Raw genomic sequence first — 72,089 nt, forward strand, 5'->3', positions numbered from 1 at the left:
GGCCAAAAATTACGATGTCGTCCCTCGTGTGCCCAGAGTTTTCAAACTTTTGTAAGATTTCCACCATAGCCCAAATATTTCACAGTTCCCATACTTACGAAAACTTCTCTTTTTTTCCCCACCCCTACGGTAAGGGTGGGGGTGGCTACCAAAGGGGAGTCATTTTTTTGCCTTCGCGCCCCAGTAGCGCCCTTATGGCAAAACGTATCGAGTCGCGCGAGACATCAAAGTTTGTGCATCGACGAGGCGAAAAATGTGTATTTTTCGAAATTTTCAATTTTTGACAGGAAATGTCAAAAAAAATGAAAATTAAAAAAAATACAAAAAACAGAAAAAATGACATAGCTCCGCTCCTATGGCTTCGATTTTGGCCAAATTTTTATTGTTGTAAATGGTTTGACGTGGCGGATTCGAAAAATCAAGTTTCAATCAGTGGCGCATCCATGGGGAGAAAAAAGGGGGGGAAATGGCGATATTTTCAACAAAATCGCAAAATGAGATTGGTGCTTTTGGAATTAGGTTAATTGAATTTTTTGCGAATTTTTCGTGTCGATTTTAACTCGGTCAGTGGCGTGGTTGCGGATTTTTTAGGGGTGCGAATTTTGCATAGGCGTGAAATTTAGAAAAAAAATAACAAAATGAGATTTGTGCTTTTGGACAAGCTTTTTGAATTTTTTGCGAATTTTTCGTGCTCGTTTAAACCCTGTCAGTGGCGTCGTTTCGGATTCTTTTAGGGGAGCTACTTTTGTATAGATGTGTTAGTAGCAATATGAGGTATGTGCTCCTGAACTTAAGCTTTTTGAATTTTTTGAGAATTTTTCATGTCAATTTTAACTCTGTCAGTGGCGTGGTTACGTATTTTTTTAGGGGTGCGAGTTTTGCATAGGCTTGAGATTAAAAACAAAATAAAAAATGGTATTTGTGCTTGTGGAAAAGCTTTTTGATTTTTTTGCGAATTTTTCGTGCCCGGTTTAACCCTGTCAGTGGAGTCGTTTCGGATTTTTTAAGGGGTGCGAGTTTTGTATTGGTGTGTAAGTAGCAATATGAGGTTTGTGCTTCTGGACTTAGGCTTTTAAAATTCTTCGAGAATTTTTTGTGCCGATTTTAGCCATGTCACGGGCGTACTTTCGTTTTTTTTAAGGGGTGCGGGGTTTTGAATAGATATGGGGATGCTAATATGAGGTTTGTGCTTTTGGACTTAAACTTTTTCAACTTTTTTGCGAATTTTTCGTGCCCGTTTTAACCCTGTCAGTGACGTCGTTTCGGATTTTTTAAGGGGCGCGGGTTTTGTATAGGCGTGTAAGTGGCAATATGAGGTCGGTGCTTCAAGACTTAGGCTTTTAAAAAATTTTGGGAATTTTTTATGCCGATTTTAGCCCTTTCATTGGCGTACTTTCGTATTTTTTAAGGGGTGCGAGTTTTGACTAGGTGTGGGATGGTAATATGAGGTTTGTACTTTTGGTCTTAGGCTTTTTGAATTTTTTGCAAATTTTTTGTGTCGATTTTAACCTTGACAGTGGCGTGATATCGGATTTTTTAAGGGGTGCGAGTTATGGATACGCCTGGGAGGGCAATATGAGGTTTGCACTTTTGGACTTAATCTTTATGAATTTTTGCGATTTAATTTTGCTGATCTCGATCCTGTCAGTGGCGTATTTTCGTATTTTTAAGGGGAGCGAGTTTGGTATAGGCGTGAGAGGGAAATATGAGGTTGGAGTTTTTTGCGATTTGTTTTTGCCGATGTCGACTCTGTCAGTGGCGTACTTTCGTATTTGTTTAAAGGTACGAGTTTTTACTGAAAACGTGAGAATTTTGATCTAAAAAATAAGGTTTTCGAGTAGTAAATAGAAGTACCGTTTTAAACTCACTAAAATAGTATAAGCGATATATTATTCGACGTGACTTAAAAAATCATTTCTGGTTAAAAAGTTTTAAACAAAAGTGCCGTAGTATGGTATCGTATAGTATATTGGAGTATAGTATATACTAATTCAAATTGGGGCGATTTTGTAGCTCCGGAAGTACGAGGTGGGGAGATTTGTGCTTTTCGAGTTAAGCTTTTTGAATTCTTTGATGATTTTTGGTGGGGATTTCGAATCGGTCAGGGGCGTGCTTTCGGATTTTTTAAGGGGTACGAGTTTTGATTAGGGGTTGGGGGTGAGATTGTCTAAGGCGAAAAAATTTCATTGGGTATTAAAGCCAAGGGTTGGGAATAAGTGTCACTTTTGTCTGGGGTGCGCTAGCTCGAACAGGGGCGTCACAAAAAAATCGCGAACTTGCGAGTTGAAGAAAAAAAGGGTAAAAAAGTTGAAAAAAAATTCAGATGGACGTAAATCGGGTGTTTTTGACCGGGGAGGTTTGTGTGTTTGAACTTAAGCTTTCTAAATTTTTTGCAATTTTTGGGTGGGATGTTTATCCCTCCCATAGGCGCACTTTCTTTTTTTCTAAGGGGAGCGAGTTTTTTATAGGGGTGGGGGATGGGTTGGTCGTATGTGATATAATTTTAGCGAATTTTGACGCTAATTGTTAGGAATAAATGTGATTTTCGACTGGTGTCGCTAGATCGAACAGGGGCGGCACAAAAAATTCGCAAAGGGGAAATTTTGATGAAATGGCCAAAAATTACGATGTCGTCCCTCGTGTGCCCAGAGTTTTCAAACTTTTGTAAGATTTCCACCATAGCCCAAATATTTCACAGTTCCCATACTTACGAAAACTTCTCTTTTTTTCCCCACCCCTACGGTAAGGGTGGGGGTGGCTACCAAAGGGGAGTCATTTTTTTGCCTTCGCGCCCCAGTAGCGCCCTTATGGCAAAACGTATCGAGTCGCGCGAGACATCAAAGTTTGTGCATCGACGAGGCGAAAAATGTGTATTTTTCGAAATTTTCAATTTTTGACAGGAAATGTCAAAAAAAAAATGAAAATTAAAAAAAATACAAAAAACAGAAAAAATGACATAGCTCCGCTCCTATGGCTTCGATTTTGGCCAAATTTTTATTGTTGTAAATGGTTTGACGTGGCGGATTCGAAAAATCAAGTTTCAATCAGTGGCGCATCCATGGGGAGAAAAAAGGGGGGGAAATGGCGATATTTTCAACAAAATCGCAAAATGAGATTGGTGCTTTTGGAATTAGGTTAATTGAATTTTTTGCGAATTTTTCGTGTCGATTTTAACTCGGTCAGTGGCGTGGTTGCGGATTTTTTAGGGGTGCGAATTTTGCATAGGCGTGAAATTTAGAAAAAAAATAACAAAATGAGATTTGTGCTTTTGGACAAGCTTTTTGAATTTTTTGCGAATTTTTCGTGCTCGTTTAAACCCTGTCAGTGGCGTCGTTTCGGATTTTTTTAGGGGAGCTACTTTTGTATAGATGTGTTAGTAGCAATATGAGGTATGTGCTCCTGAACTTAAGCTTTTTGAATTTTTTGAGAATTTTTCATGTCAATTTTAACTCTGTCAGTGGCGTGGTTACGTATTTTTTTAGGGGTGCGAGTTTTGCATAGGCTTGAGATTAAAAACAAAATAAAAAATGGTATTTGTGCTTGTGGAAAAGCTTTTTGATTTTTTTGCGAATTTTTCGTGCCCGGTTTAACCCTGTCAGTGGAGTCGTTTCGGATTTTTTAAGGGGTGCGAGTTTTGTATTGGTGTGTAAGTAGCAATATGAGGTTTGTGCTTCTGGACTTAGGCTTTTAAAATTCTTCGAGAATTTTTTGTGCCGATTTTAGCCATGTCACGGGCGTACTTTCGTTTTTTTTAAGGGGTGCGGGGTTTTGAATAGATATGGGGATGCTAATATGAGGTTTGTGCTTTTGGACTTAAACTTTTTCAACTTTTTTGCGAATTTTTCGTGCCCGTTTTAACCCTGTCAGTGACGTCGTTTCGGATTTTTTAAGGGGCGCGGGTTTTGTATAGGCGTGTAAGTGGCAATATGAGGTCGGTGCTTCAAGACTTAGGCTTTTAAAAAATTTTGGGAATTTTTTATGCCGATTTTAGCCCTTTCATTGGCGTACTTTCGTATTTTTTAAGGGGTGCGAGTTTTGACTAGGTGTGGGATGGTAATATGAGGTTTGTACTTTTGGTCTTAGGCTTTTTGAATTTTTTGCAAATTTTTTTGTGTCGATTTTAACCTTGACAGTGGCGTGATATCGGATTTTTTAAGGGGTGCGAGTTATGGATACGCCTGGGAGGGCAATATGAGGTTTGCACTTTTGGACTTAATCTTTATGAATTTTTGCGATTTAATTTTGCTGATCTCGATCCTGTCAGTGGCGTATTTTCGTATTTTTAAGGGGAGCGAGTTTGGTATAGGCGTGAGAGGGAAATATGAGGTTGGAGTTTTTTGCGATTTGTTTTTGCCGATGTCGACTCTGTCAGTGGCGTACTTTCGTATTTGTTTAAAGGTACGAGTTTTTACTGAAAACGTGAGAATTTTGATCTAAAAAATAAGGTTTTCGAGTAGTAAATAGAAGTACCGTTTTAAACTCACTAAAATAGTATAAGCGATATATTATTCGACGTGACTTAAAAAATCATTTCTGGTTAAAAAGTTTTAAACAAAAGTGCCGTAGTATGGTATCGTATAGTATATTGGAGTATAGTATATACTAATTCAAATTGGGGCGATTTTGTAGCTCCGGAAGTACGAGGTGGGGAGATTTGTGCTTTTCGAGTTAAGCTTTTTGAATTCTTTGATGATTTTTGGTGGGGATTTCGAATCGGTCAGGGGCGTGCTTTCGGATTTTTTAAGGGGTACGAGTTTTGATTAGGGGTGTGGGGAGCGATTGCCGAAGGCGAAAAAATTTCATTGGGTTTTAAAGCCGAGGGTTAGGAATAAGTGTCACTTTTGTCCGGGGTGCGCTAGCTCGACCAGAGGCGTCGCAAAAAGTTTGCAAACTTGCGGGTTGCAGAAAAAATTTAAAAAAAATTTGATGGGCGTGAAACGGGTGCTTTTGACCGGAGAGGTTTGTGCGTTTGTACTTAAGCTTTCTAAATTTTTTTAGATTTTGTGGTGCAGAGGTTATCCCTCCCAGGGGCGTACTTTCTTTTTTTTAATGGGAGCGAGTTTTTCATAGGGGTGGGGAGCGGGTTGGTCGAACGCGAATAACGCGGTGGAGGTGGGTTGGTCGTATGTGATATAATTTTAGCGCGTTTTGACGATAAGCGTCAGGAGTAAATGTGATTTTCGACTGGTGCCGCTAGATCGAACAGGGGCGGCACAAAAAATTCGTAAAGGGGAAATTTTGATGAAATGGCCAAAAATGACGATGTCGTCCCTTGTGTGCCCAGAGTTTTCAAACTTTTGTAAGATTTCCACCAAAGCCCAAATATTTCACAGGTCCCATACTTACGAAAACTTCTATTTTTTTTCCAAACCCTACGGTAAGGGTGGGGGTGGCTACCAAAGTGGTGTCAACTTTTTGACTTCACGTCCCAGTAGCGCCCTTACGGCGAAACGTATCGAATTGCGCGAGGTATTGAAATTTGCGCGCCGCGCCGATGAGACGAAAAATATACGTTTTTTAAAATCTTCAATTTTCGGTGGGAAATATCAAAAAAAAAATTTAAAATATAAATAAAAAAAATGACATGGCTCCGCCCCTATGGCTTCGATTTTGCTCAAACTTTTATTATTGTAAATGGTTTGACAGAGCGGATTCGAAAAAACAAGTTTCAATCAGTGGCGCATCCATGGGGAGAAGAAAGGGGGGAAATGGCGATATTTTCAAAAAAAACCGCAAAATGAGATTAGTGCTTTTGGACTTAAAGTGATTGAATTTTTTGCGAATGTTTCGTGTCGATTTTAACTCGGTCAGTGGCTTGGTTGTGGTTTTTTTAGAGGTGTGAATTTCACAGGCGTGAAATTTAGAAAAAAAATCACAAAATGAGATTTGTGCTTTTGGACAAGCTTTTTGAATTTTTTGCGAATTTTCGTGCCGGTTTAAACCCTATCAGTGGCGTAGTTACGGATTTTTTATAGGTGCGAGTTTTGCATAGACGTGAGATTAAAAACAAAATAAAAAATGGTGTTTGTGCTTGTGGAAAAGATTTTTGATTTTTTGCGAATTTTTCGTGCCCGGTTTAACCCTGTCAGTGGCGTCGTTTCGGATTTTTAAGGGGTGCGAGTTTTGTACAGATGTGTAAGTAGCAATATGAGGTTTGTGCTTCTGGACTTAGGCTTTTAAAATTATTCGAAAATTTTTTGTGCCGATTTAGCCATGTTATGGGCGTACTGTCGTTTTTTTAAGGGGTGCGTAGTTTTGAATATATATGGGGATGGTAATATGAGATTTGTGCTTTTGGACTTAAACTTTTTCAATGTTTTGCGAATTCCTCGTGACCGTTTTAACCCTGTCAGTGACGTCGTTTCGAATTTTTTAAGGGGCGCGGGTTTTGTATAGGTGTGTAAGTAGCAATATGAGGTCGGTGCTTCTCGACTTAGGCTTTTAAAATTTTTTGAGAATTTTTTATGCCGATTTTAGCCCTTTCATGGGCGTACTTTCGTATTTTTTAAGGGGTGCGAGTTTTGGATAGGTGTGGGGATGGCAATATGAGGTTGGTACTTTTGGCCTTAGGCTTTTTGAACTTTTTGTGAATTTTTTATGTCGATTTTAGTCCTGACAGTGGCGTGGTTTCGGATTTTTTAAGGGGTGCGTGTTATGGATACGCGTGGGAGGGCAATATGAGGTTTGCCCTTTTGGACTTAATCTTTATGAATTTTTTGCGATTTGATTTTGCCGATTTCGACCCTGTCAGTGGCGTATTTTCAGGTTTGAGCTTTTTGAATTTTTTGCGATTTGTTTTTGCGGATTTTCGACTGTCAGTGGCGTACTTTCGTATTTTTTAAGGGCTGCGAGTTTTGGATACGCATGGGAGGGCAAAATGAGGTTTGCAATTTTGGACTTAATTTTTATGGATTTTTTGCGATTCGATTTTGCCGATTTCGACATTGTCAGTGGCGTAGTTGCGTATTTTTAAGGGGTGCGTTTTGTATATGCATGGGAGATTAATATAAGGTTTGTGGTTTTGGACTTGAGCTTTTTGAATTTTTTGCGATTTGTTTTTACCCATTACGACTCTTGTCAGTGGCGTACCTTCGTATTTGTTAAGAGGTGCGAGTTTGTACGGAAAATGTGAGAATTTTGACCTCCAAAATAAGGTTTTTGAGTAGTAAATGAGTAGATTTGAGCTTTTAGGGTTAAGCTTTTTGAATTTTTCGATGATTTTTGGTGGGGATTTGGATTCGGTCAGGGGCGTGCCCTTCGGATTTTTTAAGGGGTACGAGTTTTGCTTAGGGGTGGGGGGGTGAGATTGTGTAAGGCGAAAAAATTTCATTGGGTTTTAAAGCCAAGGGTTAGGAATAAGTGTCACTTTTGACCCGGGGTTGCTAGCACGAAGAGGGGCATCACACAAAACTATCAAACTTGCGGGTTGAAGAAAAAAAAGGGTAAAAAAGTTGAAAAAAAAATATTCAGATGGACGTAAATCGGGTGTTTTTGACCGGGGAGGTTTGTGTGTTTAAACTTAAGGTTTCTCTATTTTTTGCAATTTTTTGGTGGAATGTTTATCCCTCCCAGGGGCGTACTTTCTTTTTTTCTAAGGGGAGAGAGTTTTTTTATAGTGGTGGGGAGTGGGTTGGTCGTATTTGATATAATTTTAGCGCGTTTTGACGATAAGCGTTAGGAATAAATGTGATTCTCGACTGGTGCCGCTAGATCGAACAGAGGCGGCACAAACAATTCTTAAATGGGAAATTTTGATGAAATGGCCGAAAATCACGATGTCGTCCCTCGTGTGACCAGAGTTTTCAAACTTTTGTAAGATTTCCACCATAGCCCAAATATTTCACAGTTCCCATACTTACGAAAACTTCTATTTTTTCGCCACCCCTACGGTAAGGGTGGGGGTGGCTACTAAATGGGGGTCATTTTTTTGACTTCACGCCCCAGTAGCGCCCTTATGGCAAAACGTATCGAGTCGCGCGAGGCATCAAAATTTGTGCATCGATGAGGCGAAAAATGTGTGTTTTTCGAAATTTTCAATTTTTGACAGGAAATGTCAAAAAAAAATGAAAATTAAAAAAAAATAAAAAAAAACAGAAAAAAATGACATAGCTCCGCTCCTATGGCTTCGATTTTGGCCAAATTTTTATTGTTGTAAATGGTTTGATGTGGCGGATTCGAAAAATCAAGTTTCAATCAGTGGCGCATCCATGGGGAGAAAAAAGGGGGGGAAATGGCGATATTTTCAACAAAACCGCAAAATGAGATTGGTGCTTTTGGACTTAAGTTAATTGAATTTTTTGCGAATTTTTCGTGTCGATTTTAACTCTGTCAGTGGCGTGGTTGCAAATTTTTTAGGGGTGCGAATTTTGCATAGGCGTGAAATTTAGGAAAAAAATCACAAAATGAGATTTGTGCTTTTGGACAAGCTTTTTGAATTTTTTGCGAATTTTTCGTGCTGGTTTAAAACCTGTCAGTGGCGTCGTTTCGGACTTTTTTAGCGGAGCTTCTTTTGTATAGGTGTGTAAGTAGCAATATGAGGTATGTGCATCTGAACTTAGCTTTTTGAATTTTTTGACAATTTTTCATGTAAATTTTAACTCTGTCAGTGGCGTGATTACGGATTTTTTTAGAAGTGCGAGTTTTGCATAGGCGTGAGATTAAAAACAAAATAAAAAATGGTATTTCTGCTTGTGGAAAAGCTTTTTGATTTTTTTGCGAATTTTTCGTGCCCGGTTTAACCCTGTCAGTGACGTCGTTCGGATTTTTTAAGGGGTGCCAGTTTTGTATGGGTGTGTAAGTAGCAGTATGAGGTTTGTGCTTCTGGAGTTAGGCTTTTAAAATTCTTTGAGAATTTTTTGTGCCGATTTTAGCCATGTCATGGGCGTACTTTCGCTTTTTTAAGGGGTGGGGGGTTTTGAATAGGTGTGGGGATGGCAATATGAGGTTTGTACTTTTGGCCTTAGGCTTTTTGAATTTTTTGCGATTTTTTTGTGTCGATTTTAACCCTGACAGTGGCGTGCTTTCGGATTTTTTAAGTGGTGCGAGTTATGAATACGTGTGGGAGGGCAATATGAGGTTTGCACTTTTGAACTTAATCTTTATGAATTTTTTGCGATTTGATTTTGCCGATTTCGACCCTGTCAGTGGCGTACTTTCGTATTTGTTTAAAGGTACGAGTTTGTACGGAAAACGTGAGAATTTTGACCTTAAAAATAAGGTTTTTGAGTAGTAAATAGAAGTACCGTTTTAAACACACTAAAATAGTATAAGCGATATATTATTCGACGTGACTTAGAAAATCATTTCTGGTTAAAAAGTTATAAACAAAAGTGCCATAGTATAGTATAGTATAGTATAGTATATTAGAGCATAGTATTAGTATAAAATTATAGTATTCTATGGATTGAGTACGGCCTAACTAGTCTCTATATACATAATTCACAAGTGGGCGTTTTTGTAGCTCCGGAAGTACGAGGTGAGAAGATTTGAGCTTTTCGGGTTAAGCTTTTTGAATTTTTCGATGATTTTTGGTGGGGATTTGGATTCGGTCAGGGGCGTGCTTTCGGATTTTTTAAGGGGTACGAGTTTTGATTAGGGGTTGGGGGTGAGATTGTCTAAGGCGAAAAAATTTCATTGGGTATTAAAGCCAAGGGTTGGGAATAAGTGTCACTTTTGTCTGGGGTGCGCTAGCTCGAACAGGGGCGTCACAAAAAAATCGCGAACTTGCGAGTTGAAGAAAAAAAGGGTAAAAAAGTTGAAAAAAAATTCAGATGGACGTAAATCGGGTGTTTTTGACCGGGGAGGTTTGTGTGTTTGAACTTAAGCTTTCTAAATTTTTTGCAATTTTTGGGTGGGATGTTTATCCCTCCCATAGGCGCACTTTCTTTTTTTCTAAGGGGAGCGAGTTTTTTATAGGGGTGGGGGATGGGTTGGTCGTATGTGATATAATTTTAGCGAATTTTGACGCTAATTGTTAGGAATAAATGTGATTTTCGACTGGTGTCGCTAGATCGAACAGGGGCGGCACAAAAAATTCGCAAAGGGGAAATTTTGATGAAATGGCCAAAAATTACGATGTCGTCCCTCGTGTGCCCAGAGTTTTCAAACTTTTGTAAGATTTCCACCATAGCCCAAATATTTCACAGTTCCCATACTTACGAAAACTTCTCTTTTTTTCCCCACCCCTACGGTAAGGGTGGGGGTGGCTACCAAAGGGGAGTCATTTTTTTGCCTTCGCGCCCCAGTAGCGCCCTTATGGCAAAACGTATCGAGTCGCGCGAGACATCAAAGTTTGTGCATCGACGAGGCGAAAAATGTGTATTTTTCGAAATTTTCAATTTTTGACAGGAAATGTCAAAAAAAAAATGAAAATTAAAAAAAATACAAAAAACAGAAAAAATGACATAGCTCCGCTCCTATGGCTTCGATTTTGGCCAAATTTTTATTGTTGTAAATGGTTTGACGTGGCGGATTCGAAAAATCAAGTTTCAATCAGTGGCGCATCCATGGGGAGAAAAAAGGGGGGGAAATGGCGATATTTTCAACAAAATCGCAAAATGAGATTGGTGCTTTTGGAATTAGGTTAATTGAATTTTTTGCGAATTTTTCGTGTCGATTTTAACTCGGTCAGTGGCGTGGTTGCGGATTTTTTAGGGGTGCGAATTTTGCATAGGCGTGAAATTTAGAAAAAAAATAACAAAATGAGATTTGTGCTTTTGGACAAGCTTTTTGAATTTTTTGCGAATTTTTCGTGCTCGTTTAAACCCTGTCAGTGGCGTCGTTTCGGATTTTTTTAGGGGAGCTACTTTTGTATAGATGTGTTAGTAGCAATATGAGGTATGTGCTCCTGAACTTAAGCTTTTTGAATTTTTTGAGAATTTTTCATGTCAATTTTAACTCTGTCAGTGGCGTGGTTACGTATTTTTTTAGGGGTGCGAGTTTTGCATAGGCTTGAGATTAAAAACAAAATAAAAAATGGTATTTGTGCTTGTGGAAAAGCTTTTTGATTTTTTTGCGAATTTTTCGTGCCCGGTTTAACCCTGTCAGTGGAGTCGTTTCGGATTTTTTAAGGGGTGCGAGTTTTGTATTGGTGTGTAAGTAGCAATATGAGGTTTGTGCTTCTGGACTTAGGCTTTTAAAATTCTTCGAGAATTTTTTGTGCCGATTTTAGCCATGTCACGGGCGTACTTTCGTTTTTTTTAAGGGGTGCGGGGTTTTGAATAGATATGGGGATGCTAATATGAGGTTTGTGCTTTTGGACTTAAACTTTTTCAACTTTTTTGCGAATTTTTCGTGCCCGTTTTAACCCTGTCAGTGACGTCGTTTCGGATTTTTTAAGGGGCGCGGGTTTTGTATAGGCGTGTAAGTGGCAATATGAGGTCGGTGCTTCAAGACTTAGGCTTTTAAAAAATTTTGGGAATTTTTTATGCCGATTTTAGCCCTTTCATTGGCGTACTTTCGTATTTTTTAAGGGGTGCGAGTTTTGACTAGGTGTGGGATGGTAATATGAGGTTTGTACTTTTGGTCTTAGGCTTTTTGAATTTTTTGCAAATTTTTTGTGTCGATTTTAACCTTGACAGTGGCGTGATATCGGATTTTTTAAGGGGTGCGAGTTATGGATACGCCTGGGAGGGCAATATGAGGTTTGCACTTTTGGACTTAATCTTTATGAATTTTTGCGATTTAATTTTGCTGATCTCGATCCTGTCAGTGGCGTATTTTCGTATTTTTAAGGGGAGCGAGTTTGGTATAGGCGTGAGAGGGAAATATGAGGTTGGAGTTTTTTGCGATTTGTTTTTGCCGATGTCGACTCTGTCAGTGGCGTACTTTCGTATTTGTTTAAAGGTACGAGTTTTTACTGAAAACGTGAGAATTTTGATCTAAAAAATAAGGTTTTCGAGTAGTAAATAGAAGTACCGTTTTAAACTCACTAAAATAGTATAAGCGATATATTATTCGACGTGACTTAAAAAATCATTTCTGGTTAAAAAGTTTTAAACAAAAGTGCCGTAGTATGGTATCGTATAGTATATTGGAGTATAGTATATACTAATTCAAATTGGGGCGATTTTGTAGCTCCGGAAGTACGAGGTGGGGAGATTTGTGCTTTTCGAGTTAAGCTTTTTGAATTCTTTGATGATTTTTGGTGGGGATTTCGAATCGGTCAGGGGCGTGCTTTCGGATTTTTTAAGGGGTACGAGTTTTGATTAGGGGTGTGGGGAGCGATTGCCGAAGGCGAAAAAATTTCATTGGGTTTTAAAGCCGAGGGTTAGGAATAAGTGTCACTTTTGTCCGGGGTGCGCTAGCTCGACCAGAGGCGTCGCAAAAAGTTTGCAAACTTGCGGGTTGCAGAAAAAATTTAAAAAAAATTTGATGGGCGTGAAACGGGTGCTTTTGACCGGAGAGGTTTGTGCGTTTGTACTTAAGCTTTCTAAATTTTTTTAGATTTTGTGGTGCAGAGGTTATCCCTCCCAGGGGCGTACTTTCTTTTTTTTAATGGGAGCGAGTTTTTCATAGGGGTGGGGAGCGGGTTGGTCGAACGCGAATAACGCGGTGGAGGTGGGTTGGTCGTATGTGATATAATTTTAGCGCGTTTTGACGATAAGCGTCAGGAGTAAATGTGATTTTCGACTGGTGCCGCTAGATCGAACAGGGGCGGCACAAAAAATTCGTAAAGGGGAAATTTTGATGAAATGGCCAAAAATGACGATGTCGTCCCTTGTGTGCCCAGAGTTTTCAAACTTTTGTAAGATTTCCACCAAAGCCCAAATATTTCACAGGTCCCATACTTACGAAAACTTCTATTTTTTTCCAAACCCTACGGTAAGGGTGGGGGTGGCTACCAAAGTGGTGTCAACTTTTTGACTTCACGTCCCAGTAGCGCCCTTACGGCGAAACGTATCGAATTGCGCGAGGTATTGAAATTTGCGCGCCGCGCCGATGAGACGAAAAATATACGTTTTTTAAAATCTTCAATTTTCGGTGGGAAATATCAAAAAAAAAATTTAAAATATAAATAAAAAAAATGACATGGCTCCGCCCCTATGGCTTCGATTTTGCTCAAACTTTTATTATTGTAAATGGTTTGACAGAGCGGATTCGAAAAAACAAGTTTCAATCAGTGGCGCATCCATGGGGAGAAGAAAGGGGGGAAATGGCGATATTTTCAAAAAAACCGCAAAATGAGATTAGTGCTTTTGGACTTAAAGTGATTGAATTTTTTGCGAATGTTTCGTGTCGATTTTAACTCGGTCAGTGGCTTGGTTGTGGTTTTTTAGAGGTGTGAATTTCACAGGCGTGAAATTTAGAAAAAAAATCACAAAATGAGATTTGTGCTTTTGGACAAGCTTTTTGAATTTTTTGCGAATTTTTCGTGCCGGTTTAAACCCTATCAGTGGCGTAGTTACGGATTTTTTATAGGTGCGAGTTTTGCATAGACGTGAGATTAAAAACAAAATAAAAAATGGTGTTTGTGCTTGTGGAAAAGATTTTTGATTTTTTGCGAATTTTTCGTGCCCGGTTTAACCCTGTCAGTGGCGTCGTTTCGGATTTTTAAGGGGTGCGAGTTTTGTACAGATGTGTAAGTAGCAATATGAGGTTTGTGCTTCTGGACTTAGGCTTTTAAAATTATTCGAAAATTTTTTGTGCCGATTTTAGCCATGTTATGGGCGTACTGTCGTTTTTTTAAGGGGTGCGTAGTTTTGAATATATATGGGGATGGTAATATGAGATTTGTGCTTTTGGACTTAAACTTTTTCAATGTTTTGCGAATTCCTCGTGACCGTTTTAACCCTGTCAGTGACGTCGTTTCGAATTTTTTAAGGGGCGCGGGTTTTGTATAGGTGTGTAAGTAGCAATATGAGGTCGGTGCTTCTCGACTTAGGCTTTTAAAATTTTTTGAGAATTTTTTATGCCGATTTTAGCCCTTTCATGGGCGTACTTTCGTATTTTTTAAGGGGTGCGAGTTTTGGATAGGTGTGGGGATGGCAATATGAGGTTGGTACTTTTGGCCTTAGGCTTTTTGAACTTTTTGTGAATTTTTTATGTCGATTTTAATCCTGACAGTGGCGTGGTTTCGGATTTTTTAAGGGGTGCGTGTTATGGATACGCGTGGGAGGGCAATATGAGGTTTGCCCTTTTGGACTTAATCTTTATGAATTTTTTGCGATTTGATTTTGCCGATTTCGACCCTGTCAGTGGCGTATTTTCAGGTTTGAGCTTTTTGAATTTTTTGCGATTTGTTTTTGCGGATTTTCGACTGTCAGTGGCGTACTTTCGTATTTTTTAAGGGCTGCGAGTTTTGGATACGCATGGGAGGGCAAAATGAGGTTTGCAATTTTGGACTTAATTTTTATGGATTTTTTGCGATTCGATTTTGCCGATTTCGACATTGTCAGTGGCGTAGTTGCGTATTTTTAAGGGGTGCGTTTTGTATATGCATGGGAGATTAATATAAGGTTTGTGGTTTTGGACTTGAGCTTTTTGAATTTTTTGCGATTTGTTTTTACCCATTACGACTCTTGTCAGTGGCGTACCTTCGTATTTGTTAAGAGGTGCGAGTTTGTACGGAAAATGTGAGAATTTTGACCTCCAAAATAAGGTTTTTGAGTAGTAAATGAGTAGATTTGAGCTTTTAGGGTTAAGCTTTTTGAATTTTTCGATGATTTTTGGTGGGGATTTGGATTCGGTCAGGGGCGTGCCTTCGGATTTTTTAAGGGGTACGAGTTTTGCTTAGGGGTGGGGGGTGAGATTGTGTAAGGCGAAAAAATTTCATTGGGTTTTAAAGCCAAGGGTTAGGAATAAGTGTCACTTTTGACCCGGGGTTGCTAGCACGAAGAGGGGCATCACACAAAACTATCAAACTTGCGGGTTGAAGAAAAAAAGGGTAAAAAAGTTGAAAAAAAATATTCAGATGGACGTAAATCGGGTGTTTTTGACCGGGGAGGTTTGTGTGTTTAAACTTAAGGTTTCTCTATTTTTTGCAATTTTTTGGTGGAATGTTTATCCCTCCCAGGGGCGTACTTTCTTTTTTTCTAAGGGGAGAGAGTTTTTTTATAGTGGTGGGGAGTGGGTTGGTCGTATTTAATATAATTTTAGCGCGTTTTGACGATAAGCGTTAGGAATAAATGTGATTCTCGACTGGTGCCGCTAGATCGAACAGAGGCGGCACAAACAATTCTTAAATGGGAAATTTTGATGAAATGGCCGAAAATCACGATGTCGTCCCTCGTGTGACCAGAGTTTTCAAACTTTTGTAAGATTTCCACCATAGCCCAAATATTTCACAGTTCCCATACTTACGAAAACTTCTATTTTTTCGCCACCCCTACGGTAAGGGTGGGGGTGGCTACTAAATGGGGGTCATTTTTTTGACTTCACGCCCCAGTAGCGCCCTTATGGCAAAACGTATCGAGTCGCGCGAGGCATCAAAATTTGTGCATCGATGAGGCGAAAAATGTGTGTTTTTCGAAATTTTCAATTTTTGACAGGAAATGTCAAAAAAAATGAAAATTAAAAAAAATAAAAAAAAACAGAAAAAAATGACATAGCTCCGCTCCTATGGCTTCGATTTTGGCCAAATTTTTATTGTTGTAAATGGTTTGATGTGGCGGATTCGAAAAATCAAGTTTCAATCAGTGGCGCATCCATGGGGAGAAAAAAGGGGGGGAAATGGCGATATTTTCAACAAAACCGCAAAATGAGATTGGTGCTTTTGGACTTAAGTTAATTGAATTTTTTGCGAATTTTTCGTGTCGATTTTAACTCTGTCAGTGGCGTGGTTGCAAATTTTTTAGGGGTGCGAATTTTGCATAGGCGTGAAATTTAGGAAAAAAATCACAAAATGAGATTTGTGCTTTTGGACAAGCTTTTTGAATTTTTTGCGAATTTTTCGTGCTGGTTTAAAACCTGTCAGTGGCGTCGTTTCGGACTTTTTTAGCGGAGCTTCTTTTGTATAGGTGTGTAAGTAGCAATATGAGGTATGTGCATCTGAACTTAGCTTTTTGAATTTTTTGACAATTTTTCATGTAAATTTTAACTCTGTCAGTGGCGTGATTACGGATTTTTTTAGAAGTGCGAGTTTTGCATAGGCGTGAGATTAAAAACAAAATAAAAAATGGTATTTCTGCTTGTGGAAAAGCTTTTTGATTTTTTTGCGAATTTTTCGTGCCCGGTTTAACCCTGTCAGTGACGTCGTTCGGATTTTTTAAGGGGTGCCAGTTTTGTATGGGTGTGTAAGTAGCAGTATGAGGTTTGTGCTTCTGGAGTTAGGCTTTTAAAATTCTTTGAGAATTTTTTGTGCCGATTTTAGCCATGTCATGGGCGTACTTTCGCTTTTTTAAGGGGTGGGGGGTTTTGAATAGGTGTGGGGATGGCAATATGAGGTTTGTACTTTTGGCCTTAGGCTTTTTGAATTTTTTGCGATTTTTTTGTGTCGATTTTAACCCTGACAGTGGCGTGCTTTCGGATTTTTTAAGTGGTGCGAGTTATGAATACGTGTGGGAGGGCAATATGAGGTTTGCACTTTTGAACTTAATCTTTATGAATTTTTTGCGATTTGATTTTGCCGATTTCGACCCTGTCAGTGGCGTACTTTCGTATTTGTTTAAAGGTACGAGTTTGTACGGAAAACGTGAGAATTTTGACCTTAAAAATAAGGTTTTTGAGTAGTAAATAGAAGTACCGTTTTAAACACACTAAAATAGTATAAGCGATATATTATTCGACGTGACTTAGAAAATCATTTCTGGTTAAAAAGTTATAAACAAAAGTGCCATAGTATAGTATAGTATAGTATAGTATATTAGAGCATAGTATTAGTATAAAATTATAGTATTCTATGGATTGAGTACGGCCTAACTAGTACTCTACATAATGACTTAAACTAACCAATGCCAAATCACACATTTTGTTAATTTAACGTTTTTTTGTATTAAACGTAGTATTTTTTAATGTTTAACACATTCGCGGACACGCTGTCATTTTATACACGTATTCTTATGGAGTAAATGACTTCATATGCAGTCATGACCGCGAATGTGTTAAGCGACTGCAAAATTAAATAAATAAATGAAATGTGTATATATTCTGTAAATAGAATGTACATTGTTATGCAAAATATTCCGACCACCTCTTGTAATTTCCAGAACACAATTATTAGATATAAAATAAATTCACCTACTTAGTTTCCAGTTTTTATTTAATTAAAAATTGTTATCTGTTTGGATTTATAGTTTGACGTAGCGTAGACGTAGACGCAACGTAGACGTAAGAAACGGACTGGAGACGGAAGAAAATATTATGTCAATTTATAGATCGACGTAGCGGAATTTTTGCGCATGAGTAGAAAGAGTAAACAATGACTTAATTCTAATTCAACAACATAGCCTATAAATTATACGAACAGTAAACAAACTTTGTGTTTATTTATTTATACTTATACTATTATTTATTATAATATATATCTGTTTTGTGTGTTGCATGGATTAGGAAATAAACGAAAGTATGCTCTTTGGTGCCGCATGCCGTGGGATTTCCAACTATTTTGTTTCATTTCCTGGTCTTTATATGTTTATTGGATTTACCTATCCTATAATATGTGTGAATAACCACGAATTAGGCTAATAAACAACTCATGTTTATCTGAAATATTGAAATTACTCTATGATATATTTTTATTAAATTAATAACTTAACATCCATTGTATTAACAAATAATTAACAAAATTCGAATATGCTGACAATCAACTTTTTATACAACACAAGGTTTGAGGGGGCGGGGCGGGTCCACTTTGAGTGACAGAACAAAATTATGCCTTATGATTGGCCAGACGGAAGAAACGCACTGTAAAAGATGAAAGTTGGTCATCTCTTCCGTTACGTTACGTTTCTCTTATGTTCCGTCAGGCGCTTGCGTTCATTTATAAACAAGAGTACACAAAACTCGGTGTTGAACTTTTCCAGTGCGTCTACGTTACGTCTACGTCTACGCTACGTCAAACTATAAATCCAACTTTAACAGATAACAATTTTTAATTAAATAAAAACTGGAAACTAAGTAGGTGAATTTATTTTATATCTAATAATTGTAAAATAAGTGTAAAATAAATTGTAGTTTACCTATTAATTAAATTAAAAATAAAATTTGAAATTCTAAGATAGATTCATAATTTTTAAAACACTGTGTGATTATCGGGGGCCAGATTTTTTTATGAAAAAAAAAAGGTGAAAACTAAACAGTAGTTAGCATCAAATTTTGATGAATGCATACAGATGAAACATAATTTTGAGTTGTCTTTAACTTATAAGATGTCTTAGTGACAAAACTTAGTGGTTATTTTGGCTAAACACTCGTGTAAATGATTTCAATTTAACGTTTTAGAACTGTGAAGTCAAATGACAAAATGAATTGTTTTCCTGTTCCTAGAGTTATCGTCCATCTTTGAAATTTTGAGCGCCCTCTGTCGGAATTTAACCATTTGTACATTTCTGACGTACAAGTTAGACAGAGTGACAGAGACAGAAGCAATGATGTGGGAGAGGGGTGACAGTGTATTATTTAGATTAAAATTTAAAATAGGTAAAATTAACCTGACCTAATTAAACTCATATTCATTATATTACATTTCATAAAAAAATATTTTTACAAGAAAAATAGAGATTTTGTTACGGCTTAGAGCCAGACTAAATCAAGATCGCCTATAAATCGTGCTGGTAATCACCTTGCAGCGAGATCGAAAACAAAAAGGAGAAGAAGAAAGAGGTTAAATAAAATAATTAGTAGTGAATGTGAATTGCGCCAATTTTTTCACTTTACCGCCATCGCCAGCCCCAGCCGCCTACCTTACCGAGGTTTCTCTGTACAAAAGGTATTTATCGAGTTGTTGAGTATTGAATTTTAATAGATTTATGAGTTATTTTGTAAAGTAGAACGTAGAACTACTAGCAAAAGCTAAATTTTACAAATTTAGTGATTGTGTGACATCATTGCAACCTAAACGTGGTAGGTCTGTAGGAAACGTGTTTTCTAAAGTTTTTTCAAGGAGTATTATTGGATTTACATCAATAAAATGCCTAGAAGGAAATCTTTAACTTATAAGACTTATCGCAAGAAACAGTAAGTACCTATTTATCTAATAAGATACTTATAAGTTACCCTACTATAAGTACCTATTTTACTATATATGTTATGAGCAATGCCCGAAATCGTATAACTCTAGCATTGCACAGAAAATACTGTCTATTTCTAGCATAGTGCCAGTGCCCTATACTGTAGGTAAAATGTTTAAAATAGGGTACAGGACAATTAGAACGAAAGACCTATTTTACTTATATATGTTATGAGCAATGCCCGAAATCGTATAACTCTAGCATTGCACAGAAAATACTGTCTATTTCTAGCATAGTGCCCATTCTGTAGGTAAAATGTTCAAAATATTGTACACAACAATTAGACCGAAAAACACTTTACTGATACCTCAATAGACTGAACAGCATTAGACCAAAATTGTACATAAATTAAAAACGATTGCAGTAAATTATGCTAAGATTTTGTATATCTGTCTTTTTGTTTATTGTATTTTTTTGTATTGTTTTATATATGTATAGACTGTGTAAATTGTTACTATGTACAGTCTGATATGAAATAATTTTCATCCGTTAAAAAAATTAGTGAAGGTAAAAATAAAATAAGGGTAGAGAGATGTTATCATCATTTTATTAGATAATGTTAATTACATTAGTCTTATCTCTTTTACTGCTACAAGTAAAAATAACTGCTTTTCAGACTAGTGAGGTTTCGGTAAAGTGCTTTTCGGTCTACTGCTTTCGGTCTCTTTACAGTAAACTCTAAAATAGATGTGATCTTTGGACTTTATATAGAGAGTATACTGTACAATGTTCGAATCAGTCAAAAGTTCAAGAGAAAATGATAAATATCGATTTTTAAGAATATTCTATTGATTTCATATTTGTTATTAACATGCAAACAAATGTCAATGAATGAAGATGAGGTTATAAATCCATATCACTGATATTTAATCACGAGTTTGGTTTAGCATTTCTTACTTCTGAATTGGTGGACTAAATTATTTTTTATTTAGTTATTATTATTAAATTATTCTTATTATTATTCTTTGTGTAGGTAATCTACCACTTTAAAATGACCCAGGAATTAGCTATTTGTATAACAAGGGAGGAAAGTGCTACTTTTCCTCCCGAGAATGAAGTTTACTTTCTGACGCGTAGTGGAGGGTAGTAATCATTCAAGAGAGGAAATAGCACTTTACTCCCATATATGATTTTTCCACCTTCCTCAAATTACGGTGTGTGACCGGTTTGATCTTCGGACATGTGGGTTCCACTTTTCCATTGGAACACACATGTCCCCCGGGGCTGGGGTTGATACGAGCATGTGTGTGTGTGTGTGTGTGCCTCAAATAACAAGACATTTTTTCATTTTTAAATAATTTATTTATATAACTAATAGGGAATTTGCACATTTTTTTTATTACATAATAATGTTCAGTTTTCTATAAAAATGAGATTTACAAAATTTCACGCTTCAAAAATTCATAATAACTTAGAAGTACAAATTTAAAGTCTTCTATATCTTAAAATAGTTCAAACGACCCATGACGTCATAGAGTTTAACTATATGGTTCCGTTTATGGTTATATTTAGGTATCTTCTTCTTTAGTTTATTAGCCTCCACCCACTTGGGTATTTGGCTAGCTCGTCGCTGTGTAATAAAGGGAAAATATTTATATTCTAATGACATTTATCGTATGTCATTGTAATAATGTATACCTACCAGTTTGTTGAGATTGGAGTTTGATACAGTTTTTGAAGGAACACAAAGAAGGTTTACTATGAAAAATAAAACCATTTTGTAAAAGTACAAGTTTTCTATGAATAGTTCAAATGTTCAAAAACACTTGTAATATCACATATGTGTATTTTCTAATGACATTTATAATGTCTAATTTAAAATTGTATAGAATTTTGTTTACGAATGTAAACATATAACACTGTGATGTCACAACGCGTTTTCTGCCGGCTGGTATAAGTTGAATTTTTAATCGTCTTTAGGGGCCAAACGAAAGACAAACAAAACTTTTTTATTTTTTATATATGTTTTAAATTATGTTCTGTTGTGATTTATAATATTTTTTCCAAATTTAAAATGTTAAACAAGTTCCCTATTAACAAAATTTATTAGAGAGCCAAAACTAACAAGTAGGTACCTACATTATAACTCAACTGTCAAATATTGTCAAATTATTAATGTAAACATTGGTTGCGTTCTGACGACCACAGCAGCTGACTGTCAGCAGAAATCAGCTGAGTGGTTGTATCCAGCACTGATACGGAAAGCTTAGTAAATCTCTCAGAGGCTGACTTCCAGAGGTGTCATCTAAACGCTACCGCTGGCTCAGCTGTCCAGCCGCTGTGGTCGTCCGAATGCACCCATTGTTTAATCAAAATAACAATTTACTGTTTTTTATCATTCTGCAAACTACAGGGTTTTCTATAAATAAATGTTAGAATGTATAGATACTTACGTAATAGATAATATAATATTGTATAGGATGTAAATAAGTTATTTCATCAATGACATACCATGACTCCTCCCTAGGGAGGAAAAGTACGACTTTCAGTTCTCAGAGAAAGTATACTTTCGGTAGAGGTAGGTGGAAAAATATTTTTAATTAAAAAGTGAATGAGCTGGGTGGTATATAAATAGTTTTCGAAATAAACCAAAACTGATTATAAAAAAATTAACTAATCTATATGGGAAATAAACCACAATTTAACTAAAAGAATGATTTTATTAATGTTTCAACGTCCAAAATGGATAATGAAAATAAAGAAAATTTAATTTAATGAAATTTAATGAAAATAAAGAACTTATTAGTGAAGTTTTGGAAGCAAAAGATGCATCATTGTTTGGTGTTCAAGAAATATTTATCAAATGCAACTATAAAAAGAAATGTGCAGATGAAAAGTGTCATTGACGCAAAAATAGACTTAATATGTAACTCAAAGTGACATTCTTCATTTAATTAAATAAATAAAAAAATGTTATTTTTTTTCATATTAAATTAATAGGATGATGTTACATAACGACAATTATTTCTAATATCATAAATATATAATTGTACGTAATATACACATTATAAGTACAGTAGAACCCCGCAAATCCGAACTAATTGGGGGGACAGTCTGTTCGGATTCCGAAAAGTTCGGATTATCTGAAAGTTAGCCTAACTAATAATTCAAAGCTTTCGTCGCTTTGAATAATAATTGATTTTGAGTCGCTGCACGGGTCTCACTCTCTCCCTCTTCCATCTATCTCATGTTGATGTCACTGATGCAGAGCCAGTGTAATTGTTTGTGTTTAGTCAAACTCGCTGGCTAGATTTACAATTTGAAGAAGCTCCATTTTCCACTCTCTATTACAAGATGACCTAGAAGCCGTACAACAGGATGAGAAAACGAAGAAAAAAGTGCAATTACAGAATAGATTGAAGCTGACAACAATGGGCACCAAGAATTTACAGATGAAGACATTGTAGACTTGGTTTAACCTCAAGGCAACCCTAATGAAGATGAAGAAAGCTAGGAAGAAATTTCCCTGTCATATAGAGTTGCACACGTGGATGCCACTAAAGTCTGGTTGTGATTTTACGTTACGAGGAGCAGAACTCTGCTGCATTGATGTAATGTATATGCGTAAATGGTTTACCATCGTTGCGTCAATTCGCTATACCTCTATGCATCAGAAAAAAGTGAGTGAGTCAAAGACCTATTAATCGTAGATTGTTAAATTTTCTGGTTTTACTATCTATAATAATCCTGTTTAAGTTTTTGTCTTGAATTTTTAATTTTTTTTTCACTTTCTGTTGGTTCGGATTTGCTGAACGTTCGGATTAGCGGGGTTCGGATTTGCGGGGTTCTACTGTAGTATTAGAAATAAAGCATCTGTATGTATTCTATATTATTGTGTTAGGTGTATATGGTCTGCAAACAGTATGGGATTTTATTTAAATTGTTTTTAGATTTCGTGATTTGGAACTATTAGTAAAGTGGAACAAAAAGTTGTTTTATTAAGATTATAATTTTGCTATATTTTTAGTTAATTTATTTTATAGTACATATATTTTTATTTTAGTTTTGCATTGAAAATTTAAAACCCTTGTAGTACTAGAGCATTTATGAGATAACCATAGTTAGTTTCATCAATTTCCTAATTTCTACTGAATCTTTGCATAACCTTCATTAGCTAGCATTAACCAGGATACTATTTCATTGGTACAAACTTTATATCACCCTAAAAAATATGCTTCAGTTTATCTCTAAATAGTTTTCTTTGACATGAATATCATTTGTAAAAAGTTAATCTAAGGCATTAGATGAAAGTGAAATAAATTGGCTCGGGGTTGTTCAATAAAATAATAGAAAAAGGAAAAATGCCAAATTAGTGGAGAAACATCAAATTAAAGACAGTTTACAGAAATAATGGAGGCACTTAAAAATGTAAAAAATATAAGATTATAAAATTCATCGTGTCATAATATGAAAATTTGGTAAAAAATAATTGATAAAGATATGTAAAATTTTATTGCAACATTTCCATACAAAATTCGTACATACAGATGTAACCTACTACTACTATACTGCATCACATCCAGTTTTTTCAATAGCAAGTGTGGTCTGGTAACATATTATTTCGGTGGTAACTTGTTTCTCTACACAGCATACTATTTTTTTATAGGTAATCTATGAAATGACTCATAAAATTAGTTTAGATATAATAATTTAATTTGTTGGTAATCAGTTATAACAAAAAAATATAAAATTTCATCAAATTAAAAATAAAATGTTCGAAATGATCTTCATATAATGATACAATCAACATTTAAGGCCTATTTGTACATTTGAATAAACCTCAAGTATCTGTATTGGGCATTATTTTGCAGTGCTGAAAGATTTGCATACGAGAAGCATATACTTTTGATTTAAGGTGTACCTTCAAAAATAAGTTCAAAAGTGAAATATCCAATGATCTGATGATATGATCAGCTAATCTATTGGACCCGTCCAAAACCCTGTTTACTGTCACTCCAATAATGACAATTATGCATATTAACTTCACCATTAAAAATATAAATGTATACTGTTCGGAAAAATTATTACAGGCTATATGTTATACCTATATATTATCTTCCTTGAATCAATGAAGTAATGTCATTTTATAAAGATGAAATTTATGGGATTTTACAATTTGATAAACACTAGATGCTATTTCATGTGATAGTTAAGTCAAAGAATACATATCTCTCACAAGAACCGACACGGACGGCGATTCTTTTGTTGTTAGCATGTACTTAATTTTAGTATCGAGTTGGCAAGTGTACACGCGAGTACACTGAGAAAAGTCTGGCACATTTCTGGCGTGTATCAATAAAATTTTAGTTGCACTGAGAGAAAGGTTGCATGCAGGGCCGGCTTTTGTTGACATTCTTAATATGGTATAATTATTTTTGATTTACAAAAGGTTGCAAATACAACAGAAAGTAATGGTGAGAATTATATTGATTAAAACCATGGATAAAATACCTTTTTTATCCTGATTTTAGCATTGAAAGACCAATAATAAAATATATTATAGTGGCGTGACATTCACTAATTATTCTTTTTGGCTTATATTGATACAACGATACAAAATATAAATTGTTGTTTTCACCAATTTTGAAAAAGTGTGAACAAGTTGGTGAGAATTTGAACGACTTGGTGTGACCTAATAGGCTGTCTGTCCGTCCGACCTCGAATATAACTCCTTCAGTCACTATACCAGGTAGAATGACAAATGAGGTGTCAAATGAAAGCTTATAATCCATGGAAGGTACTCAAGGTGAGACATTTGACCTAGACTGTCTGTCCGTCGGACCGGAAATGTAACTCCTCCGTCACTATACCTGGTAGAATCAAGGCCGCGTCTCACCATCAAATAATTTGATCAAACTGGTTTGAGCAAACTGAAAGTGACAGTTAATGACGTCACATCCTTAGTGTTCATTGTGGATAATAATGAAAAATTTTAATTTTAAATAAAGTACAAACAAGTTAGACAACTCAATACAAAAAATTTGATCAAACTAGACTGATAGTGAGAGCACAGATTTTTAGAATTTCAAAAAAACTGCAATTGTGACGTCACTTTGACGTACTTCCGCAGTTTGCTCAAACTGTTTGATCAAATTATCTGATGGTGAGACGCGGCCTTCATGATACTATAAATAAAGAGATAGTATTTTCCCGTAGCTCAAATACGTCCGAGTTCGCGCATTGATTACGTAACTGGAGACCGGAAGTTGAATTTGAATTCTTGTTAAAGTTAAATGGGATTTGTATGCATTATGTGATAAAATTAATCAATTAGCAAAATAACATTAAACTTCAATGTATTCGAAGAGAATTTAGTGTCGAGATTCCAGTCAAAATAACTGTCAAAGATAAAATATAAAATACAACCGCGAACAATTCAAAGTAATCGGTCATTACGAACTTGCCGGTCTCCAGTTACGTCACGACTTCCGGATGTGCATTATATTATCTTGTTATTTATAGTATCATGGGTAGAATCACAAATGAGGTGTCGAATGAAAGCTCATAATACATGGATGGTACTAAAGGTGGGAAATTTGACCTAGGACTTCCGGTTTTAGAAATGCGACCGGAAGTGCTCTTTTAAAGTCACCGCAATAGCACAAGTGATATATCATTCGACGCGCATTCGCAAGACGAGAACAAATATATACTTCTGGTTTCATGACTGTCTGTCCGTCCGACCGCGAATACAACTCCTCAGTTACTAATACAGATAGAATGACAAATGAGGTGTCGAATGAAAGCTTATAACCCATGGATGGTATTAAAGATGAGAAATTTGACATCGGACTTCGGTTTTAGAGTTACAACCGTAGGTACTGCTTTAAAGTCACTCAAAATATGATATGAATGTAAAACAAGATGACAAAATTAGTAAAATCGTAGATCAATCGACGCAAAGTTACACGAAGAGTTCCAGTATCGACTTCCAGTTCTACTTTCGATTACTTTGGGTGAAAACCTAGGACCAATTACTTGTTTGTCGAGGTATTTCCTAATTTATCATACCTATTCGTTATTTCGTAAAATAATCGAAAAATAACAGCCGTTGTAACCGTCACGGAATCCAATTCTTTTTGGATGACAAATGTTCGTGATCAACAACAAGAAACTGTATGTTAAAATCGAATTGATTGATCGAAGTGATTTTTTAAATTAATATATTAATTAATATATATATATATATATATATATATATATATATATATATATATATATATATATATATATATATATATATATATATATGGAAACGTTTTGATCATTATGGTCAGAAGCTTATATTCCATATGAAAGCAGCCTTTAGCCAGGCGCGGATCCAAGGGAGGGGCAATGGGGTCAATTGCCCCCTCCTTGAGACCTCGCCTGGTTTCTACTGACACTTTTTTCAAGAAAGAGATAATTACGATTGAAAATAAATAGGGAGTTTTGTATCCCGTTGATAACTGAATAACTGAAACACAAATACGCAGAATTCCTTGGAATCGAAAATTAATTTGCGATACTAGAAAAGAACTATTTTAATATAAAAAGTTGTATTGATATTTATACAGACACTTAGCATAAATATATCTATAAGGAGATACCATTTACAGTAAAAATTCTTTGTTATATTCACTTCCTTAACACCAATTTTGAAATCCGTTCCAGTGTCATGTATAAGGAATTGTTATGGAGTTACGAGGGAAGTTATTTCTTTTTTTTTCATGCTTCCGCTAAACGAAGTTTTTTATTGAAAAATTCTTAACACTCTAATTTATCTAACCTATGTGATACACATTAGGTAGAAACGCACAACGCTTCATTGCATTTCGAAAAGAAGTTTGTGAAGATTGTCGACGTTTTAGCTAACACATTTTAGCTAACACGTTTAGCTACATATAATGCTAACATTTCGAGTCCTAAAACTAATTTATTGTTAAATAGCTTTAGGACTCCTAAATAATTGGTCCTAAATTGTGAGGACCACCATTCATTATCGTGTTAAAGTTCATCAATAACATTTTCTCGTTCACAATTTTACTAAAAAGCTTATTGCAAAAAGAATCATTAGATTTAATTTCTGCTAAAAACGTGATCGGTGATTTCCTTAAAACATTACAAAACAAAAGAAACAGTGCTCAGATTGAATTTTCAAAAATTTGGAAAGACGTACAACTATTGGCCAACCAGCTACAACTATCCACAGCAAAACCACGTATTTCTAATCGTCAAACGAAACAAAAATTTTTACTTCATTGCCCCCTCCTTGCAAGGTTGCTGGATCCGCCGTTGCCTTTAGCTTTTTTTGTTGGAACGCAAGCATAATCAAGAGAATGTAAACCTATTATGAAGAGTGTATTGTCAATTATCAAGCATTAACTTGAACGTTGAAACAATTTCAAGTGATATTGGATCAAACTTTTTGAATTAGCTAAATTATATAATGTTACTCCTGAAAATCCTGAATTTCAAGTAGTTTCATAAATTGTTTTATATATTTGACCTAAGCTATTGTTTTATACAAACTACAGAAACAATTTAATGAATCATAGTTTATTAAATTTAATTTAGGTTTGCTGATAAAAGTACTTTATGGAAGTTTTTGTGTGTATTGGATTCTCAACTTTTTAAGCACAGCACGTGGCTTGTGGAATGAACACATATAAAATATGACTTTGTGCTCTTCCTGCAGATTCATTTGGTACAGTAGAGGTCAAAGAAAGGTTAGAGAATTTGTATGATATTTTAGATTAAAATTCTTTGTGAAATCCCAATAAATACAAAATTAATTGACGAAGTAGTAATTAAAGTAGTGAATAAAAATGGTATACATTTTTATTTTACAAAATTAATTTTTTATACGATAGTTTATAGTTCATGAAAAAGCTTAAAATAATTAATTCACATAATCAAGATATCTCAAAAAGAATTAAATTGTATAAATGTTGGAAAATAACAATTAATAGTTGTAGGCTATGTAATAAAATATATATAGAAAATAAGTCTATACAAAATATTATGAGCTACAAACTGATACAAAAACAAAATACTAACGCCAAGCCAAGCCAAACAAACAACTGTGACAACAAACGCCGATCCTGTACAAGACAAATGTCACCAAAATTATTTGCTATTCATACAAATTGAGAAATGGCCGATCTGGCACATGCGCATAAAAATTTAGTTCATAGATAATCCGTTTGTGTCGGTTCTTGGGAGATATGTATTCTTTGGTTAAGTTAACCAATATATACTGTTAATTGTCCATTTGTACATAACCAAATACCTACACTTCAACTGCTTCATTTAACACTGAATTTATTGCAATTGCTGCATTCTACTTTATGTTTTGAATTTTTAATGTTGCCCATTGGCTTTATATTATGTATTATAACAATATATTTATTATACCTCTTGAAGCTTTGAAATGTTTCAGTAACATCACTCTATTGTAGAACAATTTCTTCAACATATTTTTAACCATTTTTGCCCTTTCCTACTAAAACTATAGATGTATAAGTCCGACAAGAGATTTCTCTGGGATTAGGTTCTACATTGGTTCTATATTTGGATGGTATATAAACAATGATGTAAAATGTTGAGATAAGAGGATCAATTGCTGTATGTACTTAGAATATTATTTACATTTCATTTGGACACAGCAGTTTATCACATTATACACATTGTCGATTTGAAAAAGAACAACTTAATAATAATATTAATAACACTAAAGAATATAGATCTTGATAATAAATAAATAATATAATTCACTCAAATTCAGATATAAACAAAATATATCAATTCCAATGACCAATGACAGCACTGTTCGATTTTGGATTAGGTGTCGTTTGTTAATAATAATCGATTCGAATCGATGACCATTTCGATAATCATTTTTATTTTTTTTTCATTTCGGATATTGTACAGTTGGGGGGTACAATAATAGAAGTGGACAATATTCTTTGTACAATGATAGGAATGTCAAATATAAGGCTTTGCTCGTAACATAATTATGTAATACATATTATATAAAATTCTATGGTCACATTATTAGTTACCATACTCCGAAAAAGCTTGATTGATTTTTATAAAATTTTACATGTATATTCGACCGAACTGAGAAAAAGTTGTTATCTATTTTTCATACCCGTAGTCATAAGGGGTTCCTCCCCTGATAGTATTATTTTTAATTTTTTGAACAAACTGTTTCTTTTAACTTTATATAATGTGGGACTCAAAGATAAATATTTACAACCATGATACTATAAATAACAAAGTTATTTATAGTACCCACTGCAATGTCAGTCTGCAAAGGATCATAATTATCAATAATATATAATGGATGTATTTCATAAAAAAATATTCTATATTACTTATAACGAGAAATTTCCAGCTTCAGTTCTTAGTCTATATTGAGAATCAACTGTGTAGAATAGGTACCTGCTTATCTATTAAATATACTTAGTTGGTTTAATATAAATACCTACCTCCAAATATTTTTATTTCGTTTTTAGACCTAAGACAAATCGAACTGCAGACATAAATGCACAAAGTGGTGAGAGTACTTGTAGTATTAGCTCTGTACTACATCATCAAGTAGCCCAGAATAAGCTTGATGAAATTAGCAAGTAAGTACCTACTTATGTAACTACATATATTATGTGGCTACAAATAAAAAGACATGTGTACCAACTATGGAGACCTGTAAGAAGGAGTGGGAACACAATGCATCGTTTGTGGGCTAACTTTTCAACATCTAATTCAGCTTCCAGCAATCGCCGCTAGAGGTGCAATTGTTCGAATAGGTGCTACAAATACATTAGTTCTTATGGACTTATTTATTACTTAACCCATTTTATTCATGTTTTCAGCGTAATTAAACATTCATTTATTGGTTGATTAGTGCTGAATATGTTTTATGCCAAAAATAAATTATTTTAACTTTATAACATATCAACGTGTGGTAAAAAGTGTATTCTTTCTATACCATCGTAGATGGAGATGTGACATCAAATTTAAATTTGTCAGTAGGTACTTTAATGTGGGACAGCTTATTTTGAAACGGAAATATTTTGTCACATTATCTAACTGCAACATTTATATAATAATGGTATTTCAACTGCAAATTAATTGATATAAAAAAATTTGTAGTTGAAAAAATTGAACTTAACTGTACCTAACTGTTTTTAAAAAGTTGTTTAAATTATTTAAAGTTTGTTGATATAATATTAATTAATTATTCTTTTTATCAAAATTTAAAATGCTTTTTCTTTTACACACTTCATTTATATTCTGAATGCTTATATACAGATTTTTAAATTTAGTTAATAAAAATATAGAGAGTGAGTCTGTAATTTGGAATAAATTCAATATCTCAAATACTAATTGTTTTTTTGGAAAATGCCCAGACCCGTCGATTAGTATTTCAAATTGTCCTTTTTGACATACAATAATAATGTTTACAGGGTGTCCCAATTTAGAGATATGACGTCGTTGTTGATTTTCTTAAATGGCAACACTGTCATTTTGATAGCTATTTTGATAGGGTGTGTAAAGTTATACACAACTGTAAAATATCAAATTTTAATTCTCTACCATTTACAAGATAATAGAAAATAACAAAGTTATGCCTGTAGTTTGGAATAAATTCAATAATTAAAATACTAATTGTTTTTTTGAAAAAATACTCAGACCCGTCGATTAGTATTTCAAATTGTCATTTTTGACATACAATAATAATGTATACAGGGTGTCCCAATTTAGAGATATGACGTCATCGTTGATTTTCTTAAATGGCAACACTGTCATGTTGATAGCTATTTTGATAGGGTGCGTAAAGTTATACACATCTGCAAAATTTCAAATTTTTGTTCCTTACCATTTACAAGATAATAAAAAATAACAAAGTTATGAAAAACAAGTAATCAAAAATAATTGAATTTAATTATTTCAAATAAGCAAATGCTCATAACGTTGCCCATTGACAATTTGACAATAATTGAGGGCAACATTATGAGTATTTGCTTAATTGAAATAATTAAATTCAATTATTATTTGATTATTTGTTTTTCATAACTTTGTTATTTTTTATTATCTTGTAAATCGTAGGGAACAAAATTTTTAAATTTTGCAGTTGTGTAAAACTTTACACACCCTATCAAAATGACAGTGTTGTCATTTAATAAAATCAACGATGACGCCATATCTCTAAATTGGGACACCCTGTATACATTATTATTGTACGTCAAAAATGCAATTAGAAATACTAATCGACGGGTCTGAGCATTAAAAAAAAACAATTAGTATTTTAATTATTGAATTTATTCCATATTACAGACATAACTTGGTTATTTTCTATTATCTTTTAAATGGTAGAGAATAAAAATTTGAAATTTTGCAGTTGTGTATAACTTTACACACCCTATCGAAATAGCTATCAAAATGACAGTGTTGCCATTTAAGAAAATCAACGATGACGTCATATCTCTGAATTGGGACACCCTGTATACACTATTATTGTATGCCAAAAAGGACAATTTGAAATACTAATCGACGGGTCTGAGCGTTTTTCTAAAAAACAATTAGTATTTGAGATATTGAATTTATTCCAAATTACAGACTCTCTCTGTATATAAATTAACTACAAACGACAGTCTGACGTTTATAAAATTAATGTTAATTTTGGTGAAATATTTTGTCTCAAAAAATGTATTGTTTAGACAGAAAAACTTTCAAGATCCTTTTACTATTATCATTATAATTTTCAGGTTAAAATAAAAACCAATAATAGGATTATAAACACAAATATTATTTACACCGAAGGAAATAACATACAAACAAATATAATCCATGATCGTTTTAAATAACATAAAGACAAATCTTTATAAAAAGTCTTGTATTAACTTTGTTAAGTTCTCTTTTGAATTTTTTATCGATAACTGGATATAAATCCCGGTACGAAGCAAGTTCTTTTAGTGTGAGCTTTCTTGGCACTCATATTTAAATAATATTAACCACCAAAATCAGTAATCTTATATTAACTACGGATAATTAATTATTTTCGAAATTTTCACATTTATTCCAATGCAAAACTAGCACCTGTCTACGCCCACGCTGCCCTAGTGACAAACCAAGCAAACAGGCAAAATCGTGTACACAAATTTCAAGGTCGTCCTATCTCGATTCCTCTCCTCTGTGTGGGTCTCCACAGTACAAACAATCTCAAGTCTCAACCAACAAATATCAATAGTTTGTCCGATTTAGTAATACCATGGGCCTGATCCTAATTCATTTCGAGGTCGCAATTTAATAGCAACTCCGCCATGACAGTCGCAATTTATAGAGATTCTTATTCATTTCGATATTAGTTACAACTGGGGATATTAACGTTATCATTTTGACACTGTTCAGAATTTGGGTTGGCGCTCCGATTTACTGGATTTATTGACTATGCAATTACCGCAACATTTGTTAATAGTTTCGGAAAATTATCAAAAAAATGTCATTTTTGAGAAAAGTTATTTACCAGCTATTTTATTGCTAAAATCGAATCTTAAGATTGCATATATTAGTAATATGGGGAATGAACAGGCTAAATCTTCTTTTTTTTTTTCAATTAGTGCTCTGTAACTCCTGTAAGATTTTTCCTTTAAACCAAAACCACTCAAATAAAAATTGACCATAATTTAGATCTGCACAAAGTTATTTTTTTCTGATTCCCTTCAATCAAAATTTTCCTCGGACAATACGAGTTTTCTCAAAAAAATCTGCAATTTTCAATTGAAATTTTAGGGAAGTAATTATTTATAAATAATTAATTAAATTGGTGATATGAAAGATTTTTTTATAGTAGATTATATATCAGGAGGCTGGCGCCAATCCAACCAATATTTTGGCAATAATTAAGTTAATTAAAAAATATCGGCTGAAATAATAACCGGAAAGAATATGATACACCAGACTAACTATGATTTTCATATAAAAAAGCACTATACCTATTCAACGTATTTTACATAATTGATATTGGACTATTTGAGCGGTCTCGGGAATGTTATAAAGAAACAATTTTTTGGCTTATAAACAAATAGAACCCCTCGGAAACTATTAGATTAAATTAAATTAAGTTAAAGCTGTTAAAAAGGGCACGATTTCTGTGCCCTTTTCGAAGAAAAAAAAATGAATTCCGAGGAGTGGTTTCAGGTATAGGTAACCGGTCAAATTTGACCGGCATTTGAGACATAGTTATAAACAACAGGATTTCAATATTTGAACCATTAACTTTTTATTCCGGTCCTCTTTGTACATACAAATTTTCATATCTTCAAGTCAATTATAAGAAAAAAGATTTATGTCACCAAGTTATTTAATTAATGATAAATAATTACTTCCCTAAAATTTTAGTTGAAAATTAAAGATTTTGTTTAAAAAACCCGAATGTTAAGAGGAAAATTTCCACCGAAGGAAATCGGAAAAAAATATCTATGTGCAGAATTAAATTACAGTGAACTTTTATGTGAATGTTTTTGGTTTCACGAAAACTTAACGGTTTTGGTTAATTGAAAAAAAGATTTCGGAGCGCTAATTTGTTTATAAATCAAATAGCACACTTTCTGCGGACTTTGCATAGCTATATTACTAATATATGAAATCTTGATTTAATTCCAACATGTCCAGTAATAAAATAGCTGGTACATAATTTTCCTTGTTTCTAATTTTTTAAGATTATTACCTTACATCTTTCAATGAATTGTGGACAATATCAATTATTATATCTCTAATTCAATACTATTCTATGTAATTCCTCCAAAACCAGCAAATTTCCATGAAACCCAGCCATATTAATACCTTTTGCTTTAGTTGTCCTTGCAAGAAACAAACAAAACACATATCTTAAACAAACTGAATCTAACCTTGCTTTCGGCCATTCATTCATGTTCATGTCACAATAATTTCGACTCGAAATTATAATTTCAATCACTTTTAAGGAGTCGCAATTAATACGCTGTGAGCTCGTACGTAGAGGGGATATTTACAAATTCACGAGCACCAGTAGTGGCAAGTCTGTAAACGTTTACTGGAAATTTGACATAAATGTCAAAGTGATTAATTTAAAATTAAAAGTAAAAACATTAATTTTAAAAAATATTATTTGGTCAAAGCTGTGGTATATATTTTTACCTTAAATATACTTACGTTTTAAATACTGAATTTAAGTTTTTTTAATGTTCCGTAATATCGTTGATTGAAATAAACGGTAATCTTATCGCCATCTACACGATAATTGTGAAAGTATCCGAAATAAGAAATTCATATTTTATCAATAGAACGTCAAAATGATTAGCAAAATCTTAAAAAAATCGAGTACAATTTAATTAATTTTTTGCGATGTAAATATTAAGCGATAACAATTAAATAATACATTTGAAAATTACCCGTGAAAGTTGAATTAGTAATCCGCCAGGAGCGCCACCAGCGAAGCTCAGAGCCTATAGGGCTTTTCATTCACAGTCATTTATTTCGAGCTTCTGTCATGTGTCACATAATATTAATATATTTATGTCGTACGTTATTGGTATGTACCAATGATACGAACCAAAGACATATGACGTAGATATATTAATATTATGTGACACATGACAGAAGCTCGAAACAAATGACAATCGATGAAAGGCCCTATAGAGCTTTTCATTTACAGTCATTTGTTTCGAGCTTCTGTCGTGTGTCACATAATGTTAATATATCTACGTTATACGTTATTGATACCAATGATACAAACTAAAGACGTATGACGTAGATATATTAATATTATGTGACATATGACAGAAGCTCGAAACAAATGACAATCGATGAAAAGCCCTATTGCGATCTATCGAAATTTAATGACGTCCTTTAGTTAGTTCAACTGAAATCCACAAGGATCGTAAAGTCGTATTTCAACGTTGCCATATTGATTGCGACCTGTTTTGAGTCGAAATTTGAATTAGAATCATAGCCCCGAATTAATATTTTAATTGAAGTAGATATAACGAAGTATAGTAGAAAACGATAACAAGATTCTTCATTCGGAAATGAAGCGAGCTTAAGAGATATATGCCCCAGGGGCCCACGGGCCCCTTGGGCATATATCTGGGTGAAAATATTTTGGTATCATGTTTTTCAAATTTTATGAAGCCAAAAATACTTTGATGAAAAGGTATCGAAAAAAGCTTGACGCCGTTTTGAATACATATGATGTCCATAATATTTACTTAGATATTTTTTTATACATATTAAAATTTAACAGTCCAGGACCGTAACGAAATGTACAGAATTTCTCGAAAACACTACCTAGATTTTTTAATTACACTTCTGTAAAGTTCCATACTTCTAGCTCCCCTATAGTAGTTATACCCGAAACAATAGGAGTGAGGTTATGTAATGGTCATTTTTTAAAATGTATAATAAGGTCTCTTTTTATGCAGATTAGTTTAATGTGATTTTAAAGTTGTACGGTTTGTATTTCATTAAAAAATTTCTATTATTAACAACTATTATAATTAATATTAACTTTTACATCCAGATAATATATATGAGCGCTTGCAATTCGAGGATTCGCCTTGCAACATGATGTCGCTATTACATCATTCCAAGTTTCGCTTTGAAAGTACCGTGATTATTTTAAAATTAAATTTTCTCTTATATAACAGTGCTTCATTTATTTTTATAACAAATGGTGAGTTTAAACTTTGCTGATTGCAATACACTTTGTACATGTCAGCTGTTTACTCAATTATTTCCTCTTAAACAATTTAAATTTGAGCCAGCATATATTCAACCAATTTTCTATTCTTCTTCTTCTTTTGCCCTTTAATTTTCCTCCAGTTTGCTGGAGGAGTTTCCTCCAATCGCTTCTGTTTAGTGCTTTTTGTTTCCAGTGCGTTTCTCCTATCTTTTTAACCTTCGGATGTCCAAGCGGGGGGAAAAGTGACCCCAGCGTATGTTTTTCTTTAATAAATTCAAAAGTATTTTCAATTTTTAACTCATTATTTTTTTATTTAACTTTAATATCATTCTAGATATCCTCATATTTTGAAATAAAAAAAATTCCCTATATTTTACGAATAAAAAATATATTCTGAATTTGATGTTTAGTAAAATAGCGTCTATAATGTGTAATTCCAAGTAGTTTTACGCTAATGACGTCGACTTTGCAAAGTAACAAGACACTTACTCAACATACACACTACACATGACACTAATACTTATGTTGTGACTGGCTGAATGACATAAAGTCCATGCCATAAAAAAAACTTTCATTTTTTGTTAATTGTCGTTTTTGACCTGGGGTCATTTCCCCCCCCCCCTTGGTCATCTGTGTAACAAAAAAAGGTTGGTCATCGGAAGGTTAATGTCGTTTCCCCATCTCATCTGGGGTCGTCCTCTTGCTCTCTTTCCTGTTCATGATCTTCATTTTTGTATCGTGGTATTCCATCTATTGTCCGTTTGTCTAACGTTATGACCTGCGAAGCTCTATTTTCGTCTAGCTATATGTTGTCCTGCGTCTTTGAATTTTGTTTTATTTCTTACCCAGCTGTTTTTCTTTCTGTCTGTTAATTTTACTCCCAACATTGTTCTCTCCATGCCTCTTTGTGTCTTCATTACTTTATCCATGTTTGTTTTGATCCAATTTTCTACATATATATATATATATATATATATATATATATATATATATATATATATATATATATATATATTTTTTTTCTATTTTTTTTCCACATTCTCTATTTCATCTGTTTTATTATATATATATATATTTCCCTTCTGTGTTTTTCCGGATTTGACTGACGCCGTTTTGCACAAATATGTTGTCTATAATTTTTACTTGGATATTTTTTTATATATACTTTTAACAGTCCAAGAACGTAAAAAAATAGGGAGAATTTTTAAAATCAATTTTCTCAAAAACGCTACCAAGATTTTATAATTTCACTCCTTGTAAAGTTTCATACTTCTTCTAGCTCCCCTAATACCCGAAATTAAAGAAGTGAGGTTATGTGATGATCATTTTTATTTAAATACATAAATATTCCTAGAAAAGTATTAAATATTTTTTAAAACTGTTTTTGTACTTTTTTTGCTCATTAGGGAGGATTATTTTACGTAAATAATTATACAATTTCAATTCCGGTTTAACCAGAAATCTATTTAATTTTTAAAATTTGAACGGGTCACCCTGTATGCTAAGGTGTCATTTACCAGTGTTTTGATTCTGGTTTTAGCGATATACATATAACTCTAGGATATTACTTCTTGTTAACGAGGAAGTAAAATAATTTTTGTGAAAAATATCCGAGTAAAACAGTTTATGCATGACACACAACTTATTAAATGTAAACAAAATATCTACAATGTGACGGTTTAATTTCTTTCAGACAAATAAACAACATAAATCTGACAAACGATAATCCGGATGTGAGTCAAAAAGGAAAGAAACGAAGATATGGAGCAGAAATCGAATTATTAGAAAGAACAACGATTCCTAAGACGAGCAGAAGGAGGAATTCGACGGATAATTATTCTACATCAAGCAACGACTCGGACCAGACAAGAAATGTCAAAAAAAACGCCGAACATTCCATTTCGATGGATGTGACAGGCGATGCGGCGGGTATTCATATACGTATCGACGACTATGTGCGACTAGCGTCGAAGGTAATACGTGGAAGCAAAGCACAAGATAGTGACAGCTTCCCTATAAGATCGAGGGGCAAGCAATGCACAGCAATGGCTGCTACAGCGCTGGTATTTAGGAAAATACACAGCGAAAATAATTGGAATGGTCAAATAATCGACCAAATATTAAATACCGGTGACGATTTTTATAGAAAATCAATCCGAAGAAGAACCCGGCTAAGGCGAGAAATAAACTCTGAGTATTTAATGCCCATAGAGTTAGCACCAAACATGACGATTTTAAATCGTCGGTACGTGCTAAATACAGATGAAGGAGATCATGTTAACGGCTCCTTACGAACAATCGACGCAGAGATCATTAACTTGCATCAAGGAATAACTAAGTTCTTCGACGAATATGACTCTGGCATATTCGTCTGCAATATGCTATCCACGGCGATAACAAAACATAATGAAATGTACTACTTGTTCGACTCGCACTCTAGAGACGAATATGGTCGAGCACGGCCAAACGGTAAAGCATGTATGCTGGAGTTCGTTTCTATGGACTTACTAGCAGAGCACATAATGCACGTACATTGGCAAAACGAAACGGAAGCAAACGTGAATAACTACTATCGGAATGTATTTACAATTGCTCCTATAACAATTGTACTGCAAGACAACATAGCAGAGGACAATGCAGTATCACCAACGGCGTTGCTGATGCCTCCGCCTACAGTTCCTGTTCCTCCGAAAGTTCCTGTGGCATCATCTAGCAATGTACGTATACCTGGGCGTTCAAATACGTACTTGCTAGCCAAACGTTCCAGACAAGTGGATACGTTCACTGTTGGTGATATGGTAGAACAATGCGACCAGTGCGGCGCAAAGTTTTACAAGAAAGAAAGAAAAATGTGCTGTAATAAAGGAAATGTTGTACTGCCACCGCTAGATGAATATCCATCAGTGTTAAAAGCAAAACTGCTTTCCGATAGCTCGACTTCCAAGTTGTATTTGAAAAACATTATGAAGTACAACACGCTCCTAAGTTTCGCATCGATTTCGTCGACTTTGCGAACTGACTTACCTCCTGGAGTCGATGTGTTCGTAATACAAGGCAACATGTATCACAAGATGATGCATGTATACCAAAACGATACAAGACCAAGTTTCGGACAATTGTACTTTTTGGATTCAGGACGCGCCAACGACATTCGCAGCGCGAATACAATATTTACGGCCGAAATGTCTGCGGAACTAATTACCCAACTCGATAAAGTTATAAGGAAAGTAAATCCATACGCTGGTCTATACTGCACCATGAAAGAGGTCTATGAAAAAGCACGAAAGAATGCAGCACGAAACAACGCGACAGTGCCCGAAACCTCGTTGGTTTGGTTCGATGATTCTGGAATCGATAGGCGCGTCTACAATAAACCAACAGCCAATGATGAAATAGGAGCTATATTCGTATCGGGGGATGGGGAAATCCCCGCAAATATCGAATTACAGCTCTATCTCCGACCGGAAGTTGCCGACAATCAAACCGATAGCAGCTTATTAACAATTTCACATTTGTCACCGTTAGCCGATCCGTTAAGTTATGTGCTATTGTATCCTACTGGAGGTCGTGGTTGGTGCAAGAACATATCATTAACACGCCAAAGCACTACCAGAAAACGCGTCACATTAAGAGCTTTTTATGCGTATAGGTTTATGGTTCGCGATACATTCAATCCACTTTTAGAAAGTGCAAAATTAACGCAACAATATATTGTTAATTGCTATACGAAAATAGAGAGCAACAACATGTATTATTTACGAATAAACCAAAAGAAGCTAATGGTGACAAACTATTCCGGATTACAAGACTATCTAGCCCAATACGAATCAAACTGTAATGTCCGAATCGGGCACCCAATTATTCTACCCTCCACTTACTATGGCGGTAAGCGATTTATGATGGAGTACTATCAAGATTGCATGGCCATTGTAAGTCGTTTTGGTAAACCGACGTATTTTGTAACGATGACGTGCAATCCTAAATGGCCCGAAATAGAAAAGTTCATGAGACCGAATCGGTGCGCTCAAGATAGACCAGACATCACGGTTCGTGTATTTCACCTAAAATTAAAAGAGCTAATTCACGACATTGTCGTCAAGCAAGTTTTAGGCGAAGTGAGCACTTTCATATATGTTGTGGAGTTTCAGAAAAGAGGTTTGCCACATGCGCATATATTGGTAACAATCAGAGTAGAAGATCGGCCTGTAGAAGCAAATGACATAGACAGCGTCATATGTGCAGAAATTCCCGATATGAACACCGAACCGGAATTGAATGATTTGGTGCTTAAACATATGATGCATGGACCATGTGGTATTAGAGATCCAACATGCTCATGTATGCGAAACGATGATAATACGTGCAGCAAAAAATATCCAAAAGAATTTCGCGAAACAACCATACCGAATATCGGTCGCTACGCGCAGTATCGCCGAAGAAACAACGGAAGAAATGGAAAGGTAAAACGAGGTCAACGGATATACGAAGATATGACCAATCAGGACGTCGTACCCTACAATCCTTGGCTGTTGAAAAAATACAACTGTCACCTGAATGTAGAACTTGTGAACACTACACGTGCATGCAAGTACATATTCAAGTATATTTCGAAGGGCTCAGATTCTGCCGTAATGAATGTCGTACAAAGTACGAGAAATACAACCGAGACAACAAATACGACCGATGCGGACGATACGAACAAAAAATATGACGAAATTACCGAACATATAGAGAGTAGATATCTATCGTCCTGCGAAGCAGCATGGCGAATATTCGAGTTGCCTCTAATTGACAAAATGCAAAAAATTGAAAAATTGCCTATTCATTTAGAGGGAGAGAGATCCGTTGTCTTTCGAGAAGGCGATGAACAAGCGGCAATAGAAAATGCCGAAGGAAAATTTTCAAAACTCGAAGCCTACTTTATTCTAAACCGGGAAGATGAACAGGCGAACAACATTAAGTATCCCGACATACCCATGTATTATTGGTGGAATGCCTCTGCACACAAATGGGTACGAAGAGTTTACGATAAAGGTATTATTATCTCGAGAATGTACACCGTTTCGCCCAAAGAAGTGGAACGCATGCACTTGCGGATACTACTCCTTCATGTGGCCGGCGCCACGTCCTTCAGTGCCTTAAAAACAGTAGACGGTGTACTATGTGCTACTTTCCAAGAGGCAGCGCGAAATCGCCAGCTAACTGAAAATGACGACGCGTGGATTGCGTGCATAGAGGAATGCTCAAACTCAAAAATGCCTGCACAACTACGAAGGTTGTTTGCATATCTTTTATGTTACTGCAGCATAGAAAATGCACTGGAATTATGGCGTAAATTCAAAAGGCATTTCATAGAAGATTACGCGCGCAGAGGTGAGTCTGAGGAAATCGCAGAAGTGAAAGCGCTTAGACGAGTTGACAACATTCTGCGGTATCTGGGAACCAGCTTAAGCGTCTACGGCATTTCCATACCCGAAACAAACGAACCGATCAACCATGACGATGATGATTCTGACAACGACGGTGGAGCAGTGGCGGATCCAGGGGGGGGCGATGGGGGCGATCGGCCCCCCCTCTCAACCCAAGTGATTTATTTTTTTTTAATTATAATACAGTAAAACCTGTGTTACCGGCCACCCGCCAAAATCGGCCACCTGTACTAACGGCCAGTTTAAAAAATCCCCAAACCAATTATAAGTAGACTACAAAAACTGGCAATACCGGCCACCTTTCTATATCGGCCAATGGTTCTTTCATTTTTAGTTGCCGTTACTGACAGGTTTTACTACAGTAAAACCTGTGTTACTGGCCACCTGCCAAAATCGGCCACCTGTACTAACGGCCAGTTTAAAAAATCCCCAAACCAATTATAAGTAGACTACAAAAACTGGCAATACCGGCCACCTTTCTATATCGGCCAATGTTTCTTTCATTTTTAGTGGCCGTTACTGACAGGTTTTACTGTATAAAGATTACAAAAACATTCACTGATTTTTCAAATGGATAATTATACATGTTTTAAAATTACAATATTATATGAATTACATATAAATATATTTTATTAGTATGAGACTTGTCTAAAACGGGCCAGTGACGCCAGTGTATTCGGAAATGAGTAATTTATAATTCTTAGGTATACATTAAGAATTAAAAATGATTACAATAAGCATATTTGTATATACTGTGAACGCATACCTAAGCATGTCCACCCTCGTATAATTATAAAATCGGTTGCAGATAACGGATTCTTCGAAAATCTCTCGAAAATAGCGCGCCCAGCAAAACTATATTAATTTGCCGAAAATATAAATGTATTATGTTCAAACGATTGCTGACCAGGAAAAAAGAACACCCTTTGCTTATTAATTATTAGTCATTAGTGTATTTTGTCTATCGATGCAAGTAACATCTCTAATACTGATTCGTACAGATCTTAGTTTGTAAATTGTTAGAGTGATTAATATTAGTTTGAGTTTATTCTCCTTTTTTATATTAATAGTTTGTGATTTACGAAGAGTTATAAAATGTCAAATAAACGAAAAGAAGCTTCTACCGAGAACATGAAAAGTAAAAAATTGAAATGTCGCAATATAGCTGATTATTTTTTTAAAAATCAACGTAATTTGGGTGATAGTGATAATATTAATAGTAATGAAGATAATAAATATGTACAAGGTACATCTTATCAGATAGATCATACTATGAGACCTACTGATCTTGGATCAAATTTAAGTTCTGAGAGCATTCAAAACAAGTCATGCGATGTTTCAGTGCGTCCGATACAAATCAACGATGATGCAGTAAATACCAATTCTACTTTCGAGAGTTTTATGGAAAAAGGTACCTATGTCTTATATGCATGAAATGTATGTCTTGTATATTATATAAGTTTATTCTATATCACGTTTGATAGACGTGAGTATTTATGCACGAGTACGATAGATAGTCATTTATGTCGCGGGATACAATCATCCACATATAAAATTATGGTAATTAATTAAATTTTAAACTTCATATGGGAAAGTACATCATGTGACACCTCATTTAAAAGCTTTTGAGATAGTGATTACAAAAATGTACAGGTAATACTTGTGCAAAATCTCGGTCCAATGCTTTTTAAATGCATTCATTTTTTTATAATCCTGAGAAAACTAATAAGTATTTTTAAAAAATTTAAACACAAAATGCAAGATTACATTATTACCGAGGGACGAAAGTCCCTGAAAACTTCTATAATGTTTATTTGAATAAGTTACAGGGGTGAAAAAGAAGAGAAAATTGAGTATGATTTTTAATTTCAAATACCTATATCATTCACAAGAAACCTTTTGTTTATTCTAATGGACTTTCGGCCCTCGGTAATAATGTAATATGTATTTTATTCTGCGTTTAAATTTTTCAAAAATTCTCGTATTAGCTTTCTCAGGATTCGAAAAAAATGAATGTGTTTAAAAAGTATTTGACCAAAATTTTGCGCATGTAGGTATTAAGTATCCATTTTTGTAATCAGTATTTCAAACGCTTTTAAATGAGGTGTCACATGACAGGATGTACTTTCCCATTACGAAATAACATTAAAACTATTTCGACATGAATTTGTTTGCATTGAAAAAAGTAAAGTAGTTATTTTGATTTTTTGAAAATTACATTCGTTTAATTCATTATTACATTTCCGGAACTACTGTAAGTTGTTAACTTATAAAGTCTCATTTTGTAGGTTTTTTAAATTGTAATGATAATTCACTACATATTAGGTATATTTATTTTTCTTTCATCAACTTTATGTATTATGTATATGGTGTCCTAACCCAAAATTAGCGGAACGTTGAATATTTCGCGAAATGAACATCGAATCGAAAAAATGAAATATATTGTTCAATAATTTTTAAAAATCTATCAAATGATACCAAACACGACCCCCCACTCGACCCCCTGAAAGTGGGATGGGGGTAACTTTAAAATATTAAATGGAGATCCTCAGTTTTAATTGTAGATTTGGATTCCTTACGTAAAAGTAAGCAACTTTTATTCGAGACATTTTTCGAATTCTGGATAGATGGCGCTATAATCGGAAAACCATTAATCGTGATACCATAGGTAATTTATAGAAATGGTTTAATATATCTAAAAACACTCTCAAATGAAAAATCAAAAAACACAAGTTTAATATTTTCCAAAATCCTGTCGAATACCACCAAACACGACAGGATGTCATTTGGTAGGTTTTTGAAAAATATTAAACACGTGATGTTTAGTTTTTCATCTGGAAGTGTATTGATCAAGAAAAACTATTTCTATATTATTATATTTCTATATGCTATATATTATGCGCCATATATCCAGAATTTGAAGAAATGTCTCGAATAAAAGTTGCTCACTTTTACGTAAGAAGTTCAAATCTGCAATAAAAACTGGGGGTTTCCATTTACGATTTTAAATTGAGCCCCTACCCCACCTCCAGGGGATGGAGTAGGGGGTCGTATTTGGTGTCATTATTTTCCATTCTTTCCTCCTTGCTGCTTTATTTTTCCAATTTGTAATTTTAAGTTCTTCTGTCTCTTTAAACATCTTTCTTCCATCTGGTTTTCGGTCTAGCTTTCTCCTTCTTTCCTGCTATGCTATACCTCCCGTTAAAATTCTTTTGGGAAGCCTCGTGTTTGGCATCTTTTGGATATGTCCCAAGCTACCAAGCATCTCAGTTTTTGTGATTTTATGATCCCTGCTATATTCGGTTCTCCATAAATCGTCTCCAGTTCTACATCTAGTCTTCTTATCCACATTCAATTCCATACCTTTACTTTAAATATTTTCCTGAGGACTTTTCTTTTCCACAGTTTCAGTAGGGCTTGTTCGGATTTGTTCATCGTCCATGTTTCACTGGCATATAATACTATACGTTTTATCACTGTCTTATATATTCTTATCTTAACCCTTCTAGATATGTTCTTACTTCTTAATAAGTTGTTTAGAGCAAAGATACAACCAGTCGTAATTCTTACTTGGATTTGTTCGTTCGTATTTGGTATCCTAGTGAATATTGCTCCTAGATCTTGGAATCTTTCTACTTCTTCGTATTTACATATTTTTTCTTCTGTGCTTATCGTCAGCTATTGTCCTTGTATCTTTTCTCGTTTTGTCCATTCCGTATATTTTTTTTGTTTATGCATATCCTTTTATTTTTCGCTATCACCTCTAGGTTTTTTAGTATTTCTTTTATTTCTTGTTTACTTCTGGCTATCAGTACTATGTCATCAACGAATGCCAAGCATTGGTGTTTTCGTTAATATACAAGTTGTGTCCTGTTAACTTCAACTTCGACTTCTCTAATGACAATTTCAAGAAGGATACTGAACAACAATGACGACAGTGGGTATTCTTGTCGCAGCCCTTCACTGACCTTAAACTTATCTGTTTCCTTTTTCCTTTCCATCTATTTTAATCCTATTCTCTGTTTCTCTGAGTGTCACTTTTATCATTTGTACTAATTTTTCACTAATTCTAATTTCACATATTGCCTTGTATATTTTTTTTCGTTTTACCCTGTCCCAAGCTTGTTTTAAGTCGGTGAATAGGGCCACTGTACATTCTCCGTATTCGTAGCTTTCCGCTTGTATTTCACGTAGCAGGAAAATTTGATCCACTGTGCTGCGTCCTCTTCTGAATCCACATTGATATTTTCCTATGTCATTATCTATCTTTTGTGTTATCTTGTCTTTTATATGTACTGCAAGTATTTTATACGCAACGTTTAGTAGCGCTATTCCCCTGTAATTATGGCATAAACTTTTTTCATTTTAATTTAGAAAGTCTCATTTTGTTTTTTTGAAACCCTTCAATCATATGTGTAAATATTTTATGTTTAAGCGAAAATATATCAAAAAATATCGATTTATCGTTTTTTTTTTTTTGACAAATGTGTATATAAACATATCTCCGAAGTTTGATGATAAATTTTAAACAAAATCTTATTTGGTTTGTTTTTTGGAGTTGTTGGTGTATACCTTGAAAAATTTGGGTGTACCTCCCAAATTTTTTTATATCGAAAAATATTACAATTTTATGTTTTTAGATTCTTTTTTTTTGTTGATAATTTCACATGTCATTTTTTGTTAATGCATCAACTACAAGAATTTTTAAAAATAAGACTTTTTACGTTAATTGTTTACGTTATGCTTCACAAATAAACAAAAAAGTTTTAAATTTTTTGCCGATTCCGACTACTTTTCATGTTTGTACATCATATGTTTTATACATATATTTTAATAAACATGGCGATATATTTTATTGTTTGAAAAGTGTAAGACTAAAAAGTAAAAAATAAAAAAATATGAAAAAAAAATTTTTAAGAAACGCTTTTCTTTAGTTACGAGTGGCCAAAATTAAAAGTATTATAAAAAAAATTAACTAAAAACCAAAAAATAAAAAAAATTTAATAAATCTAACACATTCGTTAAAGAAAAGCGTTAGGCGAAAACCGTTTATTCGATGAAGACCCGCCATGCTTTTCTTTGACGAATGTGTAAGATTTTTTGAATTTTTTTTTATTTTTTGGATTTTAGTTGATTTTTTTATAATACTTTTAATTTTGGTCACTCGTAACTAAAGAAAAGCGTTTCTTAAAATTTTTTTTTTCATATTTTTTTATTCAATTTTTTATTCATTATCAATATGTTATTACAAATTAAGTACTTATATAAAATGAAATGATTTCATTTTTGTATGAAAAATTAAAAATTTTTAAATATACTTTTGTATTATCTACATTTTTACGCCTACATGATTATTTTTATTATTATCCAGATTTAGCCATACTGTTCACACTCTCTCTAAGAGGAAAATTTACTCATCCCGATACCTGCGGTAACAAAAAGATCGAGCTCTGGTGTGACTTTTTCCGTGTTATCGAGACCTAGGTGACGTGGTATGCTGGCTGGAGTATCTCCCAACAATTTTCATACACATCTGGCACTCGAGAGTAATATGTACAGCTTTTTGCATGGTCTTATAAATATATTCATTTAGAGACTCAGGTTTTTTATGTTTTCGAGGAGGTTCTTCGGAATGAGTCCAGTAGTAGACATAATAATCGATATTGTTAGGGTATTTTGCATTCTTCATTGTCTTCGTATTCTTAAAGCCAAATTATTATTATTATTATTGTTATTACAGTAAAACTTGTCAGTAACGGCCACTAAAAATGAAAGAACCATTGGCCGATATAGAAAGGTGGCCGGTATTTCCAGTTTTTGTAGTCTACCTATAATTGGTTTGGTGAATTTTTAAACTGGCCGTTAGTACAGGTGGCCGATTTTGGCAGGTGGTCGGTAACACAGGTTTTACTGTATATAGAAATTTAGCCAATCGGCCCACCCTCTTAATGATGCTGGATCCGCCGCTGCGGTGGAGTACAACACGATGGCAATATTGTTGCGCCCGTAGAAGAAATTATCGATCGTATGAATGTTGAACAAAGGTTATGCTACGAGCAAGTAAAAAATGCCGTACTAAACGACGCTAACCACGATCGTAGATTTTTTATCTATGGTAGCGCCGGGTGTGGAAAAACGTACCTGTATAATACCATCATTGATTTGCTGGCCAGACGAAACATATCGGCGATCGTGGTAGCTTTTACAGGTATTGCCGCCCTGTTATTGCGAGGAGGACAAACGGCACATTCAAAGTTCAAGCTACCCATTGATCTTTCCCCTGAGAGCACTTCTACAATAATGGCACAAAGTGAAGAAGCACAAATGTTGAGAGATGCGAAAATTTTAATATTTGACGAAATATCAATGGCCAGATATGAAATAATTAATATAATAGACAGATGTTTAAGGGATATTCGCCAAGATGAAAGACCATTCGGCAATATTGTCACTATATTGGGCGGTGATATAAAACAACTGCTACCAATCGTTAGCGGAGGAAGAGCAGAACAGTTACAATCGCTCTTCTACCATTGTAACGAATGGCATAGTTTCAAGCACATGAAACTCAACGTGAACATGCGTGCTGATCCCGCCGAACTGGAATTTGCAAATTGGCTCGAAAAGGTTGGTCGGCATAGCCCAGAGATTCGAATAACCCATCCACGATCGATGAGAACCGATTTAGTTCAAATACCGAATGAATGCGTGGTGGAAGACGTTGTGGGAGCCATATACGGTGATATTGATTTCAAATTCCCAACCTTTCCACAATTATTAGCAGACCGCTCAATAATTTGCCTAAGGAACGACGTCTGCACCGAGATAAATAATAAGATGCTGAGACGGTTGCCAGGCGATATCGTGACCGTTTATAGTGTCGATAATGTCGACTCTGACAATCCGAAAGACGCAGAAAATTTCCCGATGGAATTTCTGAATCGTATCAAATACGGCGGCTTACCTGATCACGAATTAATGCTTAAGGTAGGCGCACCCGTCATTTTGCTGCGCAATATTGATGCGAGATCAGGCTTGGTGAATGGCACACGCCTCATCATAAAACAAGTCAGTCAAAACGCTATCATAGCCGACATTGCTTTCGGAGTGAATAAAGGAAAAACTGTATTTATTCCAAAATTCGACATCAAATGCAGAGTCGACACGCATTCAGTGAATCTCAAGCGAAGACAATTCCCAGTGAAATTAAGCTTTGCAATCACTGTGAATAAAGCGCAAGGTCAAACTTTGGAGAAAGTCGGTATATGTCTAACGACACCAGTGTACGCACACGGTCAGTTGTACACTGCACTTTCACGTGCCAAACGAATGTCAGCACTTAAAGTCCAAATTCGAACAAGCGAACATCAAGGAACGACTAAGGAAAATCACATAAACAGAACTTTGGCTCGCAACGTAGTTTATGAATCGGTTATGAATCGGTTCCAATAAGCTACGCGTCGACATTCGCAAGTTTGATCGTCATCGCAAGTTTCGTCGTTATCGTAAGTTTCGTCATCATCGCAAATTTCGTCGTCATCGCAAGTTTCGTCATCATCGCAAGTTTCGCCGTCATCACCATGGAAGAAAACCAGGCTGTATCGTCGCCCCCGTTAGGTAAATTATTCCGATTCGAGTTTTTTGCACAAACTTACTCAAAAAAAGGTTCTTATAACAAATCCACAGAGTTCCAGGCGGTACCGTGGTCGAAAAATTGTAAATATTTTTTTTAAACCAATTCACAAAAATAATTTTTTTAGTTCGAATCATTTTTTTCGATCATTTGGGTCATTTCATTCTAAGCAAAAAATATTTATCGTAATTTTTCTCTAAAATTGGTTGTTATCGAGATTTATGCGATTTAAAATTTGAAAAACGTGAAAATAGCCAATTTTCAAGGCTTAATAACTCAGCTAAAAATTTTTATGAAAATCAGTAAACAAATCAAAGTTTAGAGTCCCCCCTACAAGATCCTGAAGATGTTTGTATGATTATTGTATCACTAAGCGATTATTTTAAATTATTACCAATGAGTGCTAAGCGCGTGTTAGGCGGCCGTCAATGGTGAGTGTGAAAGAGATGCACCATTCTGGCCTTTCAATGGTGCATCTCACTCGAATTAACTTTGATGGTCGTCTCAATATGCTCTTAGCGCTCATTGTTAATAATTAAAAATAATAGCTTAGTAATCAAATTATGATAAAAACTTCTTAAGGATCTTATAGGGGCAGCTTTAAACTTTGATTTAGTCACTTTCTGACTTTCATAATAATAATTTTTAACCGAGATATTAAGCCTTGGAAACGGTCATTGTCACATTATTCGAATTTTAAATCGGGTTTAACACGACAACATTACATTTTAGAGAAAAATCAGAAGAAATTTTTTTTTGCTCCGAATGACCGAAATGATCTAATAAAAATTTGTCCGAAGTTAAAAAATTGTTTTTGTGAATTTGTTTAAAAAATGATTTGAACAATTTTTCGACCACGGTACTTCCAAGCACCTTGTGGATTTGTTATAAGGATTTATGTTTCAGTAAGATTATACAAAAAAAAATCAAATCGGAATAATTTACATAACGCGGGCGACGATACAGGGTAGACTATAATTAATATGAAATTTTTTTCAGGACACCTACAAAAAAAACCACAAAAAACACAAAAAACGGCTTCGGCCACCAAAAAAAAAAAAAAACAAAAAAATCGGCGCAAGCCAAAAAAAAATAACAAAAAACAAAACCCGGGCAAGTAGGTCCCAACCCTTTGAGCTCCAAGTCTCTGAACCGGACCTGACCGGAGGCAATTTTACAAAATATACCCACTGTCAGCACAACTTCCGCCTTCTACACATACTGCATCCAGAACTGTATGTTTGCCCACTATCAATACATCTTACAAAATATACCCGATTCAAGTAAATGTTCTTGAATCCACTGTGTTTTTGTATTTTCACTGAAGTTTTCTATACATTTATTGCATTACACACTTTAATATATCTGGGTAGATATTATTTCAGTTCACATTTGTTCGTACGCACACGTTAAAATTAGCATTATCAGAACATGATTCAATCCCTAATAAATCTTCATCGTGCAGTTTTAAATATTTTCTTAAATATAATTCAGATATTTTTTATACGTATTTAAATGAAACGATGACCACCAACAAACTGACGACCACACTCAAGATTACTGCATAATAGTTCGTTAAAACGTTCAAATGACAACATTATGTGCTGGAATCGGGTATATTTTATAAGATGTGTGAATAGCGGGTACAGATACTTCTTTTTTAGATGACATTCTTAGAAGACGGAGCTTGTGCTGAGAGCAGGTATATTTTGTAAAATTGCGGCCCGGAGCAGTGACTTGGAGTCCAAGCAAGCAATTTTAGTTACGCGGACAAGTCACTAGAGGATAACAGGTCTAAAGCGCCTCACGCTTGCCTGAATTTACAATCGATTAGGGCATCACGTTGGAGTTTTATTACCCAGAACTCCCACATGAAGAGCATTTGGCTCATAGTTGTGCCCCTATCGCGCATCAGAGTGCTATGGGGGGGAAAGGGATGGTCTGGAGCATTGGAGCGTGGTGGAGTGACTTCTGTTTTTACTCGAGTTAATACACCTCGCTCCAATGAATTGTTACACCCGAATGTCTTTCTAAAAAGTGGACAAGTCTCACAGACTGGGTTAAATTAAATTGCTTGCTTGCTGGCTCACATCGCAAGTCATCGCAAACTTCGTCGTCATCAACATGAAAAAAAGTATGTTCGTCCCCGTTAGGTAAATTATACCGATTCGATTTTTTTGCACAAACTTACTCAAAAAGAGCTTCTTATAACAAATGTCAGTAACTCAAAAAGAGCTTCTTAGAACAAATGCCAGACGGTACCGTGGTCAAAAAATTGTAAACGATTTTTTTTAAGAAATTCACAAAAATAATTTTTTTAGTTCGAATTTTTTTAGATCATTTGGGTCATTCATTCTAGGCAAAAAAGATTTCTCGTGATTTTTCTCTAAAATTCATTGTTGTCGAGTTTTATGCGATTTAAAATTTGAAAAACGCGAAAATAGTCAATTTTCAAGGCTTAATAACCAAGCTAAAAATTATTATGAAAATCAGGAAGAAAATCAAAGTTAAAAGTTCCCCATATAAGATCCTGACGCTATTTTTATGATTATCGTGTCACTAAACGATTATTTTTAATTATTACCAATGAGTGCTAAGCGTGTATTAGGCGGCTGTCAATGGTGAGTGCGAAAGAGATGCACCATTCTGGCCTTTCAATGGTGCATCTCACTCACATTCACATTGACGGCCGTCTCAATACGCTCTTATCGCTCATTGTTAATAATTGAAAATAATAGCTTAGTAATAAAATTATGACAAAAACTTCTTAAGGATCTTATAGGAACGGATTTAAACTTTAATTTGGTCACTTTCTGACTTTCATAATATGTAATAATTTTTAACCGATACTAAATCTTGAAAATGATAATTTTCGCATTTTTCAAATTTTAGATCACAATAAACTCGACAACAATAAATTTTAAAGAAAAATTACAAGAGACCTTTTTTGCTCCGAATGACCTAAATGCTCTACTAAAAATTTGTCCGAAATTAATTTAATTTGTTTAAAAATATTATTTAAACAATTTTTTGACCACGGTACCTCCAGGCACCTTGTGGATTTGTTATAAGGACTTATTTTTCAGTAAGTTTGTACAAAAAAATCAAATCGGAATAATTTACCTAACGGGGGCGACGATACAACCTGGACTGTAATTAATATGAAATTTTTTTCAGGACACCTACAAAAAAAAACCATAAAAAAAACACAAAAAACGGCTTCGGCCACCAAAAAAACAAAAAAAATACTAAAAAAATCGGCGCAAGCCAAAAAAAATCACAAAAAACAAAAACCCGGGAAAGTAGGTCCCAACCCTTTGAGCTCCAAGTCTCTGAACCGAGCCCAACCCAGAGGCGATTTTACAAAATATGCCCACTGTCAGCACAACCTCCGCCTTCTACACATATGTCATTCAGAACTGTAAGTATCCGTACCCACTATCAACACATCTTAAAAAACATACCCGATTCCAACACATGTGGTGAAATTTGAATCCACTATGTTTTGTATTTTCACTAAAGTTTTCTATCCATTTATTGCATTGCACACTATAATCTATCTCGGTATTATTTCAGTTTAGATTTGTTCGTACGCACACGTTAAGATAAGCATTATCATGACATGATTCATCTTCATCGTGCAGTTTTATATATCTTCTTAAATATAATTCAGATATTCTTTCTACGTATTTAGATTAAACGATTACCACCAACAAACTGACGACCACACTCAAGATTACTGCATAATAGTTCGTTAAAAGGTTCAAATGACAACATCTGTTCTGAAATCGAGTATATTTTGTAAGATGTGTTGATAGCGGGTACAGATACTTCTTTTCTGGATGACATATTCGTAAAAGACGGAGCTTATGATGAGAGCAGGTATATTTTGTAAAATTGCGGCCCGGAGCAGTGGCTTGGAGCCCAAGCAAGCAATTTTAGTTACGCGGACAAGTCACTAGAGGATAACAGGTCTAAAGCGCTTCACGCTAGCCTGAATTTACAATCGATTAGGGCATCACGTTGGAGGTTTGTTACCCAGAACTCCCACGTGAAGAGCATTTGGCTTATAGTTGTGCCCCTATCGCGCATCAGAGTGCTATAGGGGGGAAAGGGATGGTCTGGAGCATTGGAGCGTGGTGGAGTGACTCCTGTATTTACCCGAGTTAATACACCTCTCTCCAATGAATTGCTACACCCGAATGTCTTTCTAAGGAGTGAACAAGTCTCACAGGCTGGGTTAAATCAAATTGCTTGCTTGCTGGCTCACATCGCAAGTCATCGCAAACTTCGTCGTCATCACCATGGAAGAAAGTATGTTCGTCCCCGTTAGGTAAATTATTCCGTTTCGATTTTTTTGCACAAACTTACTCAAAAAGAGCTTCTTATAACAAATCCACAGGGTGCCAGGCGATACCGTGGTCAAAAAATTGTAAACGATTTTTTTAAAGAAATTCACAAAAATAATTTTTAGTTCGAATTTTTTTAGATCATTTGGGTCATTCATTCTAGGCAAAAAAGATTTCTTGTGATTTTTCTCTAAAATTGATTGTTGTTGAGTTTTATGCGATTTAAAATTTGAAAAACGCGAAAATAGTCAATTTTCAAGTCTTAATAACCAAGCTAAAAATTATTATGAAAATCAGGAAGGAAATCAAAGTTAAAAGTCGCCCCTATAAGATCCTGACGCTATGTGTATGATTATCGTATCACTAAACGATTATTTTTAATTATTACCAATCAGTGCTAAGCGCGTATTAGGCGGCCGTCAATGGTAAGTGCGAAAGAGATGCACCATTCTGGCCTTTCAATGTTGCATCTTACTCACATTCACATTGACGGCCGTCTCAATACGCTCTTAGTGCTCATTGTTAATAATTGAAAATAATAGCTTAGTAATAAAATTATGACAAAAACTTCTTAAGAATCTTGTAGGAACGGATTTAAACTTTGATTTGGTCACTTTCTGACTTTCATAATAATAATTTTTAACCGATACTAAATCTTGGAAACGATAATTTTCGCATTTTTCAAATTTTAGATCGCATTAAACTCGACAACAATTAATTTTAAAGAAAAATTACAAGAGACCTTTTTTGCTCCGAATGACCTAAATGATCTAATAAAAATTTGTCCGAAATTAATTTAATTTGTTTAAAAATATTATTTAAACAATTTTTCGACCACGGTACCTCCAGGTACCTTGTGGATTTGTTATAAGGACTTATTTTTCAGTAAGTTTATACAAAAAAATTGAATCGGAATAATTTACCTAACGGAGGCGACGATACAACCTGGACTATAATTAATATGAAATTTTTTTCAGGACACCTACAAAAAAAAACCACAAAAAAAAACACAAAAAACGGCTTCGGCCACCAAAAAAATAAAAAAAATATTAAAAAATCGGCGCAAGCCAAAAAAAATCACAAAAAACAAAAAACCCGGGAAAGTAGGTCCCAACCCTTTGAGCTCCAAGTCTCTGAACCGAGCCCAACCCAGATTCGATTTTACAAAATATACCCACTGTCAGCACAACCTCCGCCTTCTACACATACGTCATCCAGAACTGTAAGTATCCGTACCCACTATCAACACATCTTAAAAAATATACCCGATTCCAACACATGTGGTGTAATTTGAATCCACTGTGGTTTTTGTATTTTCACTAAAATTTTCTATCCATTTATTGCATTGCACACTATAATCTATCTCGGTATTATTTCGGTTTAGATTTGTTCGTACGCACACGTCAAGATAAGCATTATCAGAACATGATTCATCTTCATCGTACAGTTTTAAATATTTTCTTAAATATAATTCAGATTCAGATAGTTTTTCTACGTATTTATATGAAACGATGACCACCAATAAACTGACGACCACACTCAAGATTACTGCATAATAGTTCGTTAAAAGGTTCAAATGACAACATCTGTTCTGAAATCGAGTATATTTTGTAAGATGTGTTGATAGCGGGTACGGATACTTCTTTTCTGGATGACATATTCGTATAAGACGGAGCTTGTGATAAGAGCAGGTATATTTTGTAAAATTGCGGCCCGGAGCAGTGGCTTGGAGCCCAAGCAAGCAATTTTAGTTACGCGGACAAGTCACTAGAGGATAACAGGTCTAAAGCGCTTCACGCTAGCCTGAATTTACAATCGATTAGGGCATCACGTTGGAGGTTTATTACCCAGAACTCCCACGTGAAGAGCATTTGGCTCATAGTTGTGCCCCTATCGCGCATCAGAGTGCTATAGGGGGGAAAGGGATGGTCTGGAGCATTGGAGCGTGGTGGAGTGACTCCTGTATTTACCCGAGTTAATACACCTCGCTCCAATGAATTGTTACACTCGAATGTCTTTCTAAGAAGTGAACAAGTCTCACAGGCTGGGTTAAATCAAATTGCTTGCTTGCTGGCTTACAACGTAAACATTATAAGACGACATATAAATATGTACAATTATTATTATAACTGTTATTAAAAATTCCTAAATCAAAGGTACTATTTGTTAATTTTAAGATAATATTAAATTTATTATTAACATAACTGATTCAAAAATTAATAAGTAATTTGTTCTTGTAAAGATTTATAAGAAAAAAAGCTGCATTTGCGTGGCCTCTCTTATCTATCGTAAATTGTTCAATTTACTGCAACAATAAACTTAGAAATAGCGATCTAGGAAGTGTAGCATTGTATTGTATTTCAATTCGAAACATAATATTTCATCTACATTTAATTGCTTGGTATTTGTTAGCACGTGTATACCTAAAAAATAATAATTATATTAAAAAATAATTATTATTATAAAACCAATGTTACTCTCCCCACCAATTTAAATCCATTATACACGTAACATAAATTTCTGTAAAATTGTTTATAACCACTTAAAAAATATGAACATTGATATTTAAAAAAATATACAGTAGAACGTCGATAATCCGGACGTCAAAAATCCAGACCGTCAATAATCCGGATTTGTATCTAGCAAAAATATCTGATTCTTTTAAAATAAATTAAGTACTTCGCTGCGAAAAACGAACCTCTACCGCAGTTCAAAAATATTTTTTTAAAAGCCCAAATAGTGTCTGATGTTTTTACTGTACACATGGTGCTATTATAAATTAATTATAATACAGTGTTTAAACATAAAAAAATGTTTTGATTAATTTCACCTCTAGACACTTTACTGTACAAGAGAAAACATAAAATTTTAAAACGTTTGTTGTACTTTAATGTGAATACTGGCCCTTTTTTGGGGTCATTTCGATAATCCGGATAATTTGATAATCCGGATGGGGTCCGGTCCCAATTAATCCGGATTATTGACGTTCTACTGTATAAAAAAACAATAAAAAAATATAAAAAAAACAAAAGAAAAAAAAAAGAAATAAATATTCAAAAACAATAAAAAAACAAACAAAAAAAAATAACAAACAAAGCCTAGATCTCCGAGGTTGAATCAGGTTTAGGTCTTAGCGCTGAAAGAAAAATTTATTGTAATATCCATTATTGGTTTAGTATAAGCATTTAGTAATAGCATTGTTTATATAGGGAGATAGTTGGTCAGCTCAATAAGTAAATATGTTTGATTCAAATTGAGACTGTCACCAGATGTCCCCACAATTTGTCAGGGTCGCAACGTCAAAATGCATAGACACCAAGTTGGATACGATCCTATTCATAACACTCCAACTCGCATACGTATTAAAAAAATAAATATATAAAAGAGTATATTTAGAAATTGAATTAATGATGTCATGCTACTATACATTATATATTATATAATAGCATGACATCATTAATTCAATTTCTAAATATATTCTTCAATATAAATATATTTATTTTTCTTAATATTTATGCGAGTTGAGGTGTTATGAATAGGATCGTATCCAACTTGGTGTCTATGCATTTTGACATTGCGACCCTGACAAAAATTGTGGGGTCATCTGGGGACTGTCAATTTGAATCAAACAAATTTTCCTATTGGGCTTACCAACTATCCCTATATAAACAATGGTAATAGTCTTTGATATTAGTATGTATGTTTATATAATAGTCTTTAATATTAGTATGTATTTTTAATGTAATTTATGTAATATATGTATTTGTTAAAATATAATGTATCTTAGTTATAATTAGGAAATTGTGTTTATAAAAACGATAAATAAAAAAAATTGAGTAGCTACCTATTATTCTTTATACTACAGAGAGGTGGGATCACGATCACTAGAATTCTATTTTGCTGACGTCATAAAACGAATTTTACAATGGGAGAATCGTGGGTTGCTAGGCAACGTGACGTCGGTTAAATAGAATTCTACTCATCGTGATCCCACGAATTCCAAAGAACCTCATAGAAAACATCAAAAAGATTGGTATAAAGTCTAAATGAGCATCTTTACAAAACTATGTAGAAAGCTGTGCTACCACTAGAGAAAGAGTCACACCAGAGCTCAATCATTTTGGTACCCTAGATATCTGGGATGAGTCAATTTTCCCCTTAGAGGGAGTGTGGACCGTATGGCTAAATCTAGAGTATTATAGTGATTTTACATCTACGAGAGATATATTATTCGATGCGACAATCAAGCAAGACGAAAACAAATATATACATACCTCCGTTTTTAAGACCGTCCATCTAACTATCCGTCCGCAAATATAACTCCTCCTTTATTATTACAGACAGAATGACATATTAATTAGGTGTCGAATGAAAGCTTATCACCCGAGGATGGTATTCAAGATGAGAATTGTGAAGTCTCACTTCCGTTTTTATAAATGTAACCGAAAGTACTGCTTAAAGCCGCCGAAATAGTTCAAGCGACATATTATTCAACGCGCCTTAGCCAGACGAGAACAAATATATTATATTCTTCAGATGTTATGACTCTGTCCATCTGTCCGATTTTTTTTGTCAATTTCAACCCTGTCAGGGGCGTACATTCCGTGTTTTTTAAGGTGTGCGCGTTTTGTATAGGTGTGGGAGGACAATATGAGATTTATGCTTTTGGACTTACGCTTTTTGAATTTTTTGCGATTTTTTGTGCCGATTTCAACTGTCAGGGGCGTACTCTCGTATTTTTAAGGTGTGCAAACTTTGTATAGGTGAATATGAGGTTTGTGCTTTTGGAATTAAGCTTTTTAAATTTTTTGCAATTTTTTTATGCCGATTTCAACGATGTCAGGGGCGTACTTTCGTACTTTTTAAGAGGTGCGAGTGTTTTATAGGTGTGTGGGGCAATATGAAGTTTGTGCTTTTGAGATTAAGCTTTTTAATTTTTTTGGGATTTTTTTGTGTCGATTTGAACTCTGTCATGTGCGTAATTTCGTATTTTTTTAGGAGTGCAAGCTGTGTATAGGTGTGGGTGACAATGAGTTTTGTGCTTTTGGACTTACGTTTTTTGAATTTACGTTACGTTTTGACTTACGTTTTTTGAATCCAAAGATGTTGAGAATTTTGACCTAGCAAATAAGGTTTTTGAGATTATATATGCGATATATTATTCGACGTGCCTTAGCAAGATAAAAACAAATGTATATTGTTGGTTTTTATATAATTTCCGGTTAAAAAGTTCTATACCCTATTAAACGAACATACGCCTGTTTTGTATTACTTCGACAACGAATACTTTACTGAGCAAAATAAGAAGAACGAAAGTAAATTGCAAATTACATTGTTGTTTATTGGAATAATTATTAGCGCCATTTACTTTCGTACTTCTTATGTTGCACACTAAAATATTCGTTGTCGAAGTAATCCAAAACAGGCGTATGTTCGTGGAATGGCCCATAACCAGTAGTTCAATAATATAGTAAAGTATAGTATAAATGTAAAAATATATTTATATATAGTATTATTATATGCATTTAGTACGGCCTAACTAGTCTATATACATAATTCACAAGTGGGCGTTTTTGTAGCTCCGGAAGTACGAGGTGAGAAGATTTGAGCTTTTCGGGTTAAGCTTTTTGAATTTTTCGATGATTTTTGGTGGGGATTTGGATTCGGTCAGGGGCGTGCTTTCGGATTTTTTAAGGGGTACGAGTTTTGATTAGGGGTTGGGGGTGAGATTGTCTAAGGCGAAAAAATTTCATTGGGTATTAAAGCCAAGGGTTGGGAATAAGTGTCACTTTTGTCTGGGGTGCGCTAGCTCGAACAGGGGCGTCACAAAAAAATCGCGAACTTGCGAGTTGAAGAAAAAAAGGGTAAAAAAGTTGAAAAAAAATTCAGATGGACGTAAATCGGGTGTTTTTGACCGGGGAGGTTTGTGTGTTTGAACTTAAGCTTTCTAAATTTTTTGCAATTTTTGGGTGGGATGTTTATCCCTCCCATAGGCGCACTTTCTTTTTTTCTAAGGGGAGCGAGTTTTTTATAGGGGTGGGGGATGGGTTGGTCGTATGTGATATAATTTTAGCGAATTTTGACGCTAATTGTTAGGAATAAATGTGATTTTCGACTGGTGTCGCTAGATCGAACAGGGGCGGCACAAAAAATTCGCAAAGGGGAAATTTTGATGAAATGGCCAAAAATTACGATGTCGTCCCTCGTGTGCCCAGAGTTTTCAAACTTTTGTAAGATTTCCACCATAGCCCAAATATTTCACAGTTCCCATACTTACGAAAACTTCTCTTTTTTTCCCCACCCCTACGGTAAGGGTGGGGGTGGCTACCAAAGGGGAGTCATTTTTTTGCCTTCGCGCCCCAGTAGCGCCCTTATGGCAAAACGTATCGAGTCGCGCGAGACATCAAAGTTTGTGCATCGACGAGGCGAAAAATGTGTATTTTTCGAAATTTTCAATTTTTGACAGGAAATGTCAAAAAAAAAATGAAAATTAAAAAAAATACAAAAAACAGAAAAAATGACATAGCTCCGCTCCTATGGCTTCGATTTTGGCCAAATTTTTATTGTTGTAAATGGTTTGACGTGGCGGATTCGAAAAATCAAGTTTCAATCAGTGGCGCATCCATGGGGAGAAAAAAGGGGGGGAAATGGCGATATTTTCAACAAAATCGCAAAATGAGATTGGTGCTTTTGGAATTAGGTTAATTGAATTTTTTGCGAATTTTTCGTGTCGATTTTAACTCGGTCAGTGGCGTGGTTGCGGATTTTTTAGGGGTGCGAATTTTGCATAGGCGTGAAATTTAGAAAAAAAATAACAAAATGAGATTTGTGCTTTTGGACAAGCTTTTTGAATTTTTTGCGAATTTTTCGTGCTCGTTTAAACCCTGTCAGTGGCGTCGTTTCGGATTTTTTTAGGGGAGCTACTTTTGTATAGATGTGTTAGTAGCAATATGAGGTATGTGCTCCTGAACTTAAGCTTTTTGAATTTTTTGAGAATTTTTCATGTCAATTTTAACTCTGTCAGTGGCGTGGTTACGTATTTTTTTAGGGGTGCGAGTTTTGCATAGGCTTGAGATTAAAAACAAAATAAAAAATGGTATTTGTGCTTGTGGAAAAGCTTTTTGATTTTTTTGCGAATTTTTCGTGCCCGGTTTAACCCTGTCAGTGGAGTCGTTTCGGATTTTTTAAGGGGTGCGAGTTTTGTATTGGTGTGTAAGTAGCAATATGAGGTTTGTGCTTCTGGACTTAGGCTTTTAAAATTCTTCGAGAATTTTTTGTGCCGATTTTAGCCATGTCACGGGCGTACTTTCGTTTTTTTTAAGGGGTGCGGGGTTTTGAATAGATATGGGGATGCTAATATGAGGTTTGTGCTTTTGGACTTAAACTTTTTCAACTTTTTTGCGAATTTTTCGTGCCCGTTTTAACCCTGTCAGTGACGTCGTTTCGGATTTTTTAAGGGGCGCGGGTTTTGTATAGGCGTGTAAGTGGCAATATGAGGTCGGTGCTTCAAGACTTAGGCTTTTAAAAAATTTTGGGAATTTTTTATGCCGATTTTAGCCCTTTCATTGGCGTACTTTCGTATTTTTTAAGGGGTGCGAGTTTTGACTAGGTGTGGGATGGTAATATGAGGTTTGTACTTTTGGTCTTAGGCTTTTTGAATTTTTTGCAAATTTTTTGTGTCGATTTTAACCTTGACAGTGGCGTGATATCGGATTTTTTAAGGGGTGCGAGTTATGGATACGCCTGGGAGGGCAATATGAGGTTTGCACTTTTGGACTTAATCTTTATGAATTTTTGCGATTTAATTTTGCTGATCTCGATCCTGTCAGTGGCGTATTTTCGTATTTTTAAGGGGAGCGAGTTTGGTATAGGCGTGAGAGGGAAATATGAGGTTGGAGTTTTTTGCGATTTGTTTTTGCCGATGTCGACTCTGTCAGTGGCGTACTTTCGTATTTGTTTAAAGGTACGAGTTTTTACTGAAAACGTGAGAATTTTGATCTAAAAAATAAGGTTTTCGAGTAGTAAATAGAAGTACCGTTTTAAACTCACTAAAATAGTATAAGCGATATATTATTCGACGTGACTTAAAAAATCATTTCTGGTTAAAAAGTTTTAAACAAAAGTGCCGTAGTATGGTATCGTATAGTATATTGGAGTATAGTATATACTAATTCAAATTGGGGCGATTTTGTAGCTCCGGAAGTACGAGGTGGGGAGATTTGTGCTTTTCGAGTTAAGCTTTTTGAATTCTTTGATGATTTTTGGTGGGGATTTCGAATCGGTCAGGGGCGTGCTTTTGGATTTTTTAAGGGGTACGAGTTTTGATTAGGGGTTGGGGGTGAGATTGTCTAAGGCGAAAAAATTTCATTGGGTATTAAAGCCAAGGGTTGGGAATAAGTGTCACTTTTGTCTGGGGTGCGCTAGCTCGAACAGGGGCGTCACAAAAAAATCGCGAACTTGCGAGTTGAAGAAAAAAAGGGTAAAAAAGTTGAAAAAAAATTCAGATGGACGTAAATCGGGTGTTTTTGACCGGGGAGGTTTGTGTGTTTGAACTTAAGCTTTCTAAATTTTTTGCAATTTTTGGGTGGGATGTTTATCCCTCCCATAGGCGCACTTTCTTTTTTTCTAAGGGGAGCGAGTTTTTTATAGGGGTGGGGGATGGGTTGGTCGTATGTGATATAATTTTAGCGAATTTTGACGCTAATTGTTAGGAATAAATGTGATTTTCGACTGGTGTCGCTAGATCGAACAGGGGCGGCACAAAAAATTCGCAAAGGGGAAATTTTGATGAAATGGCCAAAAATTACGATGTCGTCCCTCGTGTGCCCAGAGTTTTCAAACTTTTGTAAGATTTCCACCATAGCCCAAATATTTCACAGTTCCCATACTTACGAAAACTTCTCTTTTTTTCCCCACCCCTACGGTAAGGGTGGGGGTGGCTACCAAAGGGGAGTCATTTTTTTGCCTTCGCGCCCCAGTAGCGCCCTTATGGCAAAACGTATCGAGTCGCGCGAGACATCAAAGTTTGTGCATCGACGAGGCGAAAAATGTGTATTTTTCGAAATTTTCAATTTTTGACAGGAAATGTCAAAAAAAAAATGAAAATTAAAAAAAATACAAAAAACAGAAAAAATGACATAGCTCCGCTCCTATGGCTTCGATTTTGGCCAAATTTTTATTGTTGTAAATGGTTTGACGTGGCGGATTCGAAAAATCAAGTTTCAATCAGTGGCGCATCCATGGGGAGAAAAAAGGGGGGGAAATGGCGATATTTTCAACAAAATCGCAAAATGAGATTGGTGCTTTTGGAATTAGGTTAATTGAATTTTTTGCGAATTTTTCGTGTCGATTTTAACTCGGTCAGTGGCGTGGTTGCGGATTTTTTAGGGGTGCGAATTTTGCATAGGCGTGAAATTTAGAAAAAAAATAACAAAATGAGATTTGTGCTTTTGGACAAGCTTTTTGAATTTTTTGCGAATTTTTCGTGCTCGTTTAAACCCTGTCAGTGGCGTCGTTTCGGATTTTTTTAGGGGAGCTACTTTTGTATAGATGTGTTAGTAGCAATATGAGGTATGTGCTCCTGAACTTAAGCTTTTTGAATTTTTTGAGAATTTTTCATGTCAATTTTAACTCTGTCAGTGGCGTGGTTACGTATTTTTTTAGGGGTGCGAGTTTTGCATAGGCTTGAGATTAAAAACAAAATAAAAAATGGTATTTGTGCTTGTGGAAAAGCTTTTTGATTTTTTTGCGAATTTTTCGTGCCCGGTTTAACCCTGTCAGTGGAGTCGTTTCGGATTTTTTAAGGGGTGCGAGTTTTGTATTGGTGTGTAAGTAGCAATATGAGGTTTGTGCTTCTGGACTTAGGCTTTTAAAATTCTTCGAGAATTTTTTGTGCCGATTTTAGCCATGTCACGGGCGTACTTTCGTTTTTTTTAAGGGGTGCGGGGTTTTGAATAGATATGGGGATGCTAATATGAGGTTTGTGCTTTTGGACTTAAACTTTTTCAACTTTTTTGCGAATTTTTCGTGCCCGTTTTAACCCTGTCAGTGACGTCGTTTCGGATTTTTTAAGGGGCGCGGGTTTTGTATAGGCGTGTAAGTGGCAATATGAGGTCGGTGCTTCAAGACTTAGGCTTTTAAAAAATTTTGGGAATTTTTTATGCCGATTTTAGCCCTTTCATTGGCGTACTTTCGTATTTTTTAAGGGGTGCGAGTTTTGACTAGGTGTGGGATGGTAATATGAGGTTTGTACTTTTGGTCTTAGGCTTTTTGAATTTTTTGCAAATTTTTTGTGTCGATTTTAACCTTGACAGTGGCGTGATATCGGATTTTTTAAGGGGTGCGAGTTATGGATACGCCTGGGAGGGCAATATGAGGTTTGCACTTTTGGACTTAATCTTTATGAATTTTTGCGATTTAATTTTGCTGATCTCGATCCTGTCAGTGGCGTATTTTCGTATTTTTAAGGGGAGCGAGTTTGGTATAGGCGTGAGAGGGAAATATGAGGTTGGAGTTTTTTGCGATTTGTTTTTGCCGATGTCGACTCTGTCAGTGGCGTACTTTCGTATTTGTTTAAAGGTACGAGTTTTTACTGAAAACGTGAGAATTTTGATCTAAAAAATAAGGTTTTCGAGTAGTAAATAGAAGTACCGTTTTAAACTCACTAAAATAGTATAAGCGATATATTATTCGACGTGACTTAAAAAATCATTTCTGGTTAAAAAGTTTTAAACAAAAGTGCCGTAGTATGGTATCGTATAGTATATTGGAGTATAGTATATACTAATTCAAATTGGGGCGATTTTGTAGCTCCGGAAGTACGAGGTGGGGAGATTTGTGCTTTTCGAGTTAAGCTTTTTGAATTCTTTGATGATTTTTGGTGGGGATTTCGAATCGGTCAGGGGCGTGCTTTCGGATTTTTTAAGGGGTACGAGTTTTGATTAGGGGTGTGGGGAGCGATTGCCGAAGGCGAAAAAATTTCATTGGGTTTTAAAGCCGAGGGTTAGGAATAAGTGTCACTTTTGTCCGGGGTGCGCTAGCTCGACCAGAGGCGTCGCAAAAAGTTTGCAAACTTGCGGGTTGCAGAAAAAATTTAAAAAAAATTTGATGGGCGTGAAACGGGTGCTTTTGACCGGAGAGGTTTGTGCGTTTGTACTTAAGCTTTCTAAATTTTTTTAGATTTTGTGGTGCAGAGGTTATCCCTCCCAGGGGCGTACTTTCTTTTTTTTAATGGGAGCGAGTTTTTCATAGGGGTGGGGAGCGGGTTGGTCGAACGCGAATAACGCGGTGGAGGTGGGTTGGTCGTATGTGATATAATTTTAGCGCGTTTTGACGATAAGCGTCAGGAGTAAATGTGATTTTCGACTGGTGCCGCTAGATCGAACAGGGGCGGCACAAAAAATTCGTAAAGGGGAAATTTTGATGAAATGGCCAAAAATGACGATGTCGTCCCTTGTGTGCCCAGAGTTTTCAAACTTTTGTAAGATTTCCACCAAAGCCCAAATATTTCACAGGTCCCATACTTACGAAAACTTCTATTTTTTTCCAAACCCTACGGTAAGGGTGGGGGTGGCTACCAAAGTGGTGTCAACTTTTTGACTTCACGTCCCAGTAGCGCCCTTACGGCGAAACGTATCGAATTGCGCGAGGTATTGAAATTTGCGCGCCGCGCCGATGAGACGAAAAATATACGTTTTTTAAAATCTTCAATTTTCGGTGGGAAATATCAAAAAAAAAATTTAAAATATAAATAAAAAAAATGACATGGCTCCGCCCCTATGGCTTCGATTTTGCTCAAACTTTTATTATTGTAAATGGTTTGACAGAGCGGATTCGAAAAAACAAGTTTCAATCAGTGGCGCATCCATGGGGAGAAGAAAGGGGGGAAATGGCGATATTTTCAAAAAAACCGCAAAATGAGATTAGTGCTTTTGGACTTAAAGTGATTGAATTTTTTGCGAATGTTTCGTGTCGATTTTAACTCGGTCAGTGGCTTGGTTGTGGTTTTTTAGAGGTGTGAATTTCACAGGCGTGAAATTTAGAAAAAAAATCACAAAATGAGATTTGTGCTTTTGGACAAGCTTTTTGAATTTTTTGCGAATTTTTCGTGCCGGTTTAAACCCTATCAGTGGCGTAGTTACGGATTTTTTATAGGTGCGAGTTTTGCATAGACGTGAGATTAAAAACAAAATAAAAAATGGTGTTTGTGCTTGTGGAAAAGATTTTTGATTTTTTGCGAATTTTTCGTGCCCGGTTTAACCCTGTCAGTGGCGTCGTTTCGGATTTTTAAGGGGTGCGAGTTTTGTACAGATGTGTAAGTAGCAATATGAGGTTTGTGCTTCTGGACTTAGGCTTTTAAAATTATTCGAAAATTTTTTGTGCCGATTTTAGCCATGTTATGGGCGTACTGTCGTTTTTTTAAGGGGTGCGTAGTTTTGAATATATATGGGGATGGTAATATGAGATTTGTGCTTTTGGACTTAAACTTTTTCAATGTTTTGCGAATTCCTCGTGACCGTTTTAACCCTGTCAGTGACGTCGTTTCGAATTTTTTAAGGGGCGCGGGTTTTGTATAGGTGTGTAAGTAGCAATATGAGGTCGGTGCTTCTCGACTTAGGCTTTTAAAATTTTTTGAGAATTTTTTATGCCGATTTTAGCCCTTTCATGGGCGTACTTTCGTATTTTTTAAGGGGTGCGAGTTTTGGATAGGTGTGGGGATGGCAATATGAGGTTGGTACTTTTGGCCTTAGGCTTTTTGAACTTTTTGTGAATTTTTTATGTCGATTTTAATCCTGACAGTGGCGTGGTTTCGGATTTTTTAAGGGGTGCGTGTTATGGATACGCGTGGGAGGGCAATATGAGGTTTGCCCTTTTGGACTTAATCTTTATGAATTTTTTGCGATTTGATTTTGCCGATTTCGACCCTGTCAGTGGCGTATTTTCAGGTTTGAGCTTTTTGAATTTTTTGCGATTTGTTTTTGCGGATTTTCGACTGTCAGTGGCGTACTTTCGTATTTTTTAAGGGCTGCGAGTTTTGGATACGCATGGGAGGGCAAAATGAGGTTTGCAATTTTGGACTTAATTTTTATGGATTTTTTGCGATTCGATTTTGCCGATTTCGACATTGTCAGTGGCGTAGTTGCGTATTTTTAAGGGGTGCGTTTTGTATATGCATGGGAGATTAATATAAGGTTTGTGGTTTTGGACTTGAGCTTTTTGAATTTTTTGCGATTTGTTTTTACCCATTACGACTCTTGTCAGTGGCGTACCTTCGTATTTGTTAAGAGGTGCGAGTTTGTACGGAAAATGTGAGAATTTTGACCTCCAAAATAAGGTTTTTGAGTAGTAAATGAGTAGATTTGAGCTTTTAGGGTTAAGCTTTTTGAATTTTTCGATGATTTTTGGTGGGGATTTGGATTCGGTCAGGGGCGTGCCTTCGGATTTTTTAAGGGGTACGAGTTTTGCTTAGGGGTGGGGGGTGAGATTGTGTAAGGCGAAAAAATTTCATTGGGTTTTAAAGCCAAGGGTTAGGAATAAGTGTCACTTTTGACCCGGGGTTGCTAGCACGAAGAGGGGCATCACACAAAACTATCAAACTTGCGGGTTGAAGAAAAAAAGGGTAAAAAAGTTGAAAAAAAATATTCAGATGGACGTAAATCGGGTGTTTTTGACCGGGGAGGTTTGTGTGTTTAAACTTAAGGTTTCTCTATTTTTTGCAATTTTTTGGTGGAATGTTTATCCCTCCCAGGGGCGTACTTTCTTTTTTTCTAAGGGGAGAGAGTTTTTTTATAGTGGTGGGGAGTGGGTTGGTCGTATTTGATATAATTTTAGCGCGTTTTGACGATAAGCGTTAGGAATAAATGTGATTCTCGACTGGTGCCGCTAGATCGAACAGAGGCGGCACAAACAATTCTTAAATGGGAAATTTTGATGAAATGGCCGAAAATCACGATGTCGTCCCTCGTGTGACCAGAGTTTTCAAACTTTTGTAAGATTTCCACCATAGCCCAAATATTTCACAGTTCCCATACTTACGAAAACTTCTATTTTTTCGCCACCCCTACGGTAAGGGTGGGGGTGGCTACTAAATGGGGGTCATTTTTTTGACTTCACGCCCCAGTAGCGCCCTTATGGCAAAACGTATCGAGTCGCGCGAGGCATCAAAATTTGTGCATCGATGAGGCGAAAAATGTGTGTTTTTCGAAATTTTCAATTTTTGACAGGAAATGTCAAAAAAAATGAAAATTAAAAAAAATAAAAAAAAACAGAAAAAAATGACATAGCTCCGCTCCTATGGCTTCGATTTTGGCCAAATTTTTATTGTTGTAAATGGTTTGATGTGGCGGATTCGAAAAATCAAGTTTCAATCAGTGGCGCATCCATGGGGAGAAAAAAGGGGGGGAAATGGCGATATTTTCAACAAAACCGCAAAATGAGATTGGTGCTTTTGGACTTAAGTTAATTGAATTTTTTGCGAATTTTTCGTGTCGATTTTAACTCTGTCAGTGGCGTGGTTGCAAATTTTTTAGGGGTGCGAATTTTGCATAGGCGTGAAATTTAGGAAAAAAATCACAAAATGAGATTTGTGCTTTTGGACAAGCTTTTTGAATTTTTTGCGAATTTTTCGTGCTGGTTTAAAACCTGTCAGTGGCGTCGTTTCGGACTTTTTTAGCGGAGCTTCTTTTGTATAGGTGTGTAAGTAGCAATATGAGGTATGTGCATCTGAACTTAGCTTTTTGAATTTTTTGACAATTTTTCATGTAAATTTTAACTCTGTCAGTGGCGTGATTACGGATTTTTTTAGAAGTGCGAGTTTTGCATAGGCGTGAGATTAAAAACAAAATAAAAAATGGTATTTCTGCTTGTGGAAAAGCTTTTTGATTTTTTTGCGAATTTTTCGTGCCCGGTTTAACCCTGTCAGTGACGTCGTTCGGATTTTTTAAGGGGTGCCAGTTTTGTATGGGTGTGTAAGTAGCAGTATGAGGTTTGTGCTTCTGGAGTTAGGCTTTTAAAATTCTTTGAGAATTTTTTGTGCCGATTTTAGCCATGTCATGGGCGTACTTTCGCTTTTTTAAGGGGTGGGGGGTTTTGAATAGGTGTGGGGATGGCAATATGAGGTTTGTACTTTTGGCCTTAGGCTTTTTGAATTTTTTGCGATTTTTTTGTGTCGATTTTAACCCTGACAGTGGCGTGCTTTCGGATTTTTTAAGTGGTGCGAGTTATGAATACGTGTGGGAGGGCAATATGAGGTTTGCACTTTTGAACTTAATCTTTATGAATTTTTTGCGATTTGATTTTGCCGATTTCGACCCTGTCAGTGGCGTACTTTCGTATTTGTTTAAAGGTACGAGTTTGTACGGAAAACGTGAGAATTTTGACCTTAAAAATAAGGTTTTTGAGTAGTAAATAGAAGTACCGTTTTAAACACACTAAAATAGTATAAGCGATATATTATTCGACGTGACTTAGAAAATCATTTCTGGTTAAAAAGTTATAAACAAAAGTGCCATAGTATAGTATAGTATAGTATAGTATATTAGAGCATAGTATTAGTATAAAATTATAGTATTCTATGGATTGAGTACGGCCTAACTAGTCATTGAATAAGGAAAAGCCACGGTATTTTAAGCTTAATTTTATTAAGTTGAGCAGTTGAGGAAAAAACCTGCAATAGGAAAATTTTCTGTTTAATCCGTGTAAAAAATATTATTTTGGTTTGTGTTTGGAATTAACTTTTGGAAATAATTTTGGATAACGATTAACTTAATCCTTTATAAATAAATAGACACCTGATATGAACTTTGAATTATCCACGTCCGTCTGTACGTCGGTTTATCTGCCTGCCTGTCTGTCTCTCTGTCTGTCTGTCTGTCTGTCTGTCTGTCTCTCTGTGAACACAACTCCTCCGTCATTATACCAGGTAGAATGACAAATGAGGTGTCAAATGAAAGCCTGTAATCCAAGGATGGTACTAAAGGTGAGCAATTTGACCTAGTCTGTCTGTCCGTCCGACCGCGAATATAACTCCCCCGTCATTATACCAGGTAGAATGACAAATGAGGTGTCAAATGAAAGCCTATAATCCACAGATGGTACTAAAGGTAAGCAATTTGACCTAGGCTGTCTGTCCGTCTGTCCCTCCGACCGCGAATATAACTCCTCCGTCATTACACTAGTTAGAATGACAAATGAGGTGTCAAATGAAAACTTATAATCCAAGGATGGTACTAAAGGTGAGCAATTTAACCTAGGCTGTCCGTCCGTCTGTCCGTTCGACCGCGAATATAACTCCCCCGTCATTATACCAGGCAGAATGACAAATGAGGTGTCAAATGAAAGCTTATAACCCAGGGATGGATAACTCCTCCGTCATTATATCAGGTAGAATGACAAATGAGGTGTCGAATGACAGCTTATAATCCAAGGATGGTACTAAATGTGAAAAATTTGACCTAGGCCTTCCGGTTTTAGAAATGCGATCAGAAGTATTGTTTTAAAGCCATTGGACTAGTACAAGTGATATATTATTCGACGCGCCTTCGCAAGACGAGAACAAATAATATACTCCCGATTTGATGACTGTCTGTCCTTCTGTCTTTAATAATACAGTTATAATGACAAATCAGGTGTCGAATGTACCCAATGAGGGTACTAAAGATGAGAAATTTGACATCCGACTGCCGGTTTTAGAGGTGCACCCGTAAGTACTGTTTTAAAGTCACCGAAATAGTATAAGGGATATATCATTCGATTTGTCTTAGCAAGATGAGAACAAATATAAAATTTTGGTTTTTATATCATTTCCGGTTAAAAATGTCTAACGAGAAGTGCCATTATAGTCGCAGAAATAGTACATGTAACACATCAATCGAAGCGTATTGAAAAGTTGAGTTTGAATCTTTAGTTCCGGTTTTGGGTCTTGAGGGTGATATAATTTGTTTTCTCTGAAGGTCACTTAGTCTTACCACTCCTAGGATAACTTTTCTTTTTTGTTTGAGAGGATTATTTGGATTATTGAATTGAAATTTATTTTGTTTGGGGTGTGGGTCATGACCCCCGTGACATCCCCTTTGGATACACCACTGAGTCGGTGTTCTGATAACTGCAAATTATATTCATATGTCCAGTTTCTTCTGGACTCTTTTAACTTTGCAACTTTTCTCTCTTGTCTGAGAACGTATTATCTACATAAATATTCGCTCTGTTTGTCATGATTTGCTATTGCTCAAAAATTATTAAATAAATTGAGTCATTCATTTTCAGATAAATTTGATTTACATTTTCTGTTCCACTTAACTTTACATCCAGATCCCAATTCTTTCATTTTCGTTAATTTTCCCGTTTTTCTCTTATTTATATTCTTGGTCAGAGTTCCTCAGTTTCTTCACTATATTCATTTTGCAAATACTTGGATGCTTTTGTCTCTTCCTTCCAAAATTTTTCTTCTATAATGTGATTCAAACGTTGCACTTACAATGGTAGGGGAGCCCAAGCGGGGATTTTTGAAGTTACTCGATTAGTCTCGCTTTTGAAGTTACTCGATTAACTCTTTTGAAGTTACTCGCGTCAGATTATTACACGGGGAGAATCCTTGTACCCTGAAAATATACCTCTACCATATATATTGACTCTTAATGCGGGGGAGTTCGATAAGGGGGGGCCAAAAAAAAATATATCCTTAGAAAAACTCGAAATCGTCAAATTAAGATAAGGTAAGTTAAGTATATTATGCAAAACAGTACATATTTAAAAAAATCTGACGATTTTTGGGCGTAAGGAAATGGGTGATTCCCAAAATTTCACAAGAAAAAAGCAAATTTTTCGCGAAATAAATGACAGATCGAAAAACTAAAACATAAGTACTCAATATTTTTCAAAAATCTATCGAATGATACCAAACACGACTTCTCACGAAGAGGGGTGGGGGGTAAATTTAATATTTTAAATACGAATCCCGCGACATTTCGCGAAATGAACATCAGATCGAAAAACTGAAAAATACACTTATTCAATATTTTTGAAAAATCTATAGAATGGCACCAAAGACGACACCCCACGGAATTGGGGTGAAGGGGTTTCTTTAAAATCTTAAATGGGAGATTCATTTTTTATTACAGATTTGGATTTCTTACGTAAAAATAAGTAAAATTTTATTAAAAATGGAAAGTCCCCACTAAAATGGAAAACTTTACATACTTAACTTTTTTTGGTTTTAGCACCTACTCTTCACAAGGGAGCGTTCAAGTATTATGTACCTAACGCGATTTTTGAAGATTTTTGACCCCCTCCCCCCTACGTAACGCACTCTAATGGGCGTTTAACTATTGCGTAACGCAATTTTTGAAGACTTTTGACCCCTCTCCCCCAACCTGCGTTACGTAATACTTGAACGCTCCCCAACCCAATAGGTCCCCATAACGCTCAAGTGACTGCACATTTAGCATACTTTGCTTCCCTACCACAATGAGGTTATTTTGTTAAATAACTTTATATTTACATAAAATAGGATAAAAGTTGTTAGACTTAGACATTTATAGATGTCATTTAAGCCGTAGTTGAAAAACATGGTAAGTAGAGTTATTACAATGTTATTCATATCAGGTGTCTAAATATCTTTTCGGAATATAGGTACAAATCAGTTCAATACCGGAGATCACAAAAGTGATGAAAACAGTTATATACAAATTGTAATTTCAGAAGCAAGATGTGTTAAACTAGATCTGGTGTTAAACAGTAAGTACATCAAAACGATGTCTCAAAGATTATGAAGTATTCTATACAGGACTTTCGAAAAAAGAAAAATAGAAT

General features: G+C 35.3%; 2 protein-coding genes and 1 long non-coding RNA gene across 3 annotated transcripts; all 3 read left to right on the forward strand.

Moving 5' to 3' along the window:
- Positions 1 to 19,066: 19,066 nt before the first annotated feature.
- LOC126888527 (uncharacterized) lies at positions 19,067 to 46,784 on the forward strand. Its single transcript, XM_050656868.1, has 4 exons — positions 19,067 to 19,113; positions 29,666 to 29,779; positions 37,565 to 41,421; positions 46,672 to 46,784. Exons 1-4 carry the CDS (start codon positions 19,067 to 19,069, stop codon positions 46,782 to 46,784), a joined length of 4,131 nt encoding a protein of 1,376 aa, XP_050512825.1.
- Positions 46,785 to 47,327: 543 nt separating this feature from the next.
- LOC126888528 (ATP-dependent DNA helicase PIF1-like) lies at positions 47,328 to 48,752 on the forward strand. The gene has a single exon (XM_050656869.1). The coding sequence runs from the start codon at positions 47,328 to 47,330 to the stop codon at positions 48,750 to 48,752; it is 1,425 nt and encodes a 474-aa protein (XP_050512826.1).
- Positions 48,753 to 49,058: 306 nt separating this feature from the next.
- Positions 49,059 to 57,125, forward strand: LOC126888449 (uncharacterized). Its single transcript, XR_007699556.1, has 2 exons — positions 49,059 to 50,515; positions 52,695 to 57,125. It is a non-coding gene; the product is annotated as an uncharacterized LOC126888449 (long non-coding RNA).
- Positions 57,126 to 72,089: the final 14,964 nt, after the last annotated feature.

The sequence above is a fragment of the Diabrotica virgifera genome, chromosome 7, assembly GCF_917563875.1.
Source record: "Diabrotica virgifera virgifera chromosome 7, PGI_DIABVI_V3a".
Lineage (NCBI taxonomy): Eukaryota > Metazoa > Arthropoda > Insecta > Coleoptera > Chrysomelidae > Diabrotica > Diabrotica virgifera.

What these genes read in the sequence shown, in the direction of transcription:
- LOC126888528 (XM_050656869.1), top strand. Translation starts at nt 47,328, where the DNA reads ATGAATGTTGAACAAAGGTTATGCTACGAGCAAGTAAAAAATGCCGTA.
- LOC126888527 (XM_050656868.1), top strand. Translation starts at nt 19,067, where the DNA reads ATGCCTAGAAGGAAATCTTTAACTTATAAGACTTATCGCAAGAAACA. An exon ending in AAGACTTATCGCAAGAAACA is followed by an intron (nt 19,114 to 29,665) that starts GTAAGTACCTAT and finishes TTTCGTTTTTAG; the next exon opens with ACCTAAGACAAATCGAACTG. An exon ending in AGTGGCGGATCCAGGGGGGG is followed by an intron (nt 41,422 to 46,671) that starts GCGATGGGGGCG and finishes ATTATTATCCAG; the next exon opens with ATTTAGCCATACTGTTCACA.